The following is a 71,801-nucleotide window of genomic DNA, read 5'->3' on the forward strand; positions in this document are numbered from 1 at the left end:
AGTTCCATTCTTCCCTCCTTCCTTCTGCCTCCTTCCTGCCTGCTTGCCTTCTTTCCTCTTTCCCTCTTGCTTGTCTATCCTTACTCCCTCCTCCCTTCCTGCCAGCAGCTCCTCCAGCATCCCAGCTGGAAGCAGCAGCACAAGTCGCCGTTACCAGGGGCGAAGGGGTGGCGGTGGCAAGATCGGGCGACCGCCGCCCCTTTGTCCCTTCCCCAACAGCGGCTGTTGCGCTTCCGCTTCCAGATGGAATGCTAGCGGTGGAGCTGCTGACGGGGAGGCGAGCTACCTGCATAAAGACGCCGCCGAGGGCATGGCAGAATATATCCCGGCTTGAAGTGGCAGCGCTGGGGACTGCTCAGAGACTCATCAGAGCCGCGGGCTGGAGCTGTGCAAAAAGTCTGCTTGGGCTGGGGGGAGGGAGGGAAGCCTGGGACAGCCATGCTTCCCTCCCTCCCACCCCCGCCCGAGCAGGCTTCTTGCACAGCTCCAGCCCGCGGCTCCAATGAAAATCCACAGTCCGAAGTGCTGCCACTTCCAGGCGGGATATATTATGCCTCGCCCACGCCGCCGCCGTTGCACCCAGATGGAAAGGGAGCCTTCGCGCCCCCCTTTACGGAGCCTCGCGCCCCCCCAGGGGGGCGCGCCCCACTATTTGAGAACCGCTGCCCCAAGCCAACCCATCTCACAAGGTTGTTATGGGGAAAACAGGAGGAGGAACATATGTTGGATATGTTCACCACCTTGAGTTATTTGTAAATAAAGACAGCATACAAATAAATGCATTAAAATTTAAAGGGCAGAGGATGAGATATTTGCTGTTGTTTTTCCTAGAACAGGGCTGTCAAACTTCCAGCCCGTGTACCAGATACATAACATGCTGGCCACGGCTAGTTGAACGAAGGAAAGGTACCGATAAGTCACGTGACACCGCTGTGACATGTGTTTGACACCCCTATCCTAGAAGTTAAAGCTTTTCTGGTGACTCTATTCCTATAATTGAGAACAGAGTTTTCACTACCACTCCTCTTGCTAATTGCAGATGTCAAAATCATCCATATAATTCACTATAAAGACTACTAAAAATAGTAAAAGCAAGCATTTGTGATCTCGTATTAACAGAAATAAACTTTAATGGTAGCAATTTACAGACTTTGGGGAAAAACAATTACTATATAACTCTCCAATTATTGAATTAAAACAAGACATAATTTAATTTTGTAAACTATTACATAAAAGCTGATTTAGAATCAAGTTGAAACTGTAAAATTGTAAATATTTTATTAGATCATAGAATGAATCACAAAGTATTCATATCGTTTTTTATTTCAATAATTGAACGTAAAATGTTATCACAATTTCTTTTATAACCCCTTCAAATTCAAAAAGTACTATATTTTTCAGACTATAAGACGCACCTACATTTACAGGAGGAAAACAAGAAAAAAATAGTTGTTGGCCTCTTTTTCACCCTCCCCAGCCCTCAAAAGCACTCTGCAATGCTCTACATGGCCCGTTTGCACCAATAGTGTGCCCATTTTTGGCCTGCAGAGTGCTTATGGGGGATGGGAGGGCAAAAACCCAATTTGCAGAGGGCTTGGGAGCCCAAAAATGGGCCGTGTGAAGCACTGCAGAGTGCTTTTGGGGAGTGGTATTCACAGGTATTCAGTCTATAAGATGCACCTAAATTTTCACCCACTTTGGGGGGGTGTGCATCTTGTACTCTGAAAAATACGGTACCAGTGTCTCAAATACTGCCATGTCAAGTCGTATTGTTAAACAGAAAATTTATACAGCACACACACACTACACACCCAGATCCCAAATCTCCACAATGTATTAGAAAACTTGAAAAAATAAACTACAGCTGTACTACAAAAAATAACTGTCATAGATTAACTTGAAAGTGAGATCAACCATCAAGGAATCAAAGAAGAGCTATGAATCCCCCACACTTACTTTCCTTGAGGCAATGCTTCTCTTAATAGTTTCTTGAACTATCTTTCAATCTACAGAAGGAATAAGCAACTTATTTTCTAGTAGCATATATTTAAGCATTGTTTTCAATTAAGAGCTAGAAATTTAAAGATGCAATCCTGTATTCATTAAAACAAAAGTCCTACATAGAAGATATATTGTAAGTTGCCCACCCTGGGCTTCTGGAATGTTAAACCTACAATCCTATGTATGTTTACTGAATTAAGTGCCTCTATATGGACATCCAAAAGATTGCACTGTAAAGTAGTAAAAATTTGAAAATATTCCTTCATCTAACATTCCATTTAATTACTGGTTGTACAGAGAACATATAACCAGTACATGATTATAATTTCATTAAAACAAGGCATATACAGTCAATTACATTAAAAGAGATATGGGGAAAGATCCTATTTTAAAAATGTATTTGCTAAAATCACTAAAAAAACTTGCATTTAAAAATAGTTGATAAAAATATTCCTCTGGATTGTACAAGGCAGCGGTGAGAGAACCACTGATTAAAGACTGTTACTCAGATTTTTCTTCTTTTTCTCCTGGTGTATCAGATACTGGGTCCTAAAGAAAGAGAAAACTTAGTAGTAGTAATAATTTATTTCCAGGTTCAAACTTAAAATCACTTAAAACATGTCAAATTTGATATATAGGCCAAAAAAACATTTATATCAGGATCCAAGATGTATTAATTCATTTCAATCAGTTTAAAATTTCTGCTTCAGTGTAGCCATTATGGATTAACAGGTTCAATCCACAAGAGAAAAATATTTGGAATAAACTATGAAACACAATGAACTAAACAATGAGCATGCATTCTGAATTTAGAAGATTTAAGGTATACAATACTGTGCCATAACTAAGAGCTACAGTGAGAATTATATCACCTCTGCATTTTCTGCAATTCTATTCTTTTATTAAGGAAACCTAGCAATTACTGAATAATTAAGCTAGAGAACTTTACTTCATTATGCTCACATAAAAAGTATACATGGTTGAAATTTGATGAATTAATTTATATGCTTTGAATATTCAGGCTGAAAACTGTTTTGTTCTCTGTGTTCTTAAATAGGAATATTTATAGTGGATATTAAGTCAAATCTATTTTTTCCATTAGATATTTTATGGAAAGGAAACAGCAAATGGAGGACTAGTTTACCAAACCTGGGAACAAGACTCCACTTTTTGAATCCAGAATAAAAGTTGGACTCCAGTGCATTTTCAACCCTTGAACCCTGTTCTTCACCCCATAATTTTTTTAAGTGTCCTCACATAAAGCCAAACAAGCTGCAAGGATAGGGTAGGAAGCATCTACATACAGTTCTCTACAGAGGTGAAATGAAGTCTACCTTTTGAAACAGACAAATTAACTTAAAAGAAACTCCAGATATGAAGGTTTGATAGAATTACCTCCTCACTTTTTGTTTCTCCATTTTCTGCAGGCAAGCTATCCTTTATTTCTTTTTTGTTATTATCTTCAGTTTGTTTCTCTTTCAGTCCTTTTTTCCCTTTTGTTGAAGCTCTCTTTTCCTCAGATTTAACCTATAGTAATTCAGAATAGATAATTCATAAAGGCAATTGTCAACCATTGATTGGTAACTTTACTTCTAAACCACTGGGTAAAGTATACAATAAATTACCCAAATAAAGCTATTCTTGTAAATAACTTACAAAGAAGTAGTCCTTGATTCACAGTAAGAATTGAGCTCTAAATTTCCATTGCTAAGTTGTTAGTGAGTTTTGCCAGTTACAACTTTTTTGCTAGTCATTAAGTGAATCACTCTAGATGTTGTGAATCATGGGGTCATTAAGCAAATCTGGCTTCCCCCATTGATTTTGCTTGTCAGAAGTCCTCTGGGAAGGTTACAAATGATGATCACATTACCCTAGGACAGTGCAACAGACAAACATACATTCCAGTTGCCAAGCAGCCAAATTTTGATTATGTGACCATGGGGTTACTATTATAAGTGTGAACATGTGTCATGCCACTTTTTTCAGTTCCATTGTAAGTTTGAACAATCACTAAACAAATGGTTATAAGTCAAGGACAACCTGTATACTACAGTGTTAAATTTCCGTTGAAAATAGGTTTGCAGTTTGAAAAGTTTTACAAAACTAAGTCATCAGATGGTAAATTATAAGAGACTACGCTAGTTAAAGTGCATATTTTAAAATCATCAGCCAGCTTCCAAAGCAGAGTTTAAGTAATCTAATAGACTTCCCACAAAACGTAAATTCTTACCTTTGAAATGGGCTTTTTTGGTTTTGTCTCGACTTTTGCAATGGCAGGTTTCTGAAAGGAACACAAGTGCTTGTTTATTATGCCTCCCTTTTTCTACAAATTACAGTAGTAAGTCAACCGAAATTTCTACTCACAGCCGATAATCGTGCGGATCGCCTCTTCGGCTGTTGCAAAAGAGGATAAAATCCTGAAGTTAATAGCCCGCTCAGTACTACCTACATAACCTCTTTCCCTCCGTTTCTGTTACTATTCCAGCCACGCAACAGACACTTACCTCTTCTTCAGCAGGATTCACCTGTAACGAAAGTTAATAGTATTAAAAACCGCGCGGGAGGAGACATCGCATGTGCATAATGGGCTGAAACCATACCAGGAGCTGTGACCTCACGCCGCACACGCCCCCTTTCCCACCGCCGTATCGGGATCTCTAGGCTGAGGCCGAGTTGCGCCAAAGGCCGCGCAAAATTTAAGAGCGCGGGAGTGCGCTCGAAGCACTCGGAATGCTATCAGACCTCCGAATTACTTCGAAGGGAGGCCCATTCGCGGCCAGTAATAATCGCCACGTCCCTCACCCCCTCTTGGCTCCCTCGGTGAGCACCGAAATACTGGGCCTCACGCCGAAATCGCCACAGAAAACTATTCCAATTGTAAAAGAGAACGTCCCCCCCCCCCACGGTCTTATTTTTTTAAAATAAAATTTCTCAATCATAAAGAAACGGCAAGATAAGGCAACGATGAAAGAGAGACTGCGTCCTTGACGCACGTTAGTGTGCGCGCGCGCCTGTCGCCAACCTTTCTCTTCGGCATGGCTGAATAAGCTGCCCTCGCCTTTTCTTGTGCTTTATATTTTTTTTGCCCTTAGCGTCAGGCCGTGCGGGTGCTTGTTCTTACAACCGGAGCGGTGACGACTGCTAGTTCTTACTCCAGCCTACGGGAGCCGGATTCTCACTGCTGCGCACAAACTGTCTCTTGCCTGCTGATTCTCCCCCCTCCCCCCCACATCCCAGCAGCGCCAGCGGCACTGCAACAAGATCCAGCCGGATTGAAGGGAAACGAAGGGCGTGCGCGCGCGCTCTCCTCAGCGCCGCCCTCTCTTGACTGAGCGCGCTCCTTCCTATTGGCCGCCTGATTTGTAGGACAGCTAACACACCTCAACACTCGGCCCCATCTGCAAGGCCAGATTTGTCCCTTTGAATTTGGTCTACCTCGGAGACACGGATGCCTTCTAGGCGGATCTAACCGTGGGGCACCGCCTACTTCGCATACGTCACAGTAGAAGTGTGACAGATGGCCGCCGCATATGCGCAGTATTGTTGAACGGCTTCTGTGAGGCACCGTCGCTCCGCAAAGATGCGCGCCTGCGCATTTTTGACAAGTGGGCGCCCGCCTCAAGTGTTTGTCCGCTCGCGTAATTATTTATCCTGAGAACAGCGTTTCTCTTTCTCCTTTTTCTTTCCACATCTCTAACCCAAGACATGACTGAACTACGTGTTGAGGCGAAACATTTGACGACGGAGGGTGGCGCATGGCTTCTCGTCCTGAGCTCCGTGTTCTTATGCAACCTCCTCAAAATCTTTCTACCTTCCTGTTCTTCCATTGTAAGTGTCAACGGCCCATCGGGTTTCCATGGCAACCGCATCTTTGACCTTTTATTTCTCAATAGAAGAGAAACTATTGAATTGTCCCCTGGGGATGGAAGAGAGATGCACGAGAGGAAACATTCTAAGGTCGCTTACTACCCCATTTTTATTTTCTCCTTATATTTATTGTAGCAACACTTCCCAATCCAGTATTCTACTGCAAGTCCAAGATTTGCTAGCTTGCATGGATACAGCAAGTTATAGTCCCAACATATGTTCTTTCAGAGATGTTTCCTTGCCAGATTCCTCAATGCCTTCAACAGTGACAGAGCTTCTAATATACTGCTTTCACTGGAAAAGTTCTTTAGAATTCTGGGAAACATTCCAAGATGTATCTTGAAAATAACCTGTTGAGCTGTATAATACAGTTAAAAATGGAAATGCTTTGTGACACTTTGTATTCCATCATAAAATGGTTTATGATCATTTTATGTCATTAAATGCTTTATAACGTTTTCCAGATTTCAGTTCCACAGGAATCATGGGTTCCATGTTATGTCAGTTAACCCGTTTGAGGTATTTTGGCTCAAATATGGTTGCCCTATGATGCACTGCTTTGCCCAGTTAAAAGATACTCTCAGTTTTTAGTATATCGATTCAAAGGGAAATATCCATTGAATTGTGGTTTCAAAGCTGAATAATCATTTGAAGTTTTTAAATGTACCTACAGCAGATAGAAGAAACTAGTTTTGCATCTTTATCATAAGAATAAAATTAAGGCACTCCTCAAAGCTAGCTTGTCCAACTTTTTTGCATTTGACAAAAAAATAATTGCAAAACGGAATCATGATCCCTAATTAGAACCACATGTGAATTTCTTTTAGTGTTAGAAAGTTGTCTTTCTAATATTTTATTGATTCTGCCTTTCTGTAATTTTTATTTATTGTCATTTCAAAATTGTAGGCAATTTTATTTCTAAAGGCTCCAAGCAGCTTATAAAATATTTTACAAAATAGGATTAAAACTGTTAGAAAAGCAACAAGCAGCTATCTGATGTACCAACATTTGGGATAGTATGTTTTCTGTTGTTCTGGAGTGCTTTCCTAAAAAACCATGTAAACAGTTTTCCAAAAATGTAATAGGTAGAATGTGGTCCTATAGCAAGCTTTCGCTTCCAGATTTCACCAGATGAGCTGATTCAGCTTGGAAGAGGAGTTTTACAGTTCAAGTGTGATGAAATTCTAATTCTGGAAATAACCATTTTTTCCAAATATTGAAGATAAAGAACAGAATAATATTTGTTATGAATGTTGTGATTATTTTATGTAATAACCCTATGTTAGACACTCAATTTAAAATTATGAAATAAGGCTAAATAGACTTTTAGACTTCCTTTTCTCTTTATCAGATATCTAGGTTGCTACAAAAGGATGCTGATCAGGAATCTGAAATGCGATCTGATATTCAGAGCATGAAGCAAGAACTTTCTACCATTAGTATGATGGATGAATTTGCCAGATATGCTCGATTAGAAAGGAAAATTAATAAAATGACTGATAAGCTTAAGACACATGGTACAGATTTGTTAACTATATTTGCATAACGTCAGTTCATTTTTGCCAGCTTTTTTCAAAAGTGTTGCTAATCTTATGACTTCATAGCTATAAAACAAAATGTGGCGATATTGAAATGCATTTTGTTTGGGGATTAAGCAATACTCTGGCTCATTTTATAGTCTTATGTGAACACTTTAGCTTTTTAAAGAAAGTAAAACTTATATGTGCACTTTTAATTCAAATAAACTGTATAGTTATTCTTTAAAAATAATGCTATTTTTCATTTAATTAATTGGAATTGTTGAAAGGTTTTTTTCTTTACAAGTTTCTGTGTGTATATGTTCACTCCAAGATTCAATTTTTTTCATTTGTAACATTCTTCAATACAGGTTATCAAAACAGCATAGATTTTTTTTTAAAATCTGATTTTGGTATGACATTTCTAGAGTTGCTGAATTATTAGAAAAATGTTTTAATAATATTCAAATTTGGACGTGTGTGTGTGTATGCTGGTCTTGTTGTATTTGGGGCTTTTCCCGTATAAGATTGAGATTGTCTTGGCAACGTTTCGGGGAGGTCTCATTCGTCATCTTCAGGCTGGTGTTTTCGGCTTAAAGCGTGGTTGCAGCTGCCGTCTTTCTATAAATCTTGGTGGGGTGTGTGTGGAGTGCTGGCTTTGTTTCAGTAAGTGGATTGATTGGCTGTGTGGTTGTATCATGATTGATTGATTGGTGCTGATTGGTGCTGGCTGTGTGTCCGTTATTGTTTTGTATTGTAACGGCCTGAGTGGTGGGTGGGGCTCGAACGCAGTAGGAAAAAAAGAAAAAACTTCCTCCCTTTTCCAGCACCTTAAAGCTACAGGACATGAAATTAATTTTGAAGGAACCAAATTAATCTCCAAAACTGAACACTTCAACAAGAGAATAATTATGGAAGCTATCGAAATAGAGAAACACCCCCACAACATGAATAAACGTGATGATACCTTCCGCCTACCAGACATCTGGAAACCAGCCCTAGTCAACAAACGCCCACCACCCAGGCCATTACAACACAAAACAACAACGGACAAACAATCAGCACCAATCTACCAATCATGATACAGCCACACATCCAATCAATCCACTTACTGAAACAAAGCCAGCACTCCACACACACACACACACACACACCACCAAGTTTTATAGAAAGACGGCAGCTCCAATCACACTTTAAGCTGAAAACACCAGCCTAAGGATGGCGAGTGACACCACGCCGAAACGTTGCCAAGACAATCTCAATCTTACACGGTAAAAGACCCGAATACAACAAGACCAGCATATATATATATACATATATACACACACATATATACATACACATACATACACTCACACACACTCACACACACACACACACACAAAAATGTATGTATATAGGTAGTCCTTGACTTACATCCACCATTCAGCCTAAAATTTATGTTGGTAAGCAAGATAGTTGGTAAGTGTGTTTTGCCCCATTTTATGACCTTTCTTGGCACAGTTGCGAAGTGAATCACTGCTGCTGTTAAGTTAGTAACATGGTTGCTAAGTGAATCTGGTTTCCCCATTGACTTTGGTTGTCAGAAGGTTGCTAAAGGTCACCACATGACCCCAGGACACTGCAACTGTCATAAATGAGTCACTTCTGCTACAATAGTCACAAATGTGAAAAATAAGTCACTATTTTCAGTGCTATTGTAAGTTTGAACAGTCACTAAACAAATGGTTATAAGTCAAGGATAACCTATAGGTACACTTCTGCGTGTCTATATATACACATACACGCAGTATTCTATTGAAAAAAAGGAAAGTGAAATAAAATAGATATAAATAAATCAAGTAAATATGGATGAAATAAAATTTGCTATAAAACTATTAACTTCTGTTTATATAAAACACACATTATTATTGTTTTCTATTAACAGTGAAAACACGAACTGCTCAACTAGCCAAAATAAAGTGGGTAATAAATATTATGTTCTACATTTTGCAAGTAAGTAAATTTGAATTATGTACACTAAGATACATGTTGTAAAAATAAATTATCTATAAAGTAGCTTAAAACTATTAATTAGTAATAAAATAAAGTAATAAAAATAACTGCATAGAAAGTAAGATTAGAACTTCTTTCCATTTGTCTGTCTCTTTGTTAGTGTTAGCTTTGTTTATGAATGGTACTGTTTCATACAAGAGCCATTCATTTGTCTGAAATAATTGCAATTTACAATCAAATCAGACAGATTTGTGAATTAAGTCATATGATTCTTCCTTTTTCCTACCTTTCTTTTGAGCAAATTAATCATATAATGTTGCGTTCAGTGATGTGTACTGATATAGTTGGGAAAGAATGCCTCAGTCCCTTGCCTTGAACTGCAGAGCCAAATCAAGAGTGAGGCAAAAAGTAATGGTGTTTCTGATGTTTTTTGAAATAAGAGTATATGAAGTAGAGAACTCTGGATTCATGCAAATATCACTTTCACAATATAGTAGTTATATCACAGTAGGTTTCAGAAATATATACTATAGTTAGTGTAGTAAAAATATAATGGCTTTGTTTGCACCTTTCTCATATATCTGAATAATAACTTTTTTATTTCAGGGTGCTTTAATGATATCATTAATTTGGAAATATTACTCTGAACCAGTTACTGTGCTTCCAAGAAAATGGCTAGCCCCTTTGGAACGTTTAGTAGCTTTTCCAACAGGAGTTGCAGGTAAGCCATGTAAAATACTTCCTGCTCTTTTGTATGAATCTAATACTTCTTTCTTTCTTGATTTTAAATGCTTAACTTTATGTGGGTTTTCTTCAAAAACTTTGACCCATAATCTATATACCTGTATCTGTATTCTATAGATGTATATTTAACAAACAGAAGCACACGTTAACACATTTTTCAGGATTAATTTTTCATAGCAGAAAACATTTCAAATCTAATAACCATCTGCCTGTTATTGTAAATAATATGGGGCTAAATAAATCAGTGTTTCAATTCTGAGTTGTTTGTGTCTAACAGCATGCCTATAACAGCGATGGCGAACCTTTTTTGGCTCGCGTGCCATAAGTGGGGGGAGCGCAGGTGGGTAGTCTGCGGGCATGCCGCACCCATAATGTGCGCGCACAACAGGCGCGACCCCCCCCCCATTTTTTGCATGCTTTTTTTGCCCTCCCCAGGCTCCAGAGGCTTTATAGGAGCCTGGGGAGGATGAAAACAGCCTCCCTCCCCCCCCCCGGAAGCCCTCCGGAGGCTTCAGGGACCTTCAGGACACTTCCCTGAAGCCTCTGGACCAGTCAAAACGAACCTCCGAGCAAACCGGAAGTGGCATCCGGTTTGCTCGGAGGGTCATTTTGAGCGCTCCGAAGGCTTCAGGGACCTTCAGGACACTTCCCTGAAGCCTCTGAAGCAGTCAAAACAACCCTCCAAGCAAACTGGAAGTCTGTTCCCAAAATTCCAGTTTGCCCGTAGGGCCGGTTTTTTGCGCTCCGGAGGCTTCAGGGAAGCTCATGAAGCCTCCAGAGGGCCTCCAGGAGGGCGGGGGGGGGAGGGGCTCTTTTCGCTTTCCCCAGGATCCTATAAAGGCTCTGGAGCCTGGGGAGGGCGAAAAATGGCTTTAAAAAAGAATGAACTCAGCTGCCAGCGCGCACATGTGCACTGGCCAGCTGACAGGGCAGCGCCTCGCATGCCCTGACAAATGGCTCCGCGTGCCACCTGTGGCACACGTGCCATAGGTTCGCTATCACTTACCTATAAGATAGAGCTACCATAGTTTCATACCAAAGAAAGGGATGCTGTTGCTCAGTGGCTAAGACGCTGAGCTTGTCGATTAGAAGGTCGGCAGTTCAACAGTTCAAATCCCTAACGCTGTGTAACCGGGTGAGCTCCTGTTATTTGTCCCAGCTTCTGCCAACCTAGTAGTTCGAAAGCATGTAAAAAATGCAAGTAGAAAAATAGGGACCACTTTGGTGGGAAGGTAACAGCCCTCCGTGCGCCCTCTGCGTTTAGTCATGCAGGCCACATGACCATGGAGAAGTCTTCGGACAGCGCTGGCTCTTTGGCTTACAAACAGAGATGAGTACTGCCCCTAGAGTTGGAAGCAACTAGCATGCATGTGTGGGGGAGCCTTTACAATAGGTCATATATTTAAGTGAAAACTGCATATTTAAGAGCCTTAATTGTGGCTAAATATTTAAGATTAGGAATGTATTTCACGTATTAATCATATTATATTTGGTTTATTTCTTTAATGCATTTGAATTGTTCTCATTGGGGGCCAGTTATATATTCCTTCAAAATGAAAACTTAATATGCTAAAAGCAGTATGTTGAGCAATTCCTATTCTAATGAAAATTACAGTAAAGCAGTTAATTCTGGGCTATGGCCAATGTGCATAAAATCTCTGGATTTTATATATTACTTGTACCATCTAATCACCTAAATCAATAATTACTCTTTTTTTCCTAAACTCTCAAGGGCAGATTTAATTATTTATTCATTTTTGCTATGCAAATATTTTTAATACATATGCATGAACTACTGATTCTTGGTATTTACAGCATACCTTTTTATCTTTTTTAGGTGGTGTTGGAATTACATGTTGGTTGGTGGTTTGCAACAAAGTTGTTGCCATTATGCTACACCCATTCAGTTGAGAAAGAAACAAATCTCACTTTCAGCAATTTAGACCTCCCTGTCTTTATATCAGTATTCTGCTATGATAGGAGATAAAGCCCAAGAACATGAAAGACTAAAAGGGTGCAGCTTTTAAAAAATAAAAAAAAAAACACAAATATTTAAAATTCTCTTCACTCTTATGTTAGTACTAGTATTTGCAAATTTGCAACTCCTTAATTCTTGTTCACTTCATAGCTGAATATTCAATAATTGAAATACAATCTACTACAATGACTTTTGTTATAGTTATTTCCCTTCATTTTTAGATGTGTAGGATATATGCTGAATATGAACTATTACTGTGCTCAATGTTATATTTTTATTCTATTCTCATCTGTTATTTCTTGTACAGATGAAAAAGAAAAATAGTCATAAGCATTTCAGGAAATCGAGTACTTCAAAATAATCATAGAATCATAGGAGAACAGGGTTGGGAGGAACCTTGGAGGTCTTCTAGTCCAACCCCCTCCAGGAAATCCTATAGCCTGTCAGGCCAAATGGTTGTCCAAGCTCTTTTTGAAAACCTTCAGTGATGGTGCCCTTATTGTTTCTCCTTAGTTGTAAGCTAGATCTCTCTTTAGTAATCTTCAATCAGTTAATTCTCATCCTTCCCTTAGGTGTTTTGGAGAATAGGTCAACCACGTCTTCTCTGTGATAACTCAAATATTGGGAAATTGCTGTTATGTCACCTCTAGTCCTTCTCCTTGCTAGACATGCCTGGTTCCCTCAACCATTCATCATATGCTTTACCACTAGCGGTCCAATCATCTTAGTCACTATTCTCTGCACTCTTTCTAGAGTCTCAACATCTTTTTTGTATTATGTTGTATAAAAAGAATGTTGGTCTTACCTGAATGTGTCTTTTCAGGAGAGTAGAGGGAGGGGTCATGCGAGGGTTTAACACAGCCTGATTGGTCCATTAGACTGAGAGAAAAATTCTTAACCTTCTGTCTCTCCTGTTGGTTCCCAGTTTCCTTGATGTCGAAGTCTGCACCCGTAACTCACAAACAAAGGACAAGCTCCACCCGGTCCTCCCCCGCCCAGACCCTGTCTAACTCACTAGGGTGGGATGTGACCCCTCCCTCTACTCTCCTGAAAAGACACGTTCAGATAAGACTAACATTCTTTTTCCAGTAGAGTAGAGGGAGGGGTCACGCGAGGGACATACCCATGCTACGTCCCGGGGGGGAAGACTGGGGTCCAGGGGGAGGATCGGCCACCACCCTCTGCAGGACCCTCCGGCCAAAGGTTGCCTCTGCCGAGGCGTAGACATCCAACCGGTAATGGCGAATGAAGGGAGTCAGGGAGGCCCAGGTGGCCGCCTGACAGATATCCTCAAGGGGAGCCCTGGTAGCCCAAGCCGCCGTGGTAGCCGCACTATGGGTGGAGTGTGCTGTTCTACCCAAAGGGGGAACCTGCCCGTAGACCCCGTAGGCCTTGACTATGGCCTGTCGAATCCACCTCCCAATGGTGGAAGAGGACACCTTAGCCCCAAGAGACCCCGGCTGGAAAGACATGAAGAGCGCCTCAGTCTTACGGGTACTCTCCGTCCGCCTCAGGTAGATGCGGATAGCGCGGCGGACGTCTAACCTATGCCACAAACGCTCCTTTTCGTGTGATGGAGTTGGGCAAAAGTTAGGCAAGATGATCTCTTGGGCCCTAGGGAAAGGTGTGTTCACCTTCAGAAGGAACGATGGATCGAGACGAAGGACCACCCTGTCTTGATGGAAAAGACAGAGGTCGTCTCGGGAAAAGAGCGCCCCCCAGCTCCGAAATGCGCCTGGCCGACGTAATGGCCACTAGGAACACCACTTTAAGAGTGAGCAGACGCATATGAACCGTTCTCAGGGGTTCGAATGGAGAGCCCGTTAGGGGTGTATGGACTAGGGTAAGATCCCAGGTCGGGAACCTGTGGACCGGAGGAGGTCTGATATTTGCCGCCCCTTTTAGAAAGCGCTTTACCAGAGGAGAATAAGAGAGCGTGTGGGAACCATCCCCCCCATAACCGTGGCCAAAGCTGCCACCTGGCGACATAGGGTGTTGTGGGACAAGCTGTCCTCCAAACCCTTCTGCAGGAACTCCAAGACATCCGGCACCGTGGCTCTAGAAGGATTGAGGCCAAGGGGAACGCACCATTTGGCAAACACCGTCCAGGTGGAGTTATAGATCCTGGTGGTGGACGGCCGCCTGGATGCCTCAATGGTCGCTATAACCCCTAAGGAGAGCCTTTTCCTTCTCAGTAGGCGCCGCTCAAGTGCCAGCGGTTAAGTGGAGCCACTGTGGCTCCAGATGGTTCAGGACCCCCTGACACAAGGTGATTTCTCCCTGACAATTGGACCAGGTCCGCGAACCACGGCCTCCTGGGCCAGTAGGGAACTAGCATGATGACAAGGGCCCTCTCTGCCACTACCTTCCTGATGGTCCCTGGAATGAAGGGAAGGGGAGGGAATGCATAAAGGAGGTCTAGCGGCCATCGGCTCCTGAGGGCATCCGTGCCCTCCGCTGTAGTGTCTGGAACCGGGAAAAGAACCTCGGCAGCTGGAAATTGTTGGGGGAGGCAAACAGATCCACTAGGGGCGTGCCGAATCTCCGACAGGTCTTCTGGAACAGTTTTGGCGCCAGTTGCCACTCGCCATTGTCCAGAGTCACCTGACTCAGCCAATCCGCCTGGTGGTTGGCCACCCCCGAGATGTGTTCCGCCACTATTGAGGCCAAGTGTCTCTCCGCCCACAAGCCCAGAGTCTGCACTTCCCTCCAGAGGGCGCGGGAGTGGGTACCCTCTTGGCGGTTCACGTGCGCTTTCGTAGCTACGTCCGTGAGCAGGAGGACATGTCACCCCTGCAGCTGTCGGCTGAAGTGCCGGAGGGCCAGTCTCGCAGCCTTCAGTTCCAGCCAGTTATGTTGTGGCTGAGATCTGAGGCAGTCCAGCGCCTTGGGCCATGTTGGAGCCCTTCAAGGCCCCCCAGCCAAAGATATTTGCATCTGCCGTCACCGTCACTCTGTCCGGCTCCCAAAACGAGCCCCCTTGTTGTAGGGCTGGGGACAGCCACCACTGAAGGGATGCCCTCACTTCCGACGGGAGACGAAGTGGCCGCAGGGAGTTGCTCATCTTGCTTCTCTGGGCCGGAATCAGCACCCACTGGAGCGGCCGCAGGTGGAGTCGGGCCCAGGGTACTATTCCTATGCAGGATACCATCTTTCCTAGGAGCTGGGACAAGGTCACGATGGAAACTGACCTTCTTTTTCTGACTGAGGTGACTAGCTGGCGTAGACTGGACAGCCGGTCTGGGGACAGCTGCACCTTCCCTGTCTCTGAATTTATGACTGTCCCTAGGTGGAGGATCTGCCTGGATGGGGGACAGGTGGCTCTTGGGGAAGTTTACGGAGAACCCCAGGGACTGGAGCCAGCGGATGGTGAGGCGAAGGTCTGATTTCGGCCTTGGGTAGTGATTCTGCCTGGACTAGGACATCGTCCAGGTAGCACTGGAGCCTCACCGGTACAGAGCGCAGGTGAGCCGCCAATGCCGCCAAGACCTTGGTAAATGTGCTGAGGCTAGTCCGAAGGGAAGGGCTCGGTATTGATAGTGGTTTTCCCTGTGGGAAAACAGTAGGTAGCGGCGGTGGGCCGGAAGGATGGGGATGTGGAGGTAGGCCTCTGTCAGGTCTACCGAGGCTAGATAGTCTCCCCGTCTAATACCCTGCAAAATGGACCTAAGGGATGATATTTTGAACCGTCTGTAGACCAGGAAGCAGTTCAGACGTTTGAGGTCCAGAATGGCCCTCCAACCCCCCAAGGCCTTTGGGACCACAAATAGGTTTGAGTAGTGGCCCCACCCCCGTTCCGGAGCTGGGACGACCTCCACCGCCCGAATTTCCAGAAGATGACACACAGTGAGGTCCATGAGACGACGGGGCTCCGAACTCCTGGAGGGGGGGAAGCGTTTGAAGAACCTCGGGGGTTTGGTGAGAAATTCTAACCAATCCATACCTGACTGTGGCCCAGACCCAGGCGTCTGTGGTGACCTTGTCCCACTGGTCCGCACACAGCGCTAGACGGCCGCCAATAGGAGGACTCGGGTTCGAGTCACTTCCTTCTGTGGAAGGGGCGGCCGCACCCTCTGCGAAAGGGCTGTTTAGATTGGGACTGGAAGCGGGAACGGTCCTAATAAGCAGGCCGAGGGAACTGCCTGTCTTGTCTGAACGACTGAAACCATTGTTGTTGGTCGTGATCGGGGGCCCTAAAGGAGGGCGTGCAATACGGGTGGTTATGGGACTCGTTCTTTTTGGAAGGGGAAGGCATGACCTTCATTTTGTCCTTATTTTCCAACAATATAGGGTCCAGGGCTGCCCCGAAGAGGTTGGGGCCCGCAAAGGGGGCCACAGCCAAGTTCCACTTCGCCTTGTTATCCATCTGCCAACTGCGGAGCCATAAGAGGCAGCGAGAGGTGACAGATGTGGCTAAGGCGCTGAAAGCAAATCTCACTGCATCTAGCGTTGCGTCAGCGGAATACTGGGAGGCGGCCATAATTTTTGTAATGTCCTGGTGGAGGTGGTCGTCCTGGATCGGGATCCGATCCTGGAGCTGGCGGAGCCACATCACCGTGTTATGGTTAAAATACAAAGCTGCGGCTGCCGCTCTGACCGCCCATGCAGAAGCGTTAAAGTTCTTCCGCAGGGTCAATTCTGCCCTGCTTGTCCTCTGGCTTCATCTTGTCTGCCGCGTCCCCCGAGACTACTGGGGAGGAGGAGACCAGGCCGCTATCGGAGTATCGATAGTGGGAAGCTAGATAGCCTGAGTAAAGGACTTTTCCAAATTGTAGGCGCGACGATTGTTGCTGCCAGGAGAAGAGAAGTTAGAAGGCCAGGCCTACTGGTTAGTGACCACCTCCATGAATAGGGGAGGAGCTGGGATCTCCTTATTTATGGCCATGTTGGAGAACATAGCCATGTCAGGATCTCTGGGAGGAGGGACTGTAGGGTCCCCTGTCCCAATCTTTGTGGTTTTCCTAGCCTTATGGAGTAAGAGCTTGAACATAGCTGGAGGGAGTAAGCTGGAAGAAGAGGGGGAGTCTGGTGGAACTGCGTTCTCATCCTCTGAAAACCTCATGTCATTACGGTTGTCCTCCCCTCTGGAGGAAACTTCGTTAATCAAGGATGGGGAAGAGGCCCTGGATCGAGACCTATTGTAAGGTTGGGCCCTGCTGTTAGGGTTCTAAATACCATGCAGAAATAAATCGTTGTCCAAGGCAAAACATCCTTTAAGGTGCAATTTATTCCGCAGGCATGTTAGTACGGCTATGGAAATTTCAACTCTAATTTACATCCTGTAAGTTCCCCCAGTTGAAAGTTCATGATCTCTCCCCACACCCACAAATCCATCACATGTTCAAATCATCATCTTCCACGCTGGCATGTACACCCATCTTCTTCCGGCCAGGTGTCGAGGTGCTGAGACAAAAGATGACCTTGGCTTCTACAAAAGAATGTCAACAATCCATTCTACAATCCTACTCCTTTCTATTCCCCCTCCCAACTACTACACTAATGAAACAACATAGAGAATTATTAAAAAGTGTGGCAGGCCAAAGATCCAAAAAAGAATATAATTACAGGCCTGACAGGCGGCCTCTCCTCAAAAGAAAAACGTTTCCTGCAAAGAGAATAACATAAAAGTTAACATAACAAAATTAACCACCTCTTCTCCACCCAGGGGAACCCCTTGACTTCTCGGGAAACTTCCCATTGAATTGCTTTACTAACTTCTCCACTTTTAGGTTCCCACTGTTTACCCAATTAGCTTCAGACCAAGGGTAACCCTTCCAATGCACTAAGTACTGTAAGCAACCCCTATTCAGCCTGAAATCTACAATTTTTTCCACCTCAGATTGTGTTTCCCCTTCCATCACTAAAGGAGGAGATTGAGCTTGGGTGGATGCTCTTCTGTTAGACCCAATTACTGGTTTCAACAAGCTACAATGAAATTCTGGGTCAATTTCCCCTAGACTTCTGGGTAGACTGAGTTGAACTGTAACTGGGTTAACTATCTTCACTATCGGGAATGGACCTAGAAATTTTGGACCCAATTCCTTACTAAGCATTTCTAATCTTATGTATTTGGTAGATACAAAAACATTGTCCCCCACACGGTAGGGGTTTTGGAGCGAGCGATGTTGATCATCTTGCTTCTGGTAGGCTTCTGCCGCAACTGCTAGAGCCTTCTTCGTATTCTCCCATCCTTTCTTTAGCATGTCCATCCATTCACTCAAAGACATGAAAGAAGGAGGTTCTCTAGGCAACTCAGGCATGGCAACAACTTCCATGCCACTGGTAATCTGGAAACCCGCTAATCCTCTGCTGCTGTGGACCGCATTGTTGTACGCCACTTCGGCGAAAGGTAGCAAGTCCGACCAGTTGTCGTGCTGATAATCCACAAAACACCTGATGTCTTGTTCCACCACCGCATTGGCTCCCTCTGCTGCGCCGTTCATGCTGGGATGAACCTCTGAGCTCAGTTCTTGTGTGGACCCAATAGGCCTGACACCTGCTATGCTGAGGGGCCCTGTCTCTCTGGGCGATGCCACGGGAGATGGCTGCTGAGATTAGTCGTTTTAAGCTTTCAGGGAGGTGATCTAAGTCAGCCTCATCATCCTGGTAATATTCAGGGCCCTGAGGGGCCAAGCCCCTACCAGGCTCCCTGGCATGGTGGAAATGACTGGAAGAACCTTCCAGGGGGTCTGCCATCTCTGCCTCCACTGCCACTGGAGAGTTCGGAATGGAAGGCGACTCAGCCTGCCTAGACCTGGAAGGGGAGACCGAAGAGGAGGAAGGCCTAAAACTCCTGCGAGACGGGGGGGAAGGGCTTGGATTGGTACCCAAGGGAGACCTGGATCTGGGCCTGGATGACTGAGCCTGCCTCTCCGCCCTGGCAAAGGTCTTTTCCAAGGCCCTGGATTGCCTCATTTCGTCCTTCTCTGTGGCTCTGGAAGGCCTGTGAGCCCCAACTGACTTTGTGGAGGAGGATCTGGTCTTGGGCTGGTCTGAAGGGTCCTCCCTGTCCTCCTGGGCCAGAACAGATGCGGCCTGCGCCGCCTCAGCACGCGCCGCCATCGCCCCACTCACGTGTCCGCAGATCGGCCTTCCAGAGATTGCCGGGATAGTAAGTTCAGAGTTGTGACTGCCAGCTGTCTGGGCTGACAAATGGCTCTGACTAGGCCCGCAGTGAGGCTGGTGAGGCCTCGGGCTCCAAAGTCGCCGGCTCACTGGTTTCTGTAAGGCGCTCCTAGGGCCTGTAGGCCCGGCGCATGTGGCGGCTTTCAAAATGGCCACCGGAGCCTCTCGCCCGTTTGTTTCTTCAGGCGGCCGCTTTCATTGCTGAAGCAGCTCGCCCCTGAGTTTCCCCGGCCGCTAGATTGATAATTAGAGGAGTGCCGCCGAGTGAGGTTGCCGGCGCGGCAGGGACAGCCGAATTAGGCAGCAGAGCGGTTAGCCAGTCTTCACGCGCTTTTCGCACGCCGGGCTTCACTCACCCACAATCTTCGGCTCCACTGACCAAGGCGCATTGTGGACGGCTGAGAGAGGCTTCTGAAGCTGCAGGGGTCGCCCGGCACGCCCAAAAATCAGTCCAGAGCACCCGGCCCGCTGACAGGGAGGGGAGGCTGCCCCATGGGGCTCTCCCTGCCTGCTGAGGACAGTAACAAGCTGTCCTGCTGGGCACAGCCACAAATTTAGAATTTAGATTATCCAATTGCACAAATCACTATACTATCTAAAACTTTTTGTCTTATCAATTAATATCTCTATCTAGGAACCAAACACAGTGCTTGGACCAGACTGAGAGGAAACTGGGAACCAACAGGAGAGACAGAAGGTTAAGTTTTCTCTCAGTCTAATGGACCAATCAGGCTGTGTTAAACCCTCGTGTGACCCCTCCCTCTACTCTACTGGAAAATAACCAATCATAACTGCTTTAATAGCATCTCAGACAGTCATGGAATTTGTCCCTTTACCCAGATTATTATCAAAACATTAATTTCTTTTTATAATCCTTTACAATCTCCTTTTGTGAAATAGAGTCATTTAATCTCTACAGTTCAAATTGTTAGATGGGACATATGCCAAATGATAATAAAAATAAATTAAGGATTCAGGGAAATCTTACGTTGAGGGAGAAATTGATAGGCACAAGTCATAAAACATCTTTTTAAAAAATCCTTTAATATTTATATTTAAAGAATGTGCAAAAAGTACACAAATAGAGTGTTTTTGTGAGGCTAATAAGTATACAAACTAATATCTAATATCTGTTAGTTCTAATACTATCCACTACCATCATTCTAATACTATCTAATATTTAGTATGTAATATCTACTAGTTCTAATATCTATACTCATGCTTTAGAACATTTTTTCAATAGTTAAAAATATTTGGTATGGGGTGAAAAAGCAAAACAATTAAGATTGCCCAAGAAGCAATTTTCTGAAAAACATATTTATGGGCTTGACTGGAATCATCACACTGCAAACCATCATTTCTGTATCAAACCTCATCATAGGGATTTTTACTCTACAACACTCCCCCCCCCCCCCCCCGCTTACCCTCCATGCTTAAATTAGCATTTGGACCACTGTTATTTAAGATGTGGTTTGGACCAAACAGCCTTTCTTTTCTGGAGGTATGTTGGGACCATTTTCTTCACTGGCAGTTGAAGGGGTGTCTTTTTGACTATCCTTGGGAAATTTGGCAAATGAGGCTGTTATTTCACCCTGTTGCCATTTCTTTGGTCTTCTACTCATGGTAATTGGGTTGATTAAGAGACCTGATGCAAAATTTCAATAGCCTCTGAAAATACTGTACATACTGTTTTTTTACATGTAGGTGGTGTTCTATGTCTTTGTATTACTGTTGTTAATTTGGCTCAAACAGCCTCTTTGGCCTCTTGTCTTCTTCATTTTACTGTTTTTCAACTGCAACATCTTCCAAATTGTTTTCTTTTGGGTGAACATGATGTGTAGGAAGACATGATTGTTCTGTCTTTAATTGATCAAACTCTTCTTTCAATAAGTCTAGCCCTTTGCCTTTTTCTCCTGTTCTTCTCTTTTGACTAGAATCACACAATACAAGCCATCATTTTGTTTTAAGATGTGATTTTGACCGAACAGTTTTTCCAAAAGAAGCCTTTTCTTTTCTTTCAGTATCTTGGGACTGTTTTCTTCATTGGGCGATGAAGGGTTAACTTTTTGTCTTTCCTTGGGGAATTTGGCAATTGAGGGGTCATAAATGGTGACAGAATCTTCTATATAGTTGCCTATTTCACCCTGTTGCCAATTCCTTGGTCTTCTACTGCATGGTATCTTTGGGTTGACTAAGGGACCTGTTGAAGAATATTCCTGATGTAAATTTTGAATGGCCTCTGAACATACATACTGTTTTTTAAAGCTAGATATTGTTCCATGCCTTGTTGTTAATTTGTGACAGTTTCTTTTGCCTCTTCTTCGCTTTCCTGTTTTTCAACTGCAGCATCTTCCAAATTGTTTTCTTTTGGCTGATCATGATGTGTAAGAAGAAATGATGGCTCTGTCTTTAATTTCTCAAATTCTCCTTTCAATATGTCCAACCCTTGCCTTTCTCTCCTGTTGTTCTGTCTTTCATTATTTTCACACTGGATATTGTTTTCTACCCATGAGCAGATCTTTTCACTTTGTAATCCTGCAAAAATGTTATTTAAACTATTTAGGAATATGCATTATTTGTTAAACAAAACAATAGTAACAAAAGAACATCATTCTATCTAGTGTTACAAATTATTTAAACTTGCACCTTCAGTTAAGAAAATGGTCCAAGAAACTTGCCACATTCTGTATTTCTTCTGAAGAACAGACATTATTCACCGTAACAAACAGTAGTTATAAAATAAAGCTTTATAACACTATGTTTTGAGTCCTTAAGCAAAAGTCTTGTGATGTTTACAGTTCAATATTTATAGTCATTTATGGTTGTTACCCATGAATGTCCTGTTTGAAATGTTGTCCACTGGTAATTTTTCAGGGAGAAAAACTCCTGTTTCAGGGGCAAGTGTTTTAGCCATGTTAAATAATTCTTCCACCTCCATGTTGGCTTTCAATTCCTAAAAGGTCACAGGAAAAAGCATATATCTCTAAGTGCATGTTACCCCTTACGTGTTTAAGTGATAAAGTGTCGTTAAATCTCCATTAATAGCCTCCCTCCCATTTTGTTTTTCCCTGTCTAATAAAGTATCTATCTAAAGTCTCCCAATATTGTATTAACATAGTTTTAAATTATAATCCAAGATAGGAAAACATAAATAAATAAGGGCTTTATTTTATTTATTTGTTAGATTTATATTTTTTTCTTCAAGACTTCCATATTTCCTCCAATATTTCTTTACAATAGAAACACCATATTATTTGACTGATAGTCACTAAAGCAAAGTTGCTTATGGTATTGCGAGTGAAAGTGGACTTGAACCTAGAATTCCCTTGAGGTATTCAGCATTTTAGTTAATACCAGAGAACCCACGACCTGTTTGGTTCTTGTTTCACATGTATCACCTTACCACATTCCTCAATGCCTTCAACAATAACAAAGCTTCTAATGTACTGTCTTCACTAGAAAAGTTATTAACAATTCAGGAAGATATTCAGAGATGTATCTGCCTTGAAAATAGGCATGTTGAACTATATTGCATGGTCAAACATCAGCTGACCCCAGGAAATATTTTGTGACATTTTGTCTTACTATAATTCTATGTCATGAAATTTGCCTAATTTCAATTCCACAGAAGCCATGGGTTCCGAATTTTGGACTATAAGCCCATTTCAGGTACCTTGCTTCAAAAATCAAAAATGATTGCCCTAGAGACAAACAGAAGAACTTTAATAGGATATAGATATCACTCTGACTACCTTGATAAACAGAGTCCGCAAGACCTTGTCTAAAAGTGCAAAATTATAAAGAGAGAAAAAAGGAACCATTCCTAGCACAATAAGCCCTATGCGGATCTCAGACAAGCCAGGGGAGAGAGAGAAAGAGTACTTGCAGGGATGTTTAATTTAATTATTTAACATATTTATAAAGCTGACTGCAGTGGTGGGATTCAAATAATTTAACAATCTGTTCTCTGCCCTAATGAATGGCTGAGTAGGTGTGGTTGAGTGGTCATGTGACTGGGTGGGCGTGGCCAACTCAACATCACTCACATCAAGGGTGCCTTGTCTCGCATGGCCGCTCACTTCACCTCCAAAATTTTTATACAAAATGGACTTGCTTGAGAAACTGACTCCATGTCACTTGGGTTTAAATCTGATTTAAACTAACCTAATTCACCTCCATAAGTCAGGTATCAAAGCTAGTTGTACCAACCATATCCTGTTACTACAATCTATTAAAACTATGCAAGTAGTCCTCAACTTATGACCACAATTAGAATCAAAACATATGTTGCTAAGTGGGGCATTAAATGAGTTGTACCCAATTTTATGACCTATTTTTTCGCAGCTTTTAAGCAAACCCATGGTTGTTAAGTGAATCCAGTTTCCTACACTAACTTTGCTTGTTGGAATCCAGTAGAAGAGGTCGTAAATGGCAATCATTTGATCCCAGGACACTGCAACCATCATAAATACATGCTGGTTGCAAAGTGCCTGAATTTTGAGCACACAACCACAAGGATTCTGCAATGATCATTAGTGAGAAGACCAATCTTAAACTACTTTTTTCAGCACTACTTTAGGTTTAGGTTTATTTGGATTTATATGCCGCCCTTCTCCAAAGGACTCAGGGCGGCGTACAACATTAAAAACACACATCACAAAAGTTAAAAAGAAGATTAAACCCAATTCCAAAAAGACCAAACCGATTTTTTTTTTAAAAAAAGAAACAGTACATTTAAAATAAATTAACATTAACATTAACAGGCCAGGCCGGCTTGCTATACACTTAACAGTTGCTAAGCAAATGGTTGTAAGTCAAGGACTATCTGTATTTACATAAAGTACATTCCCAGCCATTCCACAAGCATATTTTCTGAATCATGTACCTTTTACGTCATAGATCTAAAACCTGTGAAAGTCTTTATCTTCCCGAGGATAACTTTTGCACCTGCCCGTTTATAGTTACTTCATAGTTACTTAATAAAAAACAGATTTTTCTTTTCATACGTTTTGTAGATATGGAAACACCTTGGATATACAATCAATTTTTATAACTCCCTATTGTCCAATGAGCATAGTAACAAAATTAAGGGTTTATTAATAAATGCAGTGGATTTCAAGAACTATTTCCAGTTATGAAATATTTATTATTAGCTTGATTAAGAAATATGTGCTATCAATTGCAAACATACATACAGAGTACATTATATAAATTTAGCATTTTTACATTAGTTGTATTTTCCAAAGATATAATGCCAATTATAAAGATTCTTTTTCACTGAGCGTCTTCATTTGAGAAATGATTCCATACCATAAATTCATCTCTGTTTTTTGAATTTACAGTTGACCAAAATATAAAGATTATTGCAAATTTTGCATTTTGTGTTTTGAATTTGATAAAGTTCTACCTAAAATAATGATAAGGCAGGGTTCAGCTAATTGTTTTAAGAAAAACGTAATAAATGCACTCTTATGCCCCTTCAGGGTTTTTTCTTGCTTTTGAAACATTACATTTAGCAACAATAAAAAAGAGAAACTTTTGTAGTGTCATTTCTTGGTTTTTGTCTCCATTTTCTTATCCCATTTTCTCTGTATATTTTTACTTCTTGTTAAAATAGTTTTAATTTCTATTATTGAAAGAGACATTTCCTTCCTCATAACTAAATATCCATCTATTATTTGTATGGAAGAAAACTATCACCATAAAATGTCCTGCCAGGGACAGAAGAAGGGACAGTGAGCTTTGGTTCCAAGCCAAAAATTCCAATTTCCTTTGGCAGGAAATTCAAAACAAGAAAGGGGGGAAGGCAAAGCTGTTGGTACGTGGCCTGTATCTTGCAGGAAAAGACAAGATTAGAGATGCCTTGAATCCATTGTATGGACACCAGATAGGTTTTTTTGTTCTGCTTCTTTGTCTGATGAGTGGTTCCAATAAAAGTATGCTTGTTTTCACCCCACCCCCAATACCTTTCGCCCAAGGACTCTGCAAATACCATGATTGTTTAGGGCTGAAAAGTACAATATGGGAAGTTACCAATTTATATGTTTGTGTTCTGTGATAATCCCACGTGATTGCATTAAATAGACAACTCAGCATCCTGAGAAATGCCCCTTTAGTACAAAACTATTATTTTTGCACCTTTAAGCCTTTTCATTCTAAAATAGAAATAATAGTAGATGAAGCTGCAGAAGCTAAGGATAATGCAAGATTAATAGCAATTTCAACTCCTCCAAATTTCCCATCCCCTACTTATTCTGGTAGCTGCTTTTTCCCTCCCATCTCCAGGGCTGCCCGGCTCATAGTTGAGGAGAGGAGGAGGATCAGGACCCTTCATTGCGCCTCGTTACTCTTCGCTTCTCCCCGCTACAGTGCGCCACCGCTGCCGGCATGTCGTCTGCTTGTTTAGCGGGGGTGGCCTTGGCTATAGCAGGCAGCTTTGTTGTTTTTTTGACCCCTGATCCATCAGGGAAAAAAGGCAGAGGAAAGACCATGCACAGCTGGGCGCACTTGGCGGCAGAAGGCACGTGTTTTGTTTGCCGCTGACAGAGCCACAGACTGACTAAATGATCCGATCGAAGCTGAGCCCAATGTAGGGAGATTGTGGGGTTAGTTTGGCCAGGCAAATTATCCCCCCCCCCAAACTATAAAAGTGGATCCTGGACGTTGCACTGCAATGTAGAAACGGGCAATGGAGCGACCAGCACGAGGGAAGGAGAAAAAGCAGGGAGAAGAGAAGGCCGCCCCGTTGCCCATTTTGCCATTGCAGCACCGCGCTGCGGAGCTTGCCCCACCCACCACCACCCAGATGCCTTTGCCTACCTAATTTCCAGCTCCATCGCATTTCTCAGTCATGTTTGTCGCCATCGTATGCAAGGAAACTAAGGTTTGGGAGACTAAAAAAAAAGTTTACTCAAGTCAATTCCAACTTTGCAAGACCTTTTTTTAAACGAAAAGTTAGAATTGATTGAACTTTCTTTTTAATCCCATAAACTTTTGTTTCCTGGCATGTGTGGGCCAGGAGGGAGGGTGCAGAAACGACGGCAGCTCTGGGAACACCTGCGGGGGAGGAGGAAGGGTGCGACGCCCCCTTGTCCTGCCCACCTGCAGGCTGCCACCCACGAAGAGGCTACCCAGGAAACTGCGCAGCGCCAGCAGCAGCTTGTGGATCATGGCACAGCATGGGAACCGGGACTAATCTCTTCGTAGGAGCCCCAACGACACCTCCAGCCTCCTTAGAGCTGAACTGGTTCTGAGTGCTAGATTGGCTCTCTGGGAAGCCCGTTGTCAGCTAAGGACCCTAGCTGAGGCTTCACTCACTGCCTGCTGAGGCGCCTGGACTCCAAGTGAAGGATGGGGTCCTTCAGGCACTTAGTTTGGCTGCCATTTTAGCAGCTCCAGCCCCTCCAAAATGGCCTCAGAGAAGGCCAGACAAGACAAGGAGTGCTTGGGAGGGGCGAGCCACATGGTGATTCAGCCAGTTCGCTGAACTACAAACCGGCTGAATCCTACCTCTGGCTGCCTGTCTCATGCATATGACTGGGCAACACACGAAATTCAGTCAAAGCCATTATAAGCCATTAAAAAAACTAAAATATTATAAATATAATCAAAGCCTTTGGAAACTTCATTCAAAATTCTACATATAATATAGCCATTTCCATTTTCCTATTTCTGTAGGATCACCAAGGTCGCCATCAAAACCATATTTTAAGGGCTTTCCAGAAGTGAATAGTTAGAACTTCCAGCTGCCCACCCCCTCAAAAAGATGGCAGGTATGCAAGAACCCTCCCTGAATTTCTACAGTGGACCATGCAAGTGGATCAGGAATAGCTTTGTTTGGAGAACTGCTTTGACATGTTTTATGGTTTGCCTTGTCTTGACATATCTAGGCCAAGTGGTTATTATTATTATTATTATTATTATTATTATTATTATTATTATTATTATTATTAGCGTTTATATACCGCCCCCTCTCCCGAAGGGACTGGTGAATTAGCCATGGTGAACTAGCCATTATTTCCTCAGCAAACCATATTTGCACCATGGACCAGTATAAAAATAAATTGTTCCATGTCTTAACTCCTTCTTATTAAAATATTTTCTTAACTAATCCAAGGATTTCCTATTAATACAATAAGAAAATTTTAAATTGCATCTGTAGAAAGTTATCACCCAGCCCTCTCCCAGAAAAAAATATCCTAGGAAATATTGAAAAGGCAGAATATTACATTTCCCTGGATGTGAAAAGGAAGAAACATGTTTTAAAGAGAAAATAGCTCCCTGCAGCTTCCTGCCCCCACCCACTTTGTTAAAGGGCCATTAAGATGCCCAAGCCAGTCCCTTTACATAATAAAGAGGTCTCCCCTTCAGCTCCAGGGGGATGGGATTAAGGCATGATAATATTGGCCCTTTACCCAACTCCCCACATGGCATCTGAGAACTCAACCAAACCTGGATTCAAAACGCAGCCTAGAGACTTGCCCCTGCATGGCCCCATGGGAGTCTGACAACCAATCAGAATGCAAGCTCAAGATCAAAGGCCAGAGGGGGCATAAAACCAGGATCTCAGCATCTCCACCTCCCTTCTTTTCTTCTCCACCAACATTGATGCATGTGATCACTTTCTGTTCAGGACTCAAGCCATGTGGTCCTGTCCACCATTAAAACCATCTTTCCAAGCAGCCTACATGTCTCCAGTGTCTTTTTCCCCACTTGGAGCTGAACCCAGAAGGACATTTCTTTCAACACATGCTTTAGCTTCCAGGTTTAAGGGAAAAAAAACCTTATCAGTAAGAAAATTATATTAAAAGCATAGTTATAAATATAAATTTCTTGTGAAAGTATTAGTTATGTTTATAAAGTTATAAATTTATAACAGTTACAAATAGTCTGCAACACCCCCCTCCAAAAATCTTACAATAAGATGCATGTTACAAGAAGACAATTAGCAGCAGAAACAAAACTTATAATTGATCAAAAGTTAAAAACGATAAAAGAATTGTTCAGCTGTTCCAGACCTCATGGAAGGTCATTGGACTTCCCTTAGACTCACACTTCCAAAAAGATGTGGCTCTTAGTCTGATATTTACTTGTATTGCTTTGCTGACTTTAACAGCTATGAAAAGCCAATAAATAAACATGACACACTCATGACTGACATTACTGATAGGCAAGTTATATCTTACTTACATATTTTAAGTGATTTAATTATTATGCTGTTATATCACTTTCATTGCATTTTTTTGGTTAATAATGCAAATATCCAGTTTGATTTGGTGAATAAGGCATCAGACTTCGGCACAGAAACAAACTGGAGGATTTGGGGCTAGTCACTCTCTCTATTCTAGGAAGAAGGCATGTGGTAATGGAAAGGCTGTTCCTGGGAGGGATGAGTGGGGGAAACCAAGAGTCTATACTTCCAGCAAGGTCAGCTAAAGCATAAAGATCATGTCAGTTGCTCAGTGAAAACAAGCGGGGACAGGTATTTGTTATACAAGTGTCCTCTCAGGCTCAAATTATGGTCACTTTACACACACTCAGTCCTGGAAAACTGCCACACTCAAAAACCACTTTCAATTGAACACTGAGGCACAAACAGCTCTTTAAAATACGCAAAGACGCAGAGAATTTAAAAAATACGAGACTTTTACTGATTATGAAGTAGATCTATTTGTTCATACACACACACACACACACACACACACACTTAGGCAACATCCACAACTAGGCTGCCAGACACTAGCCACAGGGATGGAAGCTGCCAGGTCTGAGATCCAAAAACGACTCCAAAGGCTGTGCAGGCTTCAGGATCCCTTTTTATCCCCCAGAGCATTGGTGGAAAGAGGTTTTCCCATGCAAGCCCAACTCCTTTGTTGGTGAGACTTGGAGAGGGGCTTGCCAAGGGGTCAGGGCCAACTTTTGTCCATTTTTCCCCTTAATGACTCGGTTCCTTTTCCTGGCTTTTCTCCACACCGCTTACATCCTTTTGCCACTTTTAGTTTGGTGGCTTCGGCCTAGTCTCACATGTTCCTCACTTAACCAACAGTTGCTTTGCCTTCAGAGTTATGATACCCCCACCCCCATCACATGACTCTCTTTATGGCCAATTGCAGTGTTTTTTTGCTTGTAGACAGGCTTTTGGAATGGTTTTTGCAAAAAATGGCCATAAGAATGCATTGACTTGCTTAATAACCACAGTGTATGCTTAATGATCTTTTTAATATTAATCTTACAGTAGCAGCATGATAGGAAGATGTTGGATAATCCCTTCTGTGGCAATAGCAAGGGGATTATTTCATACCGAATGAAAGGCAATGATAAACCACTCTTGCATTTCTTTCAAAAATACAGAGGTACACAAAGAGGTGAGACATGGCTATATGCACCTTCCTTATTAATTCAACCTATATGTTGACTGCATAAAAGGGGGTGAGACTGGAAAAAAATGATAGTGGCTTTAAATTTGGAGTGCCAAATCTCTTTCTAGTGCTGTTTTCAAAATGGTGATTAAAGTGATTGTGGCAACATCCACAGTGTTTATGATTTATCTTTCCCCCTAGAAGTGTCTTTCAAAGCTACTTGGTTGCTTGCTTGCTATTTAAGAAAGTGATGCTCCTCCGAGTTCTGAGCCCATGACAAAATATGTGCCCCCAATTCTCTCTTTCTCTCTCTCCTCTCTCTCTCTCTCTCTCTCTCTCTCTCTCTCTCTCTCCCCCCTCTCTCCCTCTCTCTCTCCCCCTCTCTCCCTCTCCCCCCCCCCCCCAAGTTCTCCTAGGATGCATCCTTGTTAGTTCCTTTTTGCAACCAAAGTTAATGTCCAGAGCATCAGAGAATAATTTTCTTTCTGGCTTGCCAATTCTTGTATTACAAATTAATCAATTCCACACATAGCAAAAATACTAAATATTTATTTATTTCATACAGATGGAAAATGCTCAGCATGTTAGTGTTTTATTTTCAGTAGCCTTGGTAAAGAGTGGTTAAAGTATGCTAATTACATGTTTGGAAGAGAATAACAGTTTCGATTGATTACATTAGTAGAGAAAGCATTTTTACTTTTTAAAAAATGCAGTGGATATAATAAGGGGTTCCTTTCTCCAGCTCTCCAAATTCTTTTAAGGTTCATTTAAGCTTTCCTTTCTTAATGGAAAGATGGCTGTGGAATCCATCACAGTGACATGTCTAAACAAACTGGTTGCAGTCACAAGTAAATGATTTCACTGCTTGTTGGTTTTCATGAAGCAACCTCAAGAAGGTTCCAGAGAAGAACAGTTGGCAAGACTAGATTAAAGAAGTTTCAATGGTGTTTTTTTCTAGCCTGTGGTCCATCAAGTAACAGCAGTAGCCTGTGAGAAAGTTGTCTATATTCCCTGTTGTGTTTCTCTTCCATTTTATTGCTATGCATGTCCATGTAATGAAATAGATGATGTGCTCAATTTGGGGAAGGTTTAAATGTATGAATATTGGCTGTTTTCAGTTAACACGATAAATAAGAATTATTACATAATTGTAAATTCTGTACAATACCAGACCCATACAAGTTCCCTTTTCTAGCTTTGGGTGCTCCACTCTGATCTGTTTGGCTACATTTCCCTATTAAATTAGACCTTCTGAAAGAATCAACAATGGTTTCAAACTTTTCTTAGCAAATAATGATGCATCACAATCCCCTCCCCCACTGTCTTTTATTACTGTCGTTTATAGTTTGCTTATGTCCAAAATCGTTTTAGGATAATATCAATAAGTTTGGCCACCAAAAATATAGATAAACGAGAAGATGATGTCATGTTGCCCTGAGGAGTGAGTATGGACAGGAATGTTCCAGAAGATCAGTACCTTATTCATTGGCTTCCTTTTGCTCTTAGTATTCTTTCAAGGGGACAGTTGTTTCATAGTGGAAGTTAACAACCCTTTGTCTTAATAGGCAACTTTCATTTAGAATGAGCTGAGCAGCCATATAAATTTTCATAAAGAAATAGGACCATAGTCCTGTGATGGCGAACCTATGGCATGCATGCCAGAGGTGGAACACAGAGCCCCTCTGTGGGCATGTGCACCGTCACCAGCTGTTCTTCTGGTTTCTGGCACGTGCATGCCCGCTGGCTAGCTGGTCTTCACGTGCCTGAGTACTAGAAACCTGAAGACCAGCACACCAATAACCCAAAGACTAGGTGGCCTGCGTGAACATGCTCATCGGCCACCTGGTGTTCAGGTTTCTGGTGCTCGCGCAGTTTTCAGTTTGGGCACTCATTCCAAAAAGGTTCACCATCACTGCCATAAGGAAAGCAAAATCAATGCCATAGTGACTGTGATCAGCTATGTAAATCAGTCAAATTTTGGTGCATGTTTGAATGTCTATGTAGCACCCAGTTTATTTATTTATTTTACAGGAAAACAAATATAAGGGAACGCTGACTCAACCTTGATCACTGTCACCGGAACAGGCAGAAAATGGGGTGCACAGAGGCGGTACTAGGCAATGGCAATCCCTGCAGCCTGAAACAGCTAATGGTCGGGAGGGCGATCCAACCGACAATCAGCTGCTTGTGCTAATCAGGCTATGTTGAAACTGAAATAAGCTGTTTGCTGCAAGGAGGCCAATTTCTGGGCAGCAGAAGCAAAAAAAAAATTATTGTGCTAATCAGACTGTGCTGAAAGTGAAACTGAAAGAGGCTGTTTGCTGTTTGCTGCAAGGAGGCAAATTGCTGGGAGGCAGAGACAGATTTTTGTTCTTGTTTTTCTTTTTTTCGTCCCCAAAAGCTAGGTGCATCTTATATTTTGGAGTGTCTTATACTCCAAAAAATACTGCTTCATGGTGCTTTACAATCCTCTCTAAGCAGTTTACAGGGTCACCATGTTGCCCCCAACAATCTGGGTCCCCATTTTACCGACCCCATAAGGATGGAAGACTGAGTCAACCTTGAGCTCTGTCAAGATTGAACTTCTGGCTATCAGCAGAGTTCACCTGCGATCCTGCATTTAACGACTGCACCGCCAGGGCTCAGTGGTTAGAATGCAGTTCAAGCTTTGTTTTCATTGCCTGAATTACTTCATGTATTTTTGGTCTCTATTCATCCCAAAAAGCTCTTGAAGATTCAGCTACTCCTGAAAAGCTTCTTTCAGATCTATCAGTTCTCTTATGTGTAACCATTGTTCCAAAACAGAATTAAGATTTAAAAAATTAAAAGTTTATAACATTAATGTCCAGTAAATATAATTATATTGCTGTTACAACAGTTAAAATATTACAGTCTTTAGCTCCCTCATGTGGTCAAACAGCCCCAGTGAATATAAGCTGCAAAGAAATATTCTCAAGGATAAGCATGAGTCATAAAACATCTCTTTCAAAATTCCTTTAATATTTATGGTTATAAAAATGTGCAAAAAGTTCATAAAATATAGCTTTTTGTGATGCTTATTACAAAATTATAGAAACTACTAATATATTCTAGTTCTAATACTATCTAATATCTACTAATATGTCCAAGTTCTAATACTAATATCTAAAATTGCCTAGTTCTAATACTATTCACTATCTACAATCTACTATGTCCTAGTTCTAATACTATCTAATATCTACTAATATATCCAAGTTCTAATACTAATATCTAAAATTGCCTAGTTCTAATACTATCCACTATCTACAATCTACTATGTCCTAGTTCTAATACTATCTAATATTTAGTATCTCATATATCCTAATTCTAATACTAATATCTATTATCTAATATTGCTTAGTTCTAATACTATCTAATAGCTACTATCTAATACATCCCAGTTCTAACAATAACATCTGCATTCTAATATCTCCTAGTTCTGATACTATCCATTGTCTAATATCTACTAATTCTATGGGCTTGACTGGAATCACACAATGCAAGCCATGATTTGTGCATTAAGCCTCATTATAGGGTTTTTTTACTCGACAAAGGTTTTTTTTCTCATTACCCTCCATGCTTAAATCAGAGTTTGGAACACTGCTACTTAAGAAGCGGTTTGGACCAAACAGTTTTTCCAAAAGAAGCCTTTTCTTTTCCGGCAATATCTTGGGACAGTTTTCTTCAGTGGGAGTTGAAGGGGTGTCTTTTTGTTTTTCCTTGGGAAATTTGGCAAATGAGGGCTCATAATTGTTGACTGAATCCCCTATAAAGTCAGCTATGCCATCCTGTTGCCTGTTCCTTTGTCTTCTACTGCATGTTATCCTTGGACCTGTTGAAGGGAATCCCTGATGTAAATTTTGAATGGCCTCTGAAAATATATACTGTTTTTTAGAGGTAGATGGTGTTCTATGCCTTTCTATTCCTGGAGTTAATATGTCACAAACAGCTTCTTTTGCCTCTTTATCTTCTTTGTTTTCCTGTTTTTCCACTGGTTCGTTTTTTAATTCCTTAGACTCTGCTTTCAGTGGATCCAACCCTTGCCTTTCTCTCCTGTTCTTGTATCTTTCTATATTTTCATGCTGGATATTTTTTTCTACCGTTGGGCAGATGTCTTCACTTTGTAATCCTGCAAAAAATGTTATTTCAACAGTAACTATTTAGAAACATTATTTGTTAAAGAAAACAACAGTGACAAAAGTACATTACAAGTAGTTCTTGACCTACGACCACAACTGAGCCCAAAATTTATGTTATTAAGTGAAACATTTGTTAAGTGAATTTTGTCCCATTTTTTTATTTTTCTCATCACTGTTGTTAAGTGAATAACAACACGGTTGTTAAGTGAATCTGTCTTCCGCATTGACTTTGCTTGTCAGAAGGTTGCATAAAAAGATCACATGACCCCAGGATCCTGTAATGGTCATAAATATTAACCAGTTGACAAGCATATGAATTTTGATGATGTCACCATGGAGATGCTGCACTGGTCATAAGTATGAAAAATAGTCGTAAGTTACTTTTTCAGTGCCATAGTGACTTTGAACGGTCACTAAATGAACTGTTGTAAATCAAGAACTACCTGTATTCTATTTAGTGTTACTAATTATTTAAACTTGCCCCTTCAGTTAAAAAAACAGTCCAAGAAAGATGCCACATTCTGTATTTCTTCTGAAGAACAGACATTATTCACAGTAACAAACAGCACTTACAAAATAAAGCTTTATACCACTATGTTTTGAGTCCTTAAGCAAAAGGTATGTTTTGTGATGTTTACAGTTCAATATTTATAGTCATTTACGGTTGTTACCCATGAATGTCCTGTTTGAAATGCTGTCCAGTGGTAATTTTTCAGGGAGATAAACTCCTGTTTCAGGGGCAAGTGTTTTAGCCATGTTAAATAATTCTTCCACCTCCATGTTGGCTTTCAATTCCTAAAAGGTCACAGGAAAAAGCATATATCTCTAAGTGCATGTTACCTTTTACGTGTATAAGTGATAAAGTGTTGTTAAATCTCCATTAATAGCCTCCCTCCCATTTTGCTTTTCTCTGTCTAATAAAGTATCTCTCTAAAGTCTCCCAATATTGTATTAACATAGTTTTAAATTATAATCCAAGAGAGGAAAATATAAATAAATAATAGCTTTATTTTATTTATTTGTTAGATTTATATCTCACATTTTCTTCAAGACTTCCATATTTCCTCCAATATTTCTTTACAAGAGAAACACCATATTATTTGACTGATAGTCACTAAAGCAAAGTTGCCCATGGTATTGCGAATGAAAGTGGATTTGAACCTAGAATTCACTTGAGGTATTCAGCATTTTAGTTAATATCAGAGAACCCACAACCTGTTTGGTTCTTGTTTCACATGTATCACCTTACCACATTCCTCAATGCCTTCAACAATAACAAAGCTTCTAATGTACTGTCTTCACTAGAAAAGTTATTAACAATTCAGGAAGATATTCAGTGATGTATCTGCCTTGAAAATAGGCATGTTGAACTATATAGCCTGGTCAAACAACAGGAAATATTTTGTGACATTTCTATGTCATGAAATTTGCCCAATTTCAATTCCACAGAAGCCATGAGTTCCAGATTTTGGACAATAAGCCCATTTCAGGTACCTTGGTTCAAAAATTGATTGCCCAAGGATGCACTCTTTTGCAAAACGTACACAAACAGGAGAACTTTAATAGGATATAGATATCACTCTGATTACCTTCATAAACAGAGTCCACAAGATATTGTCCAAAAGGAGCACAAAGTTATAAAGAAAGGAAAAAAGGAACCATTCCTGGGAAGAAATGGTAATGGGAAGGAATTTTAAATACCTTCCCATAATAATACTGGAATTATTGGCTTAAAATTTGTTCTGCTTGTACAATTGAACTATTATTAAAATTACAATTGAAAGATCAAAATAAGATTGATTAGGTGGCAACACTGAAATTTAAGCTGACAATGCCACCTGCTGACAAAAGGAAAATCTGGGAATACTTACATGAAGGATTGTGAAAATATTTAATGGGTTATATCTACTACCACATGACTACTGGAGACTCAATTATGAGAACAAAGAAGTTATTTAATTAAAGTGACCCCTGAATGTTATATTATAAGATTGAATCTGTAAAGGGGATGTAAAGTGGCACCTGATAACTCCTGGGGGTATTTAAACGGAACTGATGGAATACCTATGTGATATAAAGAACTGTGATTAATGTACTTCTTGAAGGGCAACTTTAGGTCTGAATAAATGGTTCTTGGACTACTGGACAAAAGTTGGATTTTTAGAAACAAAATAAGATGCTTAACAAGGAAGAAATGAATGGAACTTTGAAGGAGATGGTGTTGATTTTCCAAAGCACAAAGGATATCATGGAGAAAGAATTAAAGATTACAGAAAAAATGGAAAATACTATATGAGGGATGATGAGTAAGGATCAAAATGCTCAGAAAAGGGAGGAACTAAAAGGAGAAATGGAGGAAATGATTGAACTGAAGAACCAGCAAACAAAAGAAGAAGATAAGGAGGAGATAATAATAAAAAATATCAGTGATTGATGAATTAAAACAGCAGGAAAAATATCTTAAGAGAGTTGAAAAGAGAATTGGAGATACAGGAAAATATCTTTGAAAGGGAGATATTGTGGAAGCTAGGCAGTGCAAAACGGTAGTGATGGGAGAAACATTTACACTGAATAGTCAAGAGTAAATGCAGACAGAGATAAAGATCCAAGAAAGGAATATGGGAGGGGAAAAAAAGCATAGTAACCAAAGTTGGAAGTGGGCAAGAGACAATGGATAGAAAGGAAAGGAGTTCTCTTTTTTGTTGTTGTTCTGATTTGCTTTTCTCCTCCCTTTCTTTCCCTTTTTGTCTTAGAATGGTGGCATGATTAGACGTTAAGTAGGAGAGAAAGAAAACATCTTTTAATAAAAGGGTGACATGATTAAAAGTTAGGATAGAGATAGGATTAAAAAAAGGGGCGAATATTAGTGTATACTTCAATAATCAAATAATAATAGCTATAACAATATAAATGTGCATTATTATTAGAAATATATAAATTGATTGAATGTAATAACTTTGATTAATTTTTCTAGGTTTATTTGCATCAGGATATATGACACCCAAGTCCCACAACGTCCATGCATTGATATGTATACGTAAAACAAAATAAAAAAATTGAGAAAGAAAAGAATGATAAAAGTATTGTTCAGCTGTTCCATACCTCGTGGAAGGTCATTGGACTCACATCAGGCTCAGGCTTCCGAGGAATCGTGGCTTTTAGGCTGGTATTTACTTGAATTGCTTTGTTGACTTTAACAACTATGAAAAGCCAATAAATAAATAAACAAACATGACACATTCATGACTGACATTACTGAAAGGCAAGTGGTATTTTACTTACCGTACATGTTTATGCGATTTACTACTGATGCTGTCATATCGCTTTTATTGCATTTTATTGGCTAGTAACGCAAATAGCCAGTTTGATTTGGTGAAAAAGACATCAGATATTGGCACAGAATGCACTGACTTGCTTAACAACCAGTGTGTTTGCTTAATGATTGCGGCATTTGTTTTACAATTGAGGTTCCCTTAAGAACCATCACAAACAAGGGTGTAAAATGTGGTTGGTCAGGGGGATGGCTTTATTTACGAACATCATAACTTACAATGGAAATTCTGAGCTCCATTACAGTCATAATTTGAGGACTGTCTATACTGGATAGCAGCAGCATGATGGGAAGATGTTAGATAATCCCTTCAATGGCAAATGCAAGGGGATTATTTCCTACTGCACGAGACCAGGCAAAGATAAACCACTCCTGTATTTCCTTCAAAAATACAGAGGTACACAATGGGATGAGACATACACTCTCCTTATTAATTCAGCCTATATGATGAACGTATATGAGGGAGGCGGGATTGGGGAAAAATGAGTCTGCCTTTAAATTTGGAGGGAGAAACAGCCTCCATCCAAATTTAATAATGTGATCGTGCGCATGTAGCTCTAGTGAGATGGGCAGCTACGCTATATAAATTAGACAAAAATGTAAATAAATTTGCCTTTTATTAACACTATGATCTAAATAGCACACAGATATGCTAACATTCTGTAACAAAGGACTTTGAGCTTTCTTAGTAAATACTCATAAACTCCTCTCCCTTTATGTCTCATATCTAGAGAGAATGATGAGAATAATCCTGTTTAATCAGCACTGATGACTACTAAATAATGAGCTCCCAAAATGCAGTATTGCCTTTTTAAAAGAGAAAATAGAGCAGGGATTTGAATTTTTTTTGAGACGACAAAGAATTATCATATTTCTTATTTCACAATAAATTATGCAACAAACTGTGCTACCTTTTGGAGAAGAACACGAATCAGCTTTCTCTGGAAGACCTTTACGCACCTGGTGTGCATAAATATTTGTGATGCCTACTTCTCGGTCTCTTTCCTAAAGAAATGCATTATTAAAGTTATGTTCGATAATATAGTTTATTACATTAATGTCATTTCTTTAGAGATCATACGTTTCACTGCATAACTCCCCCGAGTGTTTCATTTTATTTATCTGTATTTTAAATATTTGCTCAGGCATAGTTTGGCAAATACTTCATTTTCTAAAGATTCTGAAGGATAAATATCCTTTTTTCTGGAACTGTGAAGTTTCTGATCAAGTTTTTTTATTTTTACAATTTATAAATGATTAATTAAATTTGACGTTAGAGGTCTTCCCAAAATGTTTTGATACAAAATAATTGTGACATTAACTGAGTATATAGTATTAAATATGTACTATAATTACAATGTAAATATTAACTGGCTTTCAATTTTCTATCAATACAGGCCTTGATTAACATGTTTTGATGTTGGGGACACACTTTTCAAATAGTATCTGTTTCTAAAAATGGTAATGTGCAAATGGCCTAACATCAAATTAATATATTTCTGCAATCTACAGTTTAGATAGTTAGAGGCTGAAAGAAAGAACCATAGAACAAGATAGGCTTCCCTCAAATGAGCATTTAGTGAATAGCATCTTGGATGCCTTCTGTGGTAAGAGAAATGTAATTTAAGCTTCTAAATACCTTAAGTTTTTGCTCCAGTGACTTGATTTCTACTCGTAAATTTGCCGTGATTGACTGCGCTTCAATTATCTTTTTTTTCTCAACTGCTAACTGGTGACGAAAAGAAGCAGTGTGCAACGAGAGCTGCTTTTCCAAATCCTAAACATATTAGAAATAAACCATCAATAAGATTATTAAATGTTTACAAACATACAATATTGAATTAGAAATTAGAGGTAGGCAACTGAAAGTTTAGTAAATGTTTCCAAAAAGATGAATATCCTCAATCTCAGTTTATAATACTCACAATTTTTGAAATGGGAATCAGCCTATTTTGAAAGAAAATCTGAGAAAAGAATCTGTGTAATCAAAAATAATGTCATATGATGCTCAAAATCTGTTATGCAAATTAAAGAGAAAAAAATAGATAGAGATCCAATTACGAGCTACAATATATACTTTTAATTTCTATTAATTGGTGGAGGAAATAACCCTCCCCAATCCTTAAATCAAGATCACTATACTTAAGAGATATAAATAAAAGAACATTAGATATTATTAATCATAACAGTAAAGCAAAGGAGTATTTTTTATTTAATATACCCGTGTTACAGTTTTACTGTATCTTTCAGATGATAAACATAATACTGACATAAAGAGATGTGGAGGAGGAGGTGGAAGAGAAGACAAGTGTTGCATACTGACAGCCATTAAGGTAGGTTCCACCAAGGTCCTCCGATCCGGCGGGAAAATACTTAAAGCCGATTGGCTGAGCCATTTGACAGCTCCCTATAAAAGGCCTAGCTGTCAAACGGAGCGGTGCTGGATTGATAACATAGTTATCTTAATAAAGAACTGTTGCTTGTCACTAAGCCCGAGGCTGTCTCATCCATTCATGCGAACTAACACTGGCGACAAGGATGGGAATGGAAGACAGCTAGGCACAAAATGAGCTGACATTATAGTCAAGCAGTACAATGCAATTGGAGCATCACGAGCATCAAGTGGCCAATTTAAGCAGCCAGTTCAAATTTGCTTTGACTGAACAAAATGATGAACCATGCCCCTCCAGCTCCTTTTGACCCAGCTACTGAGCACTGGGATTTCTACATGATGCAATTTGAGTGCTTCATGGAAGCGAACTATCTTCTTGTGCTCTCCGACAGCCGAAAAAGAGCCATGTTCCTGAGGTACTGTGGACCAGAGGTCTTCAACACCACCAAAGCTCTACCTGAGCCAACGCTGGTTCAGACTGTCACCTCGTCGGCATTACAAAATATGTTGAAAATGCACTACATTCCCAAACATTCTAAATTTGTGCGGTGGCACAAATTTATTTTCCAAAACCAGAGAGGGGGGGGAGAGCATAAATCAATATGGTGTGGCGCTTCGCAAATATGACCCATCCAAATTTTATACATTTGAACAAAATGCTAAAATATAGAGACTTAATAGGTAAATTTAAAAACAATTGAAGAATTGTCAGAACAGAACATGAAAGTTGACTGGCTAACTTACCTTCAAATCAAAACTAAATACAATAAAGATACTAAATCATATGACATCAAAACAGAACCACACGAATTGGATAAAATTATTCAAAGCTCAGATAGAGAATATATACATTTCTCCTGAAGTATAAAATAGAAGAGGAAATTGGGGAACAAACTTAAAAATGACAGTATCAGGTGAGGAGGCTAAAAATTTTTGGAAGAAGATCAAAAATTGGCTGGAGGCAATAACGGGGGTTAAAATAGAATGGAAACCTGAAATTTTTTATTAGGAATAATGTCTGCGAAATACAAAAAAGAAATCCAGTATTTAATACTACACATAATTACGGCGGCAAGGATTGCTTTTGCCCAGAAATGGAAAAACAAACTAACTCCAAGGAAAGATGAAATAATAAGAAAGGTTATGGATTGTGCTGAAATGGACAAACCAACTAAAGAAATTCAGGGAAAAGAAGAATCAGAATTCTACCAGATATCGGATAAATGGTATAGGTGGATGGAGGAAAGAAGCAAGAATCAATGAAGGAATATAACAAAACTAAAAAATAATAGTTATGAGTAAAATAAGAGAGTTAAGAATGGTGAAATCCAAATGAAATACAATAGAAGGGGAAATAATATAAGGTGAGCGGTATCGATTGATAATTGCTATTAGAAAGAACAGGAAGCTCCTGTTTGTATTGCATTGTGTAAATGTGTTGTACGTTTAAGTTGTGTGTGTGTGTATTTTACATGTTTGTTAATAAAATTGAAAAATTGCAAAAAAATATGCACCAAGCTTCAATTTGGCATTACCATTGCCCCTGGACTGTTCCAAAGAATTATGGAACGGCTTTTGCAGCTGATACCAGGAGTTGTCCCCTATTTTGTTGACGTCTTGATAACCATTGCAAATAGGAAGCAACTTTTCAAATGATTGCAAATGGTTTTGGCCAGAATTAGAGAAAAGGGCCTACGTTTAAAACAACAGAAGTGACAAATTGCAGTTCCAAGGATAGAATTCCTGGGGTATTTGATTGATGGCTACGGAATTCACCCAACAAATAAAAAAAATAAGGCTATCCAGGATGCCCCCTCATCATGCAACGAGACCAAGCTGAAAGTGTTCCTTGGACTTCTCAATTTTTACAGTGTGTTTCTAAAGCAGAAAGCAACAGTAGCTGAACCGTTGCACCTGCTCCTCAGAAAAAACGCCAAAGAGACATGGGGCAGATCCAAAGCCACTGCATTTGTTGCTGTCAAGAGATTGTTGTCAGCGGACACTTTAATGGTGCAATACAACCAGACCCTGCCACTTGCATTGATATGTGACGCGTCACCTTCCAAATTCTGGCCAGTCCTCAGCCATCGCATGCCCAACCGGACTGAAGCCCATTGCATACTATTTGAGGACCTTGTCTGCTGCTGAGAACAAGTACAGCCAGTTGGACCATGAAGCGCTGGCTGCAGTGACGGGGGTCAAGAGGTTTTACAAATATGTGTATGGCCATGACTTTGGAATCATCACAGACCATAAACCTGTGCTGGGGCTCCTGGCTGGGGACCGCCCAACCTGTTGGACTATTTTCCATGTGGCTTGCAGCTACCACCTCGTCCACTGAGCGGTTAAGACTCTGGGCCATGCTGATGCCCTGAGCAGATGCCTGCTGCCTGAACTTTTGGACAATCCGACACCAGAGATCCTGGTTTTGCTAACTGACTGCCTTGAGGCCAGCCTGGTGTCATCAAATAAGGTCGCTCACCACTCAGCGAGAGACAAAACTATCTCTCAAGTTTTGAACTGGGTGTGGAGGGGGTGGCCCAAGGGGCAGTTAGGGCTGAGTTCAAATCTTTTTTTAAAAAAAACAAAGCAAGTTGTCTGTATTGCAAAGATGTCTCCTGTGGGGAGACTGGGTGAGCGTTCCACCCAAACTGCGAATTTCATTATTAGAAGCCTTGCACGTAGGCATCTGGGAATGAAATATTTGGTAAGCAATTACGTGTGGTGGCCTAATATGGACGGGAAGATAGAAGAGTGGGTGGAAACCTGCACTCCATGCCACAAATCCCAACCAGCTTCCCCAGAGGTGCACGCATGTGAGTGCGAACAGCCTCAGGCATCCTGGTCCAGGGGACACATTGACTATACAGGCCCTGTGCATGGGCAAGTATACCTTCTTGAAGTGGCTAGAGGTAGTCCTCATGACCATCACCGTGGCAGAGGTGGTCATCAAGGTGCTACGGAGACTTTTCTCCACACACAGCCTGCCTGACATCTTAGTCTCGGACAATGGGCCCCAATTTACAGCCATCCAATTTGAGATTTATTTAGCAGAACAGGGAAGCAGACATGCCCTGGCCGCTCCATTCCATCCAGCTAGCAATGGTCAGAGAATGGTGTGATCTGCAAAAGAAGCCCTATCCAGGATGGGGCTTGGAGATTGGCAAACCCAGGTAGACAAATTTCTCCTTTACCAACACATCATGTCAAGTGCCACTGCTGGCAAAAGCCCCTTGGAGCTTTTGATGGGTCGCCAGCTAAGGTCTCCCTTAGATCAGCTACACCCAAATTATTCTGTTGAGCCACCTGGTGATTTGACCAGCAAACTAAGAACATTTAGCATAGGGGATCAAATTTACGGCCACAACTAGGCTTGGGGGGGGGGGGCTCTCTGATTCCTGCCACAATTGCAGAAATCACCAGACCTCACTCTTACAAATTGGAGATTGAAGACCGGAGAATTTGGAGGCGGCACCCTGACCAACTCCGAGGCCGCTTCATGAATTCCAACCTTAGGCAACCAGAGGTAACTCCTGCACAAGTTAGCCAAAGCCCTACCTAAAAGGAGCAAACATTCACTCCTTCCACAGACTTCTCAAGGCCGAAGGTACCGGAGTACTTATCTGAAAAGGTTGCAGGCCCACAGCGAATTCTGACCGAACCAGCTCTAGGAAGTCCAACCATGCCCCGAGGAAAGTTCCAGGAGCTTCCACCAAGCGAAGTCAGAGAGGCAACAGGTCCGACCGACCTGACTGAAATCACAGCACCAACTGAATTGCACAGGTCAGAGAGAGTCTCTAAAAGACCCGCCTATCTGCATGACTACGTCACCAGCCGGATCAGCCCAACTAAGAGGGGAGGGGTGTTACATACTGACAGCCAATATGGTAGGCTCCACCATGTTTCCCCGATCCAGCAAAAAAATACTTGAAGCCGATTGGCTGAGTCATTTGACAGCTCCCCATAAAAGGACTAGCTGTCAAATGGAGCAGTGCTGGATTGTACATAGTTACCTTAATAAAGAGCTGTTGCTTGTCACTAAGCCTGAGTCTGTCTCATCCATTCACCCGAACTAACAACAATGGTAAAATTTTGTTCATTTAAATTCTAATAAAGGCATAATATGCTTTATGTTTTGCCTTGGTATGATGCTATGTAAGGTAGGTTTAGCCAATATATAGTTTTCAATGTGCTAGCTAGGTTCATGTCATCAGCCATAGAATATTTCAACTGACTAGTTAAAGCAAGGGTCATTTTTCCCAAAATCTCAATTTTCTATAAAACTGAGTCTAATATGAAAAATAAAAGAAAGTGTGAAGAGAAACAAGTTTGACTCATTCATTCAAAACACCCAGGTAGTATTTTACAACATTCATCACTGACCGTATGGTGAAAATAAGATTCATAAGAAATTACCTTAGCTACGATGCCCGTATCAATTTTAATACACAATTACATATGTCTAATTGTAAACCTTCCCCTTATTTTCCTACAGTCCTTATTTTCAAATAATGTTTTTTTATATCTAGATGTTTTGATTGATTAAAATCAAGAAATCTATTATTAAAATCTTCCTCATTGCATAGTTGTGTAGCTTCTGTTTGTGTGTTTTTACAAACCTTGATACAAGAAGAAGTCATTGGTAAAAAGTCATACAGTTCCCAGCTGGACAAACTAGACACTGTCAGGAAATTAAAGCTGGTCTGGTCACCGCCTATCACGATTAGGTTTTATTGGTAAAGGCTGGGAAAAAGTATTCTACCAATGATGTTTGAAATTAATATCTCTTCCAAATAGCAAACTCCCAAAAAACTGAAGTGTGAAATAAATTCAGCACATCTATGTCTCTAATTGCTGGATAACAATTTAAGAATCTGAATATGAATGTATTTCCTTATAAAATAGAACTTTGAGGAAGCTGTTCTTGTTTCTAAATTTTGTATGTGTAAAATTGATGTTCCTAGTTGAGCAGGTTTTCTGTTAATTTCAATATCAAATGAATCTTGGTGACTTAAGGTTGGTGCCTGTAGAAAATGATCCAAACTGGATGCTGAAGCAAGCCAGTTTAAAGCATTTCTCCATAGGGGTCTCACAGAGCCCTGCTATGTAGTTCTAAGCAATATATGTTGCATGTTACCTGGGTTTTCTTTTCACTGGCTTCCAATTTTTGGATAAAGGATGTTAATTTTCGGTGAAGTTCTTCTCTCTCTTCAAGTTTTTTGTCCTCAGAAAGTTTCTGTAATACCCCCAAGGCATCTGTTGTTTTTAACAGCTGTGCCTGAACGTCTCTCAGCTTCTTGGAAGCCCTGCGCTCTTCTTCCTGAGATAGCTTGAGATGTGCTCTCAGAGTCCGCGCTTCATTGGACTGTGTGGCCAAAAGATCAGGCAGGTTAATCTCGGCATTTTCATATTTCCTGATTGCTTTTAAATGCCTAGACTGAAGACGCTTCAAGGTATTATTTTCCGTAGTAAAGGCCTCCAATTTATTCTGCAGAACAGCAGCTTCACTTTTCAGTTGTTTAATTTTATGGTCTCTTGCTGACAATAGCCGGCAAGCCATCTTATTTTTCCTCCGAGCATTGATGGTATGGTCAGTAATAAATGTGTTCTTCTGCTGAGGTTTATTTTTAGGAAACATTTTGCCTCCTACATTAAAACAAAAAGTCAAGATGGCATATAAGATTGGGCAAAGTAAGATTCACATAATTTTACATAAGCCCCAGAGCTAAATACTCAAATATGTTTTCACGGCGTAGATTCTCTTCCTTTTAGGTGGGTCCAAAGTTAACAACAGGTTCAGCTGAACCAGGCAGAAACGGCTGAATCCCACCTCTGCCTAAGCTCTCATAATATTAGCTTTCGTAAAACATAGCTTCTATATGCAAATAATATGCTGCGACAGTACTTAGATAACCCTAAAATGCATTGACTTCAACTCCTAGAATTCCTCAGCCAAACATGCGTAAAGCAGGATAGCTAGGCCAGTACCCTAACCACTATACAAAACTGCCTAGACAGACAGAGGGATAGATATATCTATGCATACACATACATACACACCATATCCAAATAATGATGAAATAGTGTATTTGACTCAAAATGAATGAAAGAATGACCATTCAGATTTGCTATATTTCCTGTCCCTTAGCTTATTTATTGAAATCATGTTACCCTGACATCTGTATTATCATAATTTGTGAACTGCAGCCATCAACATAAACCCCCTTATATAGAGGGAGAAATTACTGACTGAGGGTGTTGAAACCAGTACATTGATATATTAATGAACTACATAGAGTTTAAATGTTTTTAACAACATTCATATGACTTCCAAAAATATAGTGTTTACTTTCTAGAGTACAGAAGTGTCAAGGTAGTTCAGCAAAAGTGCAGTTATGGCACGACTACTTGATTTTCAGCAAAAGCTTAGCTGGCATTAATTCGGTTGCAATCTGCCAACAACAATTAATGCAGCAGTGTTCAAGGTGACCGATGGTCTTCTTACCTTTTGGATGGACATCATTTCTCTTTTTCTTCTCTGGTAAGATCTGCTGTTTAGTTTTTTGTTTCTGGGGCAATGGGATGATGTAGCTGCCACTCCCTTCACTTATGGGTTTTTCAGAGGAATCTGAGTGAAAATCTTTGCAGTAGTACTTCTGAGAAGTTCCACAGTTGTTCTCCTCTGAACAAATGCTCTCCTTGCTGCCATGGACAGCTGTTGTTGAAGTGTTATCATGAAAGTCACTGGAATAGTTATACAGAGAACTTCCAGACTGGATGAAATGTAAACTACAGCTACTGTCTTGACTGTTGTTGGTTCTCTTGGTAAGCCTACCTGAAGAATTGCTTGAGCTTCCACTTCTTCTACATTGTCCACAGGTCTTATCCTCTTGGGTAGAATGGTGAAGGACTGTATAATCAGAAGCAGATCCAGAAGCCATTATTCCACCAATGACAGGGAAGTCGGTCAATTTTACTTTAAATTTCCCAAAGGAAAAAGAACTGTAGTCGGACAAAGAAATAATGCATGATGTAAACATTTACTTAAAACTTGATCTCCTAGGTTTAAAAATTGTTTGTTACTTTTCCAAAAACGATCACCACAATTGTGGCCCCTTGCATTATATTATTCACTTCTTGAAGAACTGATGTGTTTATTAATTAATATGCTTTTTTCTTAGCATTTTCATTAGCAGAATGCAATGACTACAGAGCCCTGAATTCTTTCAAGGACCTAAAAAGACTAAAATAATAATATTATATTTCACAGAATACCTGGACCGACTTTCAAATAATAGAATAACAGAGTTGGAAGGGACTTTTGAGCTCTTCTACTTGAAACCCCTGCTGAAGCAGGCATATAACAACATTTAAGATAAAAATAAAAAGTATTCGAGAAAGGCAGTTGGAAAGAAGGTTCCCAGCCCAACATATATTTAAATATATATTTAAAAGTAAATGAAAAGGGAAAGAAGAGAAAAAGAAGTATCACTTCTTTTTAGAAAAAAAAGGAATGAATAAACAAATGAAAGGAGAAAGAAAAAAAGTAATTGAGGCAGAGGATGTGCAGTTAGTGCTCAGTTATCATTGATGAGAAATTAACTATATACACAGTACATTACATTATTTTAACAATATGGAAAAAGTTCTGAATCTCTGAGCAAATGCCAAAATTTTTAGTGTACGTTATTTAAAAACACAGATAACACATACACACAAAATAGAAAAAAAAAGAAGAAAAATCCATAAAAATAGTTTCTAACTATTCCTTTGTTGTACAATATTTATAAACATTAACATTTTGAGGAGTTTCTAACTTCAGGTTTTTTAGTTATTTAATTAAATATTTGGGACATAGCAAAAGCTATTAGAATCACACAGTTTCAGTGAGCTGTGAAATTACGTCCACGGATAATGCTTTGGTGGTACGAATGTCTACTTTGCTGACTGGCAGCGGGACATAACGGAAGTTGGCAACACAATTCAACTTGGAAGGGGAAAGTAGCTGATCATTTTTCATGTCCTTTGGAGGAGCTCTTCTATCAGGCCTTTCTCTTCCACCTGTTTTCTCATCCCCTTAACGGTTGCTATTTTTGCTTACCTACCACCTGAACCAGGCACTCCTTGACTTCCCAGAGAACAGAAGTCGAAGAGCCCTCGAAGCGCCCAGGGTTTAAACTTCCTCCCCACGATGCCCAGGCAGACGCTTCTACCCGAGGTCCGTTTATTTACATTACTCGGTTCTTGGGCTTCGTTAGCAAAGAAGTGGCTGTTGAGATCTTTGCTACTATGGCAACTAGAGAACTTCTTCTCCGAGCATCATGGGGCTTGTAGGGCAAAGTTGAATGGAAGGAAAAGGTAAGATGGCAGATGTTAGGAAGGCATTTTCATAATTCCATCATCTCCAGTTTCCTTCACACTTCTCATTTTACAGAAGTAAACCCACAAAACAGCATTTTAGAAATATTATATTTTGAGCAAGGAAATATCTATTCTATCAGGCAAAAAAAAAAACCTATGTAAAGATATGCACACCTACGTTAGTGAGTGTTAATTTAATGAAATTTGTTCTGTGGTAAATTTTTGAAAGATATAAATTTATACAGGATAGAAAGAATAGCAAAATATACGTTAAAGGAACACCTTTAATTAGGCAATCTATGTTCAAAAATAGTTTGTATGTTTTCCAGAATTTTTAATCTGGCAAGGTGATAAATTAGGAGAAGACAGGATTTTTGATTGATTGCATTATCAATTTTCAGCAACCACATAGATAGATTTTCCTCATGATTATCTGTTCGTAATCTGCTCCTTCAGGTCCTCCAAACTCTTCACTCCTGCAACCGAATCCATTCACCTTTCTGCTGGTCGCCCTCTTCTTTTCCCTTCCACATTTCCTTGCACGAAAACCTTCTCCAGAGAGCCTGGTCTTTGCATAATGTGTCCCAAGTGGGATCATTTAAGTCTGATGATTGGTGCCTTGAGTGAGAACTGTGAGTTGATTTGTTAGATGATTTGCTTTCTTGGCTGACTATGGTGTTTCAGCTTTTAAACCTGCATTTTTGACCTTCAGATGTCAAACAAAAAATCAGAAGAGGCTGAAATAGTACAGCTTTAAATTGCAGAAACACATTTCCAAACAGGGCATTTTAAACAAGGAAGAGGAAAGTCTCCCATTTCCATCCAGTTTTTAAGAAAAACACAACTCTGTGGACAAAAACAACAGGTATAAAAACTAAAGGGTTTTTATGTGAATGACGCTGGATGACTATTACCTGCCTGGAAAGTGGATATGGCAATCCCTGTAGACAGCAGGATAGCTGAGAAAGAATAGGTGAAAATAACGAAATACAAAGACCAGTAAACAGAATTAGGATGACTATTGCAAAAGAAAGCAAAGTATACACCATCAGCACTGAGAATCCCCCCCACCCCGAGTCAGTTGCAAAAGGCAGCTTCGCTTGGAACAGCTTACATCCTGTGACGATACTATCAAAGACATTGAGGAAGCCAGCAGTTTGCAAATGACAACCATGTAATTTCATGTTTAATGATAGCGCTGGATTCACTTAATGATGGCAAGTGGAGCTGCCATTACTAAGCAGTACACTCATGTAATCTCGGGCTTAAAATCCTGTAGCTTAGCAATGGAAATTCTGGTGCCAATTGCTGTTATTAACCAGCATTTACGTGTAAGGCATAGGTGTAGCATTTGGATCCCAAGTCCCAGCTATCATCAGCCACCGAGTTCAAGACTTTTACCAAGCGACATAATGCAGCTTTTAAGGATTCTTTTTAAATTGTTCTGAACATTCTGTTGGCCATACTACCCATAGAGCCATGAAGTAAATCCATCAATTGCTCATATCATTTATGTCATTTAGAATTTGCTTTTGTATTAAAGGAGAATGACACGATTGTTTAGTTTCCCACACGGGCAAAGGAAGAATGAACAACAAGAGCAGTAGTTGGGGAACCGGAAATGATGTTACATATTTAGGGGGTTGGACTAGATGACCTACAAGGTCCCTTCCAACTCTGTCAATCAGTTCATTTTAATATTAATTTTATGTTATATGTCATGCATAAATCACAAATATAATTTATAAACATAGAGGGCCTTTAATACAATCATAGTTAGCCTTTTAAAGGTTAACTCATTTTTCTGGAACATGTGTAGTATGAATGAACGTCTAGTGTATGAATGATTTATTATTGGTGATACCAGGTAGAACATTAGTGGTCGTAAGGAACATAGTGGATAGAGCTTGAGTAGCCTTGTTGGGCATATTTATTTGAATGGCCTTGTTGGGCATAGTTTTTGTATAAGATAACTTTGAAATTAGACAAGTATGTGTACAAGTATAAAGAAACTAATTAAGCTCAGTTTCACACTTACTTGGCTTTTTGTCTGAATAACACAAGAATAAAAGAACTATTGCAAAATTCTATTTTGAATGGCTTGAATTCAGTTTTAGGACAAAGGGCCAGCCAGGACCATATTGTCAAAGCCAGTAGGGATCACAAGATTGCTAACTCCAAAGAATGGATGCCTTAGCCCCTCACTGACTCGAGGATCAGGGGAGGACAGGTAGACAGACACATGCTTAAAGAAGATTTACTGGAATGTCCTCCCATCAGGAGTCATAATTATTATTTTTATTTCATCCAATCACGTCCAATTTTCAGAGATTGCTTGTACAAACCCTGCAGTTTTCTTGGCAAGGATTTTCAGAAATGGTTTGCCATTGCCTCCGTCTTAGGACCGAAAGGAATGACTGGCTCAAGGTCACCGAGCTAGATTCATGCCCAAAGTAGAACTAGAAACTATAGTCTGTGGTTTCCTTATGGATGGTGTCAACCAGTAAACCAACCTGGCTGTCCATTAGTTAATTGGGTGCCACCAAACGGGGTGTGTCTTGTGCTGACAGAATTCTGGGCAATGCTTGCTATCCCAACTTTAATGACTAATGTTATTTCTCCAAGAATTCCTGTGAAGTCTGTGATCTTATCCTTTATTTTCCTTTTCTTCTGCCACTTCAACTGAGTCATATAAGGAAAGAGTAGTCATCCTTTCTTTGGTCCTAGAGAGATTGAGTACTGGTACCATGGACCCTGAAAAGGATTAATCATCTGTAGAATTTGAAGGTATCTATTTTCCTTTCAAGCCATGTAGGAATTAAGGAGAATTTGGAACTGGACCGCAGAGCTTGAAAAACATATTGTCTTTTTATTTAAAAAAATGTTTAAGGCAATGTAGAACTCATCGTTCAGGATTGTACATCTTGGAGAATTTCATTTTGACCTGAAAACTAAGGAGCCCTAACCAAATTAAGCAAACACTGTCGGGAGGGCGGGGCATAATGTCGCTATGACATGACATGCAATCTTGGGGTTCCAGGATTGCTGTCGATATCTCTGTTGCTGGATGATCCTTTTTGGATCTAAACCGTTCTGAAGGAATGGTGATAGTGAAGGGCATGTCCTGCTGATCTCAGGGGCATCGCAAAGCCCCTGATTGATCCAGAAAAAAGCTATTTTTGCCGGCTACAAGAGAAGCAGCCAATATGGCTTCAGAAGGTTGGGACAAGCCCCTGAAACAGAAGCAGTACAGGAGAGACAGTGTGCTGAAATGGTGAGAAAAATCTTTATTAGAGAAGAAAACCCAAAAGAGTCAGAGTTAAAATAAAATTGAAGACAGAAGGAAATAAGCGGCGAATTCACCCTAGTTTAAAACTATTGTGTTATCTTTTTCACTTTAAATTTGTTTGTTGTCTATGGACAGACTTTTTACAAATGCATCTTACTTTTAAACTGGACTGGTCTTTTTTTCCAGCTTCTTCCTCTACACTTTTCTCATTTTTTGTGCTTGTGGATTAAAAGCCTTTTTCTTCCCAAGGAAATCATAATGTTTACATTTTTTTTTCTCTTTCCGGAGAAAAACTCTCTCTGGAGTTCAGAGCTTACAAAAGAGAGGCAAAAACAGAGGGAAAAGATGTAACACTGCCATCTAGTGGCTAGTGGCTTGGCAACATCTGATATTACAAAGCTATTGTCTTTGTTTACTGAACCACTGTGTCCCCAGGACTCAGTGGTTAGAATGCCTTTCAAACTTTGTTCTCATTAACTGAATTACTTCATGTGTTTTTCTGTACATTTATCCAAAAAAGCTCTTGACGATTCAGATTTACCTGATAATCTTATTTCAATTGTATCAATTTGTTTATACACAATGGAACCATTGTCCAAAAACATAACTAAAATTTAAAAATTAAGAGTCTATAACATTAATTCCACAAGGTCTAATAAATATAACTATATTGCTGACAAGTTAAAAGATGACAGTCTTTGGCTCTCTCATGTGGTGAAACAACATCTCTGGATACAAGCTGCAAAGAAATATTCTCATTTCAACTGGGTGGTCCATCTGGACCCAAATCATCCCAAAGAGACGGTGACAGGGAAGAGTACGTCTTGCTGATCTCAGGGACATCGCAAAATCCCTGATTGATCCAAGAGAATCTCTTCTAGCCAGCGATAGAAGTGCAGCCCAAGCTGCTGAAGTCGGGACAGCTCTGCAACCGGAGGAAAGAGGAAAGAGAAAGTGTGTCCATCTGGTGAGGAAATTTTATTTTTACAAAAGAGACTGCCCAAAGAAGATTAAAACCAAATTAAACTTGTAAAGTATAGAAAAGAAAATAAGTGGTGAATTTAAGTTAGTTTGGACAGTGTGTTATCCTTTTTTTAAATTGTCTTCTATGGATGGAAGTTTTGCAAACACTTCCTACTTTTTAAAGTCAAAGTATTGGCTTTTCTTCTACTTTTTTTATTTTTGGATTAAATCTTTTTTTTTTTCACAATACTGGCTTGGATGGGTTTTTTTTTCCTTTTGTTCCACTGCCACTTGGAGGTTGGAGGCTGAGTTCTGGAAATATTTTTCTCTCTCTTTTCTTTGATCATTTTGACCTTGCACTTCAAAGGTTTTAGCTTGCAAAGAGATAAGATGGGTTGCTTATGCAGATGTCCTTTGGCAGTCTCTTTGGAAGCGAGAGAGAAGTGAAAAACAAGCCTTGTTTTCCAACTAGAGTGGCAGTTTTGGAATATTTGTTATAAAGGGATGTTAAAACAACTACAGTCATATGAAGGATGAGGTATGATGATAGTAATATATATAAATATATTTGATGTAAAATATATAATTTGATATGGATTTTAGGTGATGACTGTGGAAGGGATGCACGAAAGTTCTTTGTAACCAATTGACACACTTATTATAATTTGTAATGGAATATGTTTTTATGGTGTTTGTTGTGTCTTGTTTGTGTTTATTCAAAAATAAAACTATATATATATATATATGAAGAAATATTCTCCTTTCTTTGTTTCAAGTAAGAGAGAAAGAGGCTTCAAGGAAATCTTATTTAGGGGTAGAAATTGATAAGCATAAGTCATAAAATATCCTTTTCAACATTCCTTTTATATTTATTTTATAAAAATGTTCAAAAAGTTCACAAAATAAGTTTTTTTTTATGCTTATTTCAATAGTAACTACAGAAACTACCATCTCCTAGTTCAAATAGTAATATTTTTCTAATATCGCTTGGTTGTAATACTATTTAATATCTACGATCTAATATATCCTACTTCTAATGCTAGTATATATCCTACTTCTAATAGTAATATTTACTATCTAACATCAGTTCTAATACTGATATCTATTATCTAATATCGCTTAGTTGTAATACTATCTAATGTCTACGATCTAATATATCCTAGTTCTAATACTAATATCTAATATATCCTACTTCTAATAGTAATATGTATTAACCTCTCTTATTTCTAATACTAATATCTACTATCTAATATTGCCTAGTTGTAATACTATCTAACATCTACGATCTAATATATTCTATTTCTAATACTAATATGTACTATACTATCTAATATATCCAATACTATCTGATACCTATTAGTTCTATGAGGTTGCCTGGAATCACACAATGCCAGCCATTAGTTGGTATTTAAGATACAGTTTGGACCAAATAGTTTTTCCAAAAGAAGCCTTTTTTCCCCAGCTGGTATCTTGCGATTGTTTTCTTCACTGGATGTTGAAGAGGTGTCTTTTTGCCTTTCCTTTGGAAATCTGGCAAATGATGACTCATAATGGGTGACAGAATCTCCCATAATGTCGGCTTTTTCACCCTGTTGTCTGTTCCTTGGTCTTCTACTGCATGTCATCTTTGGGTTGACTAAGGGACCTGTTGAAGGATAAGCCTGATGTAAATTTTCTCACGTATTTCTCACATATAGTCTCACATATTCCTCACTTAACCAACAGTTGCTTTCCATTCAGAGTTCTGATGCTCCTCCCAAAGCATTTATGCCCCAGTTCCAGAGTTCTGGTGCCGTTCCCTCCCCCCGCCCTGTCACATGACTCTCTTTGTGGCAAATTGCTCTGTTTTGTTGCTTGCAACTAGTCTTTTGAGCCAGTTTCTGGCAAAAATGGACATAAAAATTCATTGTTTTGCTTAACAACCACTATGTTTCCTTAATATTTTTTTTATATTTAATAATCACTTACTTTACATTTGAGACATTCATTTAACAAACAGCATAAAAAAAGTTTTAAAACCAGGTTGGTAACATGGATACCTTGATTTACTACCATAATAACAGAAAATTCTGAGCTCCATTACAGTCATAGTTTGAGGATTCTGTATATTGGATAGCAGCAGCATGATAGCAAGATGTTAGATAAACCCTTCAGTGGGAAATGCAAGGGGATTATTTCATACTCTGTGGGACAAGGCAATGATAAACCACTCCTGTATTTCATTCAAAAATTCAGAGTTGCACGAAGGGGTGAGAAATACACTCTCCTCACTAATTCAACATATATGTTGAATGTATATGAGGGAGGTGGGATTGTGTGTGGCTTTAAATTTGGAGGAAGAAACAGCAATAATATGATCTTGAGTTATATGTAACATGAGGGAATAAAGCTATTTCCATTCCACAGCCAACGTTATCCCAAATTAAAAGGCTGTAAACGTCATCAAAATATGTCAGATTCTACCTCGGTTTGATTGAATATGATCTAAATAGCACACAGATATGCTAACATTCTGTAACAAAGGACTTTTGAATTTAGTGGGCTTTCTTAGCAAACTCGTCTCCCCCTTACCTTTCACATCTAAAGAGAATGATGAGAATAATCCTGTTTAATCATCACTGATGACTATTAAATAATGAGATCACAAAATGCACTATTGCCATTTTAAAAGAAGAAATGGAGCAAGGATTTGAAATATTTTTGAGAAGGCAAATAACTATCATATTTCTTATTTCACAATAAAGCATGAAACAAACTGTGCTATCTTTTGGAGCAGAACATGAATCGGCTTTCTCTGGATGACATTTACGCATCCGGTGTGCATAAATATTTACGATGCCTACTTCTCGGTCTCGTTCCTAAAGAAATGCATTATTAAATTTATGTTGATAATATAGTTTATTGTATTAATGTCAGTTCTTCAGAGTTCATACATTTCACTGCGTAACTCTCCCAGTATCTCATTTTATTTATCTATATTTTAAATATTTGCTTAGGCATAATTTGTTCAAATACTTTCTTTTCTATAGATTCTGAAGGATAGATATCCTTTCTCCCCACTGGAACCCACTCAATTTTCTATCGCTAGTGGCCTTGATTTTCTATCACTAGAGGCCTTGATTTTCTATCACTAGAGGCCTTGATTTTCTATCGCTAGAGGCCTTGATTTTCTATCGCTAGCGGCCTTGATTTTCTATCGCTAGAGGCCTTGATTTTCTATCCCTAGAGGCCTTGATTTTCTATCGCTAGAGGCCTTGATTTTCTATCCCTAGAGGCCTTGATTTTCTATCCCTAGAGGCCTTGATTTTCTATCGCTAGAGGCCTTGATTTTCTATCGCTAGAGGCCTTGATTTTCTATCCCTAGAGGCCTTGATTTTCTATCCCTAGAGGCCTTGATTTTCTATCGCTAGACGCCTTGATTTTCTATCCCTAGAGGCCTTGATTTTCTATCCCTAGAGGCCTTGATTTTCTATCACTAGAGGCTTTGATTTTCTATCGCTAGAGGCCTTGATTTTCTATCGCTAGCGGCCTTGATTTTCTATCGCTAGAGGCCTTGATTTTCTATCCCTAGAGGCCTTGATTTTCTATCGCTAGAGGCCTTGATTTTCTATCCCTAGAGGCCTTGATTTTCTATCCCTAGAGGCCTTGATTTTCTATCATTAGAGGCCTTGATTTTCTATCGCTAGAGGCCTTGATTTTCTATCGCTAGAGGCCTTGATTTTCTATCGCTAGAGGCCTTGATTTTCTATCCCTAGAGGCCTTGATTTTCTATCGCTAGAGGCCTTGATTTTCTATCCCTAGAGGCCTTGATTTTCTATCCCTAGAGGCCTTGATTTTCTATCGCTAGAGGCCTTGATTTTCTATCGCTAGAGGCCTTGATTTTCTATCCCTAGAGGCCTTGATTTTCTATCCCTAGAGGCCTTGATTTTCTATCCCTAGAGGCCTTGATTTTCTATCCCTAGAGGCCTTGATTTTCTATCCCTAGAGGCCTTGATTTTCTATCATTAGAGGCCTTGATTTTCTATCACTAGAGGCCTTGATTAATATGTTTTGATGTTGGGGACACACTTTTCAAGTAGTATCTATTGTGTCCAGGCAGATGACGTCAGGGAATTCCCCCTGAAAGCCGGCATCTGCACTAGCAACAGCCAGGTCGCGTCTGATTGGCTAAGACGCGACCTGGCTGAGAGCGGGGAAACTCTGGCTTGGGGATTGGCTGGTTCGTCTGACAGCTTCGTATAAATAGCTGTCAGACGAACCCTGGATTGATTCTCTCCTGTATTTTGTCGAGACTGTTGTGTTCAATAAAGACTGTTTGATTCTCCTCACGACTCCGCTCGCCTTTCGTGCTTACTCAACACTGGCGACGAGGGTGGGGTACAGCCGCTAACCCACCGAGTGTTCCATCTTGGCACGATCGTACCGGCGACCCGTTCCTGCCAGCCTAGCTCGATTTCTGAGGAGACCATGTCGGCAATGCCAACCTCCGTTCCATTTGGCTGCGACGGCGAGACTTGGGAAGCGTTCATGGAGCGCTTCGAGTGCTACCTGATAGCCAACGGCCGTCGCGATGTACCAGATGACGAGAAGTGCAGCTTCTTCTTGAGCTGCTGCGGCACGCCAATGTTTAGCGCCGCTCGCTCATTAGCCGCCCCTCAGCCAGTCCATTCTCTGGACTGGGCCACATTAACGGAGCGCCTTCAGCGCCACTACGCCCCCACACCATCCTGGGTGGCGAGGCACTACGCTTTCAGGCGCTGTGTCCAGAAGCCGGAGGAGTCGGTGAGCCAGTTCCTCCAGTCGCTTCGCACCGCGGCGATGAGGTGCGAGTTTGCCGACCTCGATCGCAACCTCACGGAGCAGTTCGTCAGCGGCGTAAAAGATCTGCGCCTTCGCCGGCGGCTCCTGTCACAAGCAGACATCACGCTGACTGGGGCCATCGAGCAGGCAAGGGCGGCTGAACTCTCTGACGAGTCAATGGCGGAGATGTTCAACCTGCCGCCTCCGCCAGGCCGCACCTGCCTGGTGGACGAACTATTGATGACGAGATAGCCGCCTGGGTGGCCGGCTGCTCCCCCTGCCAACATTCCCGACCGGCGCCACCGGCAGCCGCTCCTAGGGAATGGGAATTGCCCCGTGGACCTTGGTCCCGCATTCACGTGGATTTTGCGGGTCCCTTCAGAGGCCAGGTCTTCTTGGTGGTGGATGCATATTCGCGCTGGGTGGAGCTCATCCTCATGAGGTTCACCACAGCCGAGGCCACGATCAGGGAGCTGACTAGGCTTTTCGCCACCCATGGCTTGCCGGACGTCATTGTCTCTGATAACGGGCCTCAATTTGCATCCACCGCGTTCCAGCTGTTCCTGGCTTCTCAGGGTATCCGCCATGCCCCAGTCGCCCCATACCATCCAGCTAGTAATGGCCGGGCGGAACGGGCGGTCCGCTCGGCCAAGGAGGCGTTAGGCAGGATGGATGGGGCAGACTGGCCATCAAGGGTGGCTGCTTACCTATTGGTACAGCATGCCACTCCTTGCCCCCTGACCTGGAAGTCTCCAGCTGAGCTGCTGATGGGCCGGCGCCTGCGGACCACCTTGGATAGGTTGTACCCACTCTATTCAAGTGAACAGCCTGGCAACCTGGGGCCCCCTTCCCGTTCTTTCCTTCTGGGCGATTCTGTTTGGGCTCAGGCATTCTCAGGGGCGGTTAGGTGGGTGCCTGCCACCATCACCGCCATAACCGGCCCCTGTTCTTACAGGGTCCAGCTTCCTGATGGGACCGAATGGCGGCGGCACCTGGATCAATTGAGGCGCCGCCTGCCCTGCAACAGCGACAACACCCCCGCCAGGTCGACCATCGACGTCGCTGCGCTTGAGCCCTCCAACGTTTCGTTTCCTGGTGCCCTTCCACCAGACATTGATCACCCGGTCCAGCTGCCCAGGGCTTTCCCGTCCTCGGACGCCGCCTCCCGGCCGTCCATTGTTGAGCGTGTGCCGCCCGTTAGGCGTCAGCCTCCCGGTTTCCAACTGGCCTTCCCCGAGTCAGGCCAGGCCTACCAAGAAGTGCCCTGCTCAAGCCCGCCTTCGGCCGCGCCCCCTCGGCCCTGCCTACCTGGGCCTTGTCGTTCTCCGTCAGGGGTGGGCCTCCAAGATGGCGCCCGGAGCTCCACTCCCTTGCGGGAGGAGCTTCGACGGACACCACCTTCCTCTCCGGCGCCTCCTGTCGAACTGAGGCATTCTGGGCGGGTCCGGCGCCGCCCAGACTATTTCCGTGACTACGTTTGTGCGTCGCCTGCACATGCGCAGTCACTGGGGGGGAAGGAGTATTGTGTCCAGGCAGATGACATCAGGGAATTCCCCCTGACAGCCGGCATCTGCACTAGCAACAGCCAGGTCGCGTCTGATTGGCTAAGACGCGACCTGGCTGAGAGCGGGGAAACTCTGGCTTGGGGATTGGCTGGTTCGTCTGACAGCTTCGTATAAATAGCTGTCAGACGAACCCTGGATTGATTCTCTCCTGTATTTTGTCGAGACTGTTGTTGTGTTCAATAAAGACTGTTTGATTCTCCTCACGACTCCGCTCGCCTTTCATGCTTACTCAACAGTATCTGTTTCTAGAAATGGTAACGTGCAAATGGCCTAACATCAAATTAATATATTTCTGCAATTTACAGTTTAGATAGGTTGCTGAATCTATCTTTCTATCTATCTATCTATCTATCTATCTATCTATCTATCTATCTATCTATCTATCTATCTATCTATCTAGGCTGAAAGAAAGACTCAAAGAACAAGATAGGCTTACCTCAAAGGAGCATTTATTAAATAGCATCTTGGATGCCTTCCGTGGTAAGAGGAATGTAATTTAAGCTACTAAATACCTTAAGTTTTAGCTTCAGCGACTCCATTTCTAATTGCAAATTTGCAGTGATTGATTGAGCTTCAATAGTCTTTTTTTTCTCAACAGCTAATTGATGTCTAAAGGAAGCAGTGTTCAACGAAAGCTGCTTTTCCAAATCCTAAACACATCAGAAATAAGCCATCAATAAGATTATTCAATATTTGCAATCATACAATATTGAATTAAAATTAGAGGAAGGCAACTGAAATGTTATCAAGTGTTTCCAAAAAGATCAACAACCTCAATCTCAGTTATAATACTCACAATGCTTGAAATGGGAATTGACCCACGTTGTGGAAGAAAAATATCCAAAAGAATGTGTATAACCAAAAATAAGATCATATGGTACTCACAATTTGTTATACCGATTAAGGAGAAAAGAAATAGATAGGTAGATTTTGTTCATTTCTGTTAAATAGGCGTGGAATTAGAAACTGACACCCTGAGGTGAATCAAAACCCTTTAATGATAACAGGCCTGCAACAAGCAATACAGGAGAGAAAACATTGTTCCCCTGCTTGACAGCTATTTATACGGAGCTGTCAAGCAGGGAAACCAATGAGGAGAGAGTAACAGCCTGCTCTTCAGCCAAGCCGCGTCTTAGCCAATCAGGCGCGGCTTGGCTGTTGCTGGCTGTCAGGCAGGGAATCCCCGGTCGTAAGTCGAGGGATACAACACTTCTTCCCCCCCAGCGAGGACGCATGCGCGAAGGTTGTGCATGCGTAATCGTGTAAATGCGCTGGGCGGTACCAGACCCTCCCAGACCGCCGCAGAACAGGGCAAGTCGTCGGTGGAGGAGGAGGTGTCCGCGGAAGCTCCTCCCGAAAGGGAGTGGACCTCCGGGCACCATCTTGAGGGCCTACCCCAAGCACTGGAGTCTGCGTAGAGGGTAGGCTGGGCCGAGGGGGCGCGGTCGAAGACGGGTTTGAGTCTGGAAACTGGAACGAAGTTCCTGGGTAGGACTGGCCTGGATCAGGGAAGGCCAGGGGAGGATGGAACCCGGGAGGAGCTTGCCTAATGGGGCAGGGCTCCAAAGAAGGTGGTGGCCGGTAGGCGTGCTTCAGGGGCATTTGGGGGTTGACCAACGGCCACGGCGGCAGGGTCATTTGCAGTGTCGGAATGGAGGCCGGCTGTGAGACGCTGATGGTCGACCTTGCCGGGTCTTTGTGGACCTCCGGCAGCAGGCGGCACCTTAGTTGGTCCACATGGCGCCGCCACTCTGACCCATCTGGAAGGTGGACCCTGTAGGAACAGGGACCAGTTACAAAGGTGATGGTGGCAGGCACCCACCTCGGATCCCCCCTAAATGCCCTTGCCCAGACCGGATCCCCCACCAAGAAACTGCGGGGAGGGGGCCCCAGATTGCCAGGCTGTTCCTTGGAATAGAGCGGGTGCAGCCTATCCAAGGTGGTCCTCAGGCGCCGGCCCATCAGCAGCTCAGCTGGAGACTTTCCTGACTGGGGGCAAGGGGTGGAGTGCTGTACCAGAAGGTACGCAGCCACCCTTGCAGTCCAATCGCCACCGTCCATCCGGCCAAGGGCCTCTTTGGCCAAGCAGATGGCTCGTTCCGCCCGGCCATTGCTGGCAGGATGGTACGGGGCGACTGGGGCATGGCGGATGCCCTAGGAGGCCAGAAACCCCTGGAACGCGGTGGACGCGAACTGCGGCCCGTTGTCAGACACGACAACGTCTGGCAAGCCGTGGGTGGCGAACAGATGTGTCAACGACCTGACAGTAGTCTCTGCTGTAGTGGAAGTCATGAGAATGAGTTCCACCCAGCGTGAGTACGCGTCTACTACGACCAGGAACATCTGGCCTCGGAAGGGACCCGTGAAATCGAGGTGCAGGTGTGACCACGGTCCGCGGGGTAGTTCCCATTCCCTGGGCGCGGCCGCCAGTGGTGCCAGCCAGGAAAGTTGGCAGGGGGAGCACCTGGCCACCCAGGATGCGATCTCGTCATCCAGGCAAGGCCACCAGACATAGCTGCGAGGCAGCGCTTTCATGCGCGCTATGCCTGGATGGCCCTTGTGGAGGCGAGAAAGCACCTGGTGGCGAAGGCTGGGTGCAATGACCACCCTGTTACCCCACAGGAGGCACCCACTGTGGAGTGACAGCTCCAACTGCCGGGCCTTGAAAGGTCGGAGGTCCTTGGACACCGGCCCTTCAGTCCACCCACGCAGGACCTACGTCATCACCTTGGAAAGGAGGGGGTCAGTCCTGGATAGGGCGGCCAGTTCGCCTGAGGAGAGCGGAAGGGCAAGGTCAGCAATGGCCAAGACAGACAGGCAAGGCACTGTCTGTGGGTCAGTGACGGGAAGGGGGCAACGGCTGAGGGCATCAGTGTGCCCCAGATGCTTCCCAGGGCGGTAGAGTAAGGAGTAGGAGTATGCCGCTAGGAATTCAGTCCAGCGGGTCATAAGGGGTGACAGGATGGGTGGGGTCGGACGGTCACCGGCCAGAAGCCCAAGGAGTGGCTTGTGGTCGGTGAACAGCGTAAAATGCCGACCATACAGGTAATCGTGGAATTTTTTAATTCCGGACACTGCAGCCAGAGCCTCCTTGTCAATCTGGCTGTAATTCCTTTCGGCAGGAGAGAGTGTCCGGGAGTAAAAAACGATGGGGGCCTCCGAGCCATTGGGCAGGACATGGCTCAGGACTGCCCCCAAACCCACGGGGGAGGCATCACAAGCTAGAGTCAGAGGCAGCCTGTCACTATACTGGACGAGGACTGCCTCTGACGTCAGCAAGTCTTTGACAGTCGCGAACGCATGCGCTTCGCGGCTGCCCGGTGCCAGGCCGTGGATCGGTCGAGCAACTGATGCAGCGGCTCGGCTAGTGACGCCTTGTGCGGCAGAAAAGGCGCGTAAAAATTAAGCAAGCCGAGGAACGCCTGCAACTCCACTTTGGAGGCAGGCGTGGGGGCGGTCCTGATGGCTGCTACTTTAGATGGGGTAGGGTCGATTCCCTGGGCGTCAATGGTGAAACCTAGGAAGTCCACTCTAGGCACAGCAAATGAGCATTTGCTGCGCTTAAGTTTTAAACCCGCACCCCTGAAACGGTCAAGGACCTTCTGCAATATTTCAATGAGCCCTGATCGGCTGCTAGCGGCGATCAGGACGTCATCGAAATATGGAACCGCAAGCGCTCCATGAGACTCTGGAAGATCCCCGGGGCAACGGAGACGCCAAATTGAAGGCGGCGACAACGGAAAGCCCCACAGTGGGTGAAGATGGTCTGAGCAGCCGCCACATCGTCATCCACCGGGAGTTGCTGGTAGGCCTGCGCCATGTCCAGTTTGGCAAAGATGCAGCCCTGCCCCAGGGAATTGAGCAGGTGCTGAACCACAGGGACTGGATAGGGGTTCGCCTGGAGGGCAAGGTTGATAGTCGACTTGAAATCAGCACAGAGGCGTATGGAGCTGTCGGCTTTGACGGGGACCACAATTGGGGTCTCCCATCTGGAGTAGAGGACTGGCTCCAACACGCCCTGCACTATAGGTTTGTCAAGCTCGGCATCCATCTTGGCCCTCAAGGCAAAAGGCACCCTGTGGGCCTTCAGCCTAACAGGGGCAACCTGGGGGTCTAGGTTGAGGGAGATGGGGGTGCCCTTATACACCCCTAATTTCCCATCAAAAACGTCAGCGTACTCTGCCAAGATATCTGCCACGTCAGGAGGCGTGGCAATGACCTGACGCACCCCATGTACAGACAACCCTAGGGCGGGGAACCAATCAAGGCCCAGTAGGGCCGGTAGGGGCTTCTCTATGACCAGGACAGGTAGGCACCCCGAGAATTCCTTGTACTCCACCCTCACGGTGTAACGACCCAGGGTGGGAATTAGAGTCCCCTGGTAGTCTCTCAGCGAAATGTCCGGGGTGGAAAGCTGAGTCTTTAAGACGCCTGGACAGAGGCGGGAAAACTCTGCCCAGGAGAGGAGGGACCGGAACGAGCCCGAGTCGACCTCCATCGAGCAGGGAAAGCCCTCGATCAGGATGGAAGCTTTGATTCATCCTGCACCTGCAGACGCGTGGAAGGCCGACTCTGCAGTGGTGGCAGGAAGGTCCGTCTCCACGGCGAAGCAGCCATCTCGGGGCCTTTACTGACAGCGAGCCCCCTGGGCGGCTGGACGCGGCGCAGGGGTGAAGGTCTGGGCAAAGTCGTCAGGGCGTTGAGGCAGGGGCAGGGAGGCCCGGCAGACTTGAGCCAAGTGCCTCTTCTTGAGGCAACGGTGGCAGACGGCAGCTTTAAAGGGGCAAGAGGCTTGGTCGTGGTTGCCGCTGCAACCTAGGCAAGCGGTGGCGCTTTGGCAGGGTCGCTGAGGCGTCTGACGCCTTGAAGCTGGAGCGAGGCGGACGACCATGTTCCCCCTCATCTAGGTCATCGGGTAGGGGAACCAGTTCATCAACCAGGCAGGTGCGGCCAGGAGGCGGTGGCGGCTGCAGCTGGAACATCTCCGCCATTGACTCGTCAGAGAGCTTGGCTGCTCTGGCTTCTGCAAATGCCTCCTGAAGTGTCACCTTAGCACGGGCCAGTAGGCGCTGCCTGAGGCGAATGTCTTTAACCCAGCATACAAACTGCTTCACCAACGCCGAATTGATGTTCGTAAATTTGCACTGCATGGCGGAGGTGCGGAGAGCCTGGAGGAATTGACTGCATTTTTCGTCAGCTGGGATGTTCCTGTTGCCGTTCGCTATCAGGAAGCATTCGAACCTTTCAAGGAAGGCATCCCAGGACTCCCCGGCAGCCCCAAGCGGCGCGCGAACGGAGGCATTGGCGCCATCCCAGCACCTCAGAAATCGGAACAAAAGAAAGTAAAAAAAATTGCTTGTCTCGCCTGTCGAGGTGGTCAGCGTGGTGGGTCAGCGGCCGCTGGATCCTACCTTCGTCGCCAGGAGGCGAGGAATTAGAAACTGACACCCTGAGGTGAATCAAAACCCTTTAATGATAACAGGCTTGCAACAAGCAATACAGGAGAGAAAACATCGTTCCCCTGCTTGACAGCTATTTATACGGAGCTGTCAAGCAGGGAAACCAATGAGGAGAGCGAAACAGCCCACTCTTCAGCCAAGCCACGTCTTAGCCAATCAGGTGCGGCTTGGCTGTTGCTGGCTGTCAGGCAGGAAATCCACGGTCGTAAGTCAAGGAATACAACAATTTCAATTATAATAAAGCCATAATATGCTTCATTTTTCCCTTGGTATGATGCCAAATAAGGTAGGCTTAGTCAATATACAGTTTTAAATGTGCTGGCTAGGCTCATGTCATCAGAGATGGACTTTTTCATCTGATTAGTTAAAACAAGAGTCATTCTTTCCAAAATGTATATGGTTTGCTAATTGCACTGTGGCAGATAAGACAGCGCTCCAGAGAGTTAACATCGTTGCCCAGAGGATGCTTGGTTGCCTCTCCCCTCCTTGGAAGAGTTTTATAGCTCCTACTGCCTTAAGAAAGTTCAAGCTAGACAAAAGTTCAAGCTAGACAAGCTAGACTGCATCAGTAAAGTAAACCTAGGCTGGTAACCGCCGATTGCGATTATGTTTTATTGGTAAAGGGTACGAAAAATTATTCTACCAATGATGTATAAAATTATTATCTGTACTAGTAAATAACAAACTCCCACAGAACTGAAGTGTGATCTCTGGGTAACAAATTAAGGATCTGAATATGAATGGATTACCTTGTAAAATAGAACTTTGAGGAAGCTATTCTTGTTTTGAAATTGTGCAAGTGCAAGATTGATGTTCCTGCTTGAGCAGGTTTTCTCTTAATATCAATAACAAGTGAATCTTGGTGACTTGAGGATGGGGCCTGTAGAAAATGGTCCCTATTGCATGCTGAAGCACGTCAGCTTAAAGCATTTTCTTTATAGATTTTATGATTTTATTTTATTCTATGACCCTCTAGGGATTTAGGACAATTAGGCACAAACACTTGGCCACACATACTTTGCCCCAGCCTTCTGCCTCAGCCTATTTATAGATCTCTCACCAGGACGAGAGGGAGGGTGAGTAGGCAGCTTTTTGCATTGTGGAGGAGGGGCTAGGAGGTTGCACAGATGAGTGGCAGAGTTGGCACTGCTTCGAGTGTTGTGGGGGGAATGGCAAGACTGAGACGGCTTCTGCCATTGCAGGGGGGCTGGAAGGAACATGGCAGAGAACAGGCGGCCCATGGGTTGAGAGATCATTGCCATTGCCACTCTGGCCCACAATTGCAGGGGGGCTGGGGTGGTTGTGCACACGAAAAGCAAGGCCAGTGCACTTGGGGGGCAGCTGAACTCTCTGTTAGGTGTCATGCCATTATGGCAATGGTGGGCCTTCTACAAGCCACATGCCACCTCCGTTCGCCTGTCATTCTCCCCCACATACCTGCAATGGCAGAAGCCATGCCGACGTTGCCATCCACTTGTGCAACTGCCCCCCACCTCATATGTACAATGCCAGAAGCCGTACTTGCCTTATCATCCTCCTCTCTCTTGTTGGAACTGACTGAGTTGCGAGCCAAGCTGTCTTTGTGAAGCCCCCTTGAGGTGCCCCTTGCTCTGGTCGTGGTGTTGCCAACAAACTCTTGTCTGACTTCCTCCCAGTGGCCATGGCACCTGCTACTCACCCTCCCTCCGGTCCTGGTGACATATCTGCAATGGCCAGGGGATTGCCTGAGGAGGAGAAAAGCTGGCTGTAAATGGGCTGAGGCAGGTGGCTGGGGGCATAGGAGGGGCGGCCAAGGATTCGTGCCGAAATGTCCCATTCTGCTCACAGAGCCCTGTTATATAGTTCTAAGCAATGTATATTGCACATTACCTGGGTTCTCTTATCACTAGCTTCCAATTTTTGGGTAAGTGATGTTAATTTATGCTGAAGTTCTTCTCTCTCTTCAAGTTTTTTGTTTTCACAAAGTTTCTGCAATGCCTGCAAGGCGTCCGTTGTTTTTAAGAGCTGTGCCTGAACGTCTCTCAGCTTCTTGGAAGCCCTGCGCTCTTCTTCCGGAGATGTCCTGAGATGTGCTCTCAGACTCTGCACTTCCTTAGACTGCGTGGCCAAAAGATCAGGCAGGTTAATCTCAGCATTTTCATATTTACTGATGGCTTTTAAATGTTGAGACTGAAGACGCTTCAACATTTTGTTTTCCATAGTAAATGTCTCCAATTTATTTTGCAGAACAGCCACTTCATTTTTCAGTTCTTTAATTTTATGATCTCTTGCTGATAATAGACGGCAAGCCACGTTGTTTTTCTCTTGAGCATTGATATGGTCAGTAATAAATGTAGTCTTCTGCTTAGGTTTCTTTTTAGGCAACATTTTACCTCCTGCATTAAACAAATATGTAGATGCCATATAAGATTGAGCAAAATAAGAATCACCTAATTTTACATAAGCCTCACATATGTATTCACTGCATAGATTCACTTCCTCTTATGTAATATCTTTAGTCAATCTATTTGTTGATTGACTTGTTCTGAAAAATCATAACCTAATCCAGTGGTTCTCAACCTTCCCGATGCCGCAACCTTTTAATACAGTTCCTCATGTTGTGTTGACCCCAACCATAAAATTGGTGTCTCGGTTCCTAAGACCATCGAAAATATGTGCTTTCTTAGGTAACCCCTCTGAAAGGGTCGTTTGACCCCCAAAGGGGTCCCGACCCACAGGCTGAGAATCACTAAGCTAATCAGAGGTGGAATTGAAATAATTTAACAACCGGTTCTTCCTAGTGATGGGCTAGGTGGGCGTGGCTGGCTGGCTGGAGTCATGTGACTGAGTGGGCATTGCCAACTTTATATAAATCGTGTGGTTGGGGCCTGTATGGGCCAGGCGGGGTTGGGGAGGGAATCCAGGAGTCTCCGGTGGGTGGGGTGGAAGGGAAGAAAGAAAGAAAGATCGTGTGTCTGTGTGTGTGTGTGTGTGTGTGTGTGTGTGTGTGTGAGAGAGAGAGAGAGAGAGAGAGAGAGAGAGAGAACATCGCCAACAGTCCTGATATAACTCTCTGAGAGTAGATCGAATATCTCTTTGTTTAGCTGTTGGGGCTTCCACCTGAGGCCCCTGTCCATTTACACACACACACACACACACACCAACAGCAGGACAATCTTAGGCAAAAAGCCAGCCCTCGCTGGCACCCAACTTCACCGACAGCAGGTTTGGAAAGGGTAAATGTGAGCTTCCACCTGCATCAAGCTAGACTGGGGAGGGAAAGCACAAACAGTGGGAAGAGGGAAGCCAGGCACAGGGGTGAGCGAGGGGTGTCTGCAGCACTCCATCCCACTGTCTCTCAGCTTGTCTGTGGCTGCGTCCAACAATCACCAGCACAGGGCATTGGGATTGCCTTCCTCTCCCATGCTTCTGCCTCCACCTGCTGCTGGTACCAACAAGGGGAAGCCCTGTGCCCAGAAAAGGACAAGCAAAAGTCATGCTACCAACTGTGCACGGTTTGCTCCATCGCCTGGCTAGGAAGGCAAAGGGCAAAGCCACATCCAATGCCAACAAAACCTTTATCATGCCTGATGGGTGCAGCTCCTCGCCTTCACTCTCGCTCCCTTTCACTCCCCCTGCTCACAGAACTCTCCCCCTCCACCTGACCCTCTTTTGACTCTTTGGCACCACTGTAGCCGGAAATGAGGTAATGCTTCACTTTCAGCACATGGTGCTCTCCAAGCAGGGCTATGCTTGAGGGGCGTAGGCAGTGCTTCGTCAGTCTGGCTTGTGCGCCAGGCAATCAGACCCTCCAAGTCGCAGAATTGGCAGAAGCAGCACATTTCAATTCCTCAGAATCTGCATTTTTGGCACACAGCAGGATTCTGAGGAGCTTCATCCTCTTCTGCACAGAGAGCTTATTACTGGTAATGAGGGCTTATGGAGTGCGGTGGAATGTACACCAGTTTCTTTTTCATGGCAATCAGCTTAAGAGCACTGGATGTGGGAGAAGGGAGGGAGAAAGCCTCTTGATTCTTATGCATGTCTTTTCACTTTTCACTAAGTTTATAGATGTGTTTGTATGTGTGTGTTTGTGTGTGGTGGGGAGCGGAGCACTTCCTGAGAAGAGATATGGCGATCACTATGTATTTTCAGGGCAGCGAGAAGATTCGAGAACAGCTCTGTTACACACACACACACACACACACACACATTTACACGTAGTGAAAAGACACAGGAATCAAGACGATTTCTTTCTTCTCTTCCCCCCCCCCTCCCAGGCACTACGCTGCTACACAATGGTCAGAACTGGTCTTTGCATCCACAAGTCTGGTAGTTGGCAAGGACTCCGTGTCCACTCACCCGGTCAGGTTGTTGGAGACCTGGGCCCAAAAGACAGAAAAGCCTCACAGGTACCACCAAGGGGCCCTTTGGTCGAACACAGCGGGCCCAGAGCTGCTGGTCTCCCTCTCCCACTGTCGGCCTTACCTTATCAGGCCAGGTGAGAAGCGACTGAATGGGCCTGTGAGGGGAGGGGTGAGTGGGGCCCACCTGCAGGCCATCGCCCACGAACAGGCCACCCAGATAGCTGCGCAGCGCCAGCAGCAGTAGCTCATGAATCATGGCGATGCATGAAGACTGGGCTTGCCTGAACTTCTTTTTGCAGGAGCCCCAATGACACCCCCAGCCTTCTTAGGCAAGAGCCAGCTATGGGCACTAGACTGGTTCTCTACAAAGCTTGTTATCTGCCAAAAAGCCCAGCCAAGGACTCACCCGCCATGTTTTAGATGCTCCTGGACTCCCAGTGACAGGATGGGGTCCTTCAGGCACTTGCTTGGCCACCTGGTTAGTAGCTCCAGCCCCACCGTCAGAGCTGTCTTGGGTTTTTGCCTGCATGGATGTCGCCTTCTTGGAGGGGACCGGGGCCGATTAGAGGACTCCCGAGATGCTAAAGTGGTCTCAGGAGAGGATGACTGAGGCAAAGAGTTCCACGGAGGGGAGGGATGAAGGGGTGAGGGACCGGGCCAGCGACTGGTGGATCAGCCGGATCGCTGAACTGAGTCCAAAGTTAACAACAGGTTTGGCTGAACCGGAAGGAACCAGCTGAATCCCACCTCTGCCTAAGTTCTCATAATATTAGCTTTCATAAGACATAGTTTCTATACTCACATAATGTGCTAAGACAGTATTTAGATAATTTTAAAATGCATTGACTTCAACTCCTAGAATTTCTCAGCCAGTCTTGCCTAAAGCACGATTGCTAGACCAGTACCCTAATCACTATACAAAACTGACAGTCAGGTGGATAGATATACACATACAAACACACAAACATACACACCATATCCAAATAATAATAAAATAGTGAAAGTAAACAAGAATGAAAGAATGACCGCTCAAATTTGCCAAATCTATTTTTTTACGTACAGGACCATAATTCCTGTCTCTTAGCTTATTTATTGAAATCATGCTACACTGACATCTGTATGATCATAACTGGTGAACTATACCCATCAACACAACCCCCTCTCCTTACATCGAGGGAGAAATTGCTGACTGAGGGTGTTGAAAGCAGCACATTAATATATTAATGAACTACATAGAGTTTAAATGTCTTTAACAATATTCATATGACTTCCAAAAATATAGTGTACTTTCTACAGTGTAGAAGTGTCAGGGCAGCTAAACAAAAGTGCAGTTATGGCACGACTGCTTGATTTTCAGCAAAGGCTTAGCTGGCATTAGTTCGGTTGCAATCTGCCAACCACAATGAATGCAGCAATGTTCAAGGTGACCGATGGCCTTCTTACCTTTTGGATAGACATCATTTCTCTTTTTCTTCTCTGGTAAGATCCGCTCTTTAGTTTCTAGTTGGTGGAGCAAAGGGATTTTGAAGCTGCCGCACTCTTCGCTTGTGGAGGTTTCAGAGGAATCTGAGTTAAAACCTTTGTAATAGTACTTCTGAGAAGTTCCACAGTATCCTCCGAACAAATACTTTCCTTACTTCCATTGACAGCTGTTCTTGAAGTGTGATCATAAAAGTCACTGGAATAGTTAAACTGAGCACTTCCAGACATTTTCTTGGTAATGATATTCCAAAATGGTTTGCCATTGCCTCCTTCTTAGGACTGAGAGAAATGACTGGTTCAAGGTCACTCACTAGCTTCATATCCAAAGCAAAACTAGAACCTACAATCTGTGGCTTCCTTATGGATGCCTTAACCAGTATATCAAACTGGCCCTGTTACTTAATTAGGTGTCATCAAACGGGGCTTAACTTGTGTTGACAGAATGATGGACAATGCTTGCTCTCCCAACTTTAATGACTAATGTTATTTCTCCAAGCATTCCTGTAAAGTCTGTGATGTTATCCTCTATATTTCTTTTCTTCTACCACTTCAACTGTGTTCAAGCAAGGAAAGATTAGTTATCCTTTCTTTGGTCCCAGAGTGCTTGATTACTAGAACCATGGACTAGGGCAGGGGTGTCAAACTCACAATGACACAACTTTTCCCCCTTTGCTAAACCGGGTGTGGCCAGCATGTGACGCATCCGGCCTGTGGGCCACAAGTTTGACATCTGCTATATTGAACAACTGCAACATCTTCCAAATTGTTTTCTTTTGGCTCAAGATGATGTGCGGGAAGTAATTATGCTTCTGTCTTTAATTTATCAAACTCTTCTTTTAATAAGTCCAGCCCTTTGCCTTTCTCTCCCTTTCTTTTGTCTTTCCATATTTTCATATTGGATATTTTTTTTACCTTTGGGCAGATCTCTTCACTTTGTAATCCTGCAAAAAAAAAAAGTGAACAGTAGGCATTTAGGAATATGCATTATTTGTTAGACAAATCAACAGTAACAAAAGAACATTATCTAATGTTACAAATTGTTTGAACTTGGACCTTCAGTACTGTCCAAGAAACTTGCCAAGTTCTGAATTTCTTCTGAGGAATAGACATTATTCAATTACAAGGAGCAGTTATGAAATAAAGCATTATACCACTATGTTTGAACCCTTAAGCAAAAGATGTGTTTGGTGATTTTTATGGTTCAATATTTATAATTATTTATGGTTTTTACACATGAATGGCCTGTTTGAAGTGATTTGCTCTGGTCATTTTTCAGGAAGATGAACCCCTGTTTTCTGTTCAATTTTGTTATCCACATTACACAACTCTTCTGCATCTATGTTGGTTTTCAATTCCTAAAAGGTCACAGGAAAAAAACATATATCTTTCGGGAATGCTGTGTCAGGAACGGTGGAGAAATAGCAGAGCTCTGACAGGCTCTGCGAAAAACCCAACTAGATGCCAGCTGCTAGAGACTCTTGGGTCCAAACCTGTTCTGGAGGAACAGGGGGAAAAGAAGAAATGTCTGATAGACTGAGAGGAACTGGCAGTTCTTCGAAGGTCTGAAGACAAAGTTCTTCTATCTGACAGCTGAAGTGACAGTGGCCATGTAATGGCCACTTTAAAGAAGGGGCCACCGGTTCAAGCTATCTTGGCAGGAGAGGTGTTGAACAAAGTGTTGGATCTGGTGAAAGAGTGATCAACCCAAGGTAAAAAAAAAATCTTTAAATTTGGACTTAAAAGAGACCCAGAGTGGAAACTAGCAGCTAAGACAGTTCTAGGCTGCATAAACAGAGGGATAGAATCAAGATCACGTGAAATGTTAATACCACTTTATAATGCCTTGGTAAGGCCACACTTGGAAAACTGCATTCAGTTTTGGTCGCCATAATGTAAAAAAGATGTGGAGACTCTAGAAAGAGTGCAGAGAAGAGCAACAAAGATGATTAGGGAACTGGAGGCTAAAATATATGAAGAACGGTTGGAGGCGGAGCTTCACATCATGGTGATACAGCAACTTTTCCGGCTTCTCCGGATAGCCGTCAAATTCAGATTGCCTGGACGGTCCAAT

At 42.6% G+C, this 71,801-nt stretch overlaps 2 protein-coding genes and 2 long non-coding RNA genes across 5 annotated transcripts; 1 reads left to right on the forward strand and 3 right to left on the reverse strand.

The window, feature by feature from the left end:
* Positions 1-1,696: 1,696 nt before the first annotated feature.
* HMGN1 (high mobility group nucleosome binding domain 1) lies at positions 1,697-5,222 on the reverse strand. Of its 2 annotated transcripts, none has more exons than XM_081950403.1 (6): positions 5,024-5,222; positions 4,506-4,526; positions 4,366-4,395; positions 4,232-4,282; positions 3,405-3,528; positions 1,697-2,550 (listed from the first exon to the last, which is right to left on the reverse strand). In XM_081950403.1, the coding sequence occupies exons 1-6, from the start codon at positions 5,036-5,038 to the stop codon at positions 2,537-2,539; spliced, it is 255 nt and encodes an 84-aa protein (XP_081806529.1). In that variant the 5' UTR covers positions 5,039-5,222; the 3' UTR covers positions 1,697-2,536. The 2 variants fall into 2 exon arrangements, with proteins under 2 accessions (XP_081806529.1, XP_081806528.1); XM_081950402.1 differs by having other exon boundaries at positions 3,397-3,528; positions 5,024-5,212.
* A 214-nt stretch (positions 5,223-5,436) lies between these two features.
* On the forward strand, positions 5,437-15,159 carry GET1 (guided entry of tail-anchored proteins factor 1). The gene is made up of 5 exons (XM_081950401.1): positions 5,437-5,829; positions 7,220-7,385; positions 9,313-9,380; positions 9,987-10,101; positions 11,962-15,159. Exons 1-5 carry the CDS (start codon positions 5,707-5,709, stop codon positions 12,033-12,035), a joined length of 546 nt encoding a protein of 181 aa, XP_081806527.1. The 5' UTR covers positions 5,437-5,706; the 3' UTR covers positions 12,036-15,159.
* Positions 15,160-16,570: 1,411 nt separating this feature from the next.
* On the reverse strand, positions 16,571-26,300 carry LOC309392290. The gene is made up of 4 exons (XR_014175413.1): positions 26,047-26,300; positions 22,057-22,180; positions 18,599-21,762; positions 16,571-17,255 (listed from the first exon to the last, which is right to left on the reverse strand). It is a non-coding gene; the product is annotated as an uncharacterized lncRNA (long non-coding RNA).
* Positions 26,301-33,650: 7,350 nt separating this feature from the next.
* On the reverse strand, positions 33,651-36,937 carry LOC309392291. Its single transcript, XR_014175414.1, has 3 exons — positions 36,845-36,937; positions 34,414-34,537; positions 33,651-33,732 (listed from the first exon to the last, which is right to left on the reverse strand). It is a non-coding gene; the product is annotated as an uncharacterized lncRNA (long non-coding RNA).
* Between the last annotated feature and the right edge of the window lie 34,864 nt (positions 36,938-71,801).

This window comes from Natrix helvetica (genome assembly GCF_964273705.1).
Source record: "Natrix helvetica genome assembly, chromosome: 4".
NCBI classification, from domain to species: Eukaryota; Metazoa; Chordata; class Lepidosauria; order Squamata; family Natricidae; genus Natrix; species Natrix helvetica.

Excerpts from the sequence above, each read along its gene's own strand:
- HMGN1 (XM_081950402.1), bottom strand. Across the intron at positions 4,396-4,505 it reads TGAATCCTGCTGAAGAAGAG|CCGAAGAGGCGATCCGCACG; the intron begins GTAAGTGTCTGT and ends CTTTTGCAACAG. Across the intron at positions 3,529-4,231 it reads CAAAAAAGCCCATTTCAAAG|GTTAAATCTGAGGAAAAGAG; the intron begins GTAAGAATTTAC and ends GAATTACTATAG.
- GET1 (XM_081950401.1), top strand. The coding sequence starts at position 5,707 with ATGACTGAACTACGTGTTGAGGCGAAACATTTGACGACGGAGGGTGGC. Across the intron at positions 5,830-7,219 it reads TACCTTCCTGTTCTTCCATT|ATATCTAGGTTGCTACAAAA; the intron begins GTAAGTGTCAAC and ends TCTCTTTATCAG. Across the intron at positions 9,381-9,986 it reads TTATGTTCTACATTTTGCAA|GGTGCTTTAATGATATCATT; the intron begins GTAAGTAAATTT and ends TTTTTATTTCAG.